The 66362-nt window shown below is 37.1% G+C and overlaps 4 protein-coding genes and 2 long non-coding RNA genes across 6 annotated transcripts; 4 read left to right on the forward strand and 2 right to left on the reverse strand.

Annotated features, from left to right (window-relative positions):
* On the forward strand, positions 2059-2553 carry LOC109850756. The gene is made up of 2 exons (XR_002249534.1): positions 2059-2136; positions 2275-2553. It is a non-coding gene; the product is annotated as an uncharacterized LOC109850756 (long non-coding RNA).
* LOC109848677 (uncharacterized membrane protein At1g06890-like) lies at positions 4819-19640 on the forward strand. The gene is made up of 7 exons (XM_020418303.1): positions 4819-5280; positions 10521-10705; positions 11701-11768; positions 15013-15145; positions 16349-16510; positions 16594-16866; positions 19252-19640. The coding sequence occupies exons 1-7, from the start codon at positions 5160-5162 to the stop codon at positions 19366-19368; spliced, it is 1059 nt and encodes a 352-aa protein (XP_020273892.1). The 5' UTR covers positions 4819-5159; the 3' UTR covers positions 19369-19640.
* LOC109846711 (protein DETOXIFICATION 53-like) lies at positions 19865-23701 on the reverse strand. Its single transcript, XM_020415956.1, has 2 exons — positions 23606-23701; positions 19865-21250 (listed from the first exon to the last, which is right to left on the reverse strand). Exons 1-2 carry the CDS (start codon positions 23699-23701, stop codon positions 19865-19867), a joined length of 1482 nt encoding a protein of 493 aa, XP_020271545.1.
* LOC109850831 lies at positions 33401-35692 on the forward strand. Its single transcript, XR_002249562.1, has 2 exons — positions 33401-33659; positions 35204-35692. It is a non-coding gene; the product is annotated as an uncharacterized LOC109850831 (long non-coding RNA).
* On the reverse strand, positions 45270-46695 carry LOC109846712. Its single transcript, XM_020415957.1, has 3 exons — positions 46627-46695; positions 45942-46086; positions 45270-45772 (listed from the first exon to the last, which is right to left on the reverse strand). The coding sequence occupies exons 1-3, from the start codon at positions 46693-46695 to the stop codon at positions 45270-45272; spliced, it is 717 nt and encodes a 238-aa protein (XP_020271546.1).
* Positions 51812-57241, forward strand: LOC109847193 (superoxide dismutase [Mn], mitochondrial-like). The gene is made up of 6 exons (XM_020416437.1): positions 51812-52160; positions 54006-54052; positions 54148-54273; positions 55002-55058; positions 55376-55453; positions 56946-57241. Exons 1-6 carry the CDS (start codon positions 51878-51880, stop codon positions 57036-57038), a joined length of 684 nt encoding a protein of 227 aa, XP_020272026.1. The 5' UTR covers positions 51812-51877; the 3' UTR covers positions 57039-57241.

Below are 66362 nucleotides of genomic sequence, written 5' to 3' on the forward strand. Positions count from 1 at the left end.
TTTTTATGAGCTTAGCAAATGCTCCATTTCTAGGTTAAGATACTATTGCATTTGGCTTCATTAAACAAGACAGTATGTGAAACTGAATATATGCATAGTAAACTATTGAGACATGGTGTAATGCAAGAGTCCTTCAATTTCCTGCTTAACCTCATATAATTTGGTTCTACATGTGCTTTACTGATTTTTATTGCCTCAAAATTGGATATAGATCTTTTTCCTTCTTCACACTTGCAGCTTCCTGTCCTCTTTGAGTACAACGGAATGAGGACGCTGAATCTTGTTGCAAGTCTTGCCAAGGTAAAGACTTTAATATCTTTGTTGTCACGTGAACCATATATCAGTTCTATATTCCCTAACATTTGTCTAAGAGATAATTCACATATTTACATTGCTTTTATGTTTAAGCATGCTATATTATGCAATTACTTGTTTGTTCAACTGTGTTATTCATCTAAAGCTAACACTGAGATTCAAAAACTGTTAAGAGCATGGTTCATGGTTGTTGTCAAAGGAATCTGCCATCACAAATTTGATACAATATATATAACACAGTTGAACAAACAAGTAATTGCTGAGAGATTCTGATAGGACTGTAGTTGTATTGGGACGCAGACAGCTCTCTCTCCTTCTCTCTCTCTCTCTCTCTTTACACCATAGACTTACGATGGACTGGCTTTGAGGCTTTGAGGTATTATAGAGCTCATTTTTCATCTGAACGAATTGAAATTGGGTTCAGTAAAAGAGTTCGAAGTGTGTATTAATTTCGCTATGATGTTCCCAAGCTGAGAGCATTATTTGACGTTTCAAATAAATTGGTCAAGATTGCATAAAGAATGAGGTATTACAGAAAGAAAATCATTCTTCAAATTTGAAATAATTTTACTTGTACATTCATGAGTTGATGCAGATATCATTTAGCTACTAACAAGTGTCATAGATGTTGGGGTTGCGGAAACTAGGTGGGTAATTGGTTTTAGTATTGGAGGATTGAGAACGGAGGAAGTAGAACGGGAAATGCTAACTTAATTAGTAAGGAAGAGGCTAGCTTGAAGAGATGCTTTATTTTGAATTAGTTGAGACTTGATTATACAAAGCTCACGCTCATCACCTAGAATATTGATGTTTTCATGACACGTGAAACTTTCTAGAGAAATTCTATACTAAACCTAACTCTAGATACATCCATTTGTTGCCATATATCTAATTCCTATGCTGTTGTTTTCGTCAATTTTTGATTTTTTATGTAAATACCGTATAAATGGATGCTGACTTCCCATGTTTTATTAAGTTACTTTGAGCTATAATGTTCAACCGTGTTCATTTATCTATTAACACTCTTTATTTTTTGAAGTGTTTTTTTTCTTTGAGCTATAATGTTCAACCGTGTTCATTTATCTATTAACACTCTTTATTTTTTGAAGTGTTTTTTTTCGATGTTCCAGTGTACAGAGTTCACAGTTATTGCTGCAACTCCTTTTGCACCATCCTTCAACTTCGAAAGGCAATCTCCTTGATTATGGACCACTGCTCCGAGAATGTGAACATATGCTTTCCTTTCTGCGATGGTTTAGAGTCAATGATTGTGCTGAGTTTGTTGCCAATGATGGGCAAATAGTTGATGTCATGTGAACATTGCATTTACTGTGAACTTCTCCCCCTTTATTAGTTCAAATGGCTAGGAAGGATTTAGCCACGTGCTAAATTAGAATGTAATCCCTTTTACAATGGTGTATAAGCAAAAAAAGATAAATGGTATTGGTATGACATAGATTCCTTAATGGCATCAAATGGAAATTATTTTTATTATTAATTAAAAGTAATAGTTTCTACAAGTTGAGGATCTCTACAGTAGTTCTGGAATTTAACTTCTGCCATCCTATATTTGTCCTCATAAGGTTAAAGGTCTTCTGAAAGAGAAAAAGCTTGAGACTTTGATTGATCCTGAACTACAAAGCAATTATATAGAGGATGAGGTAGAGTCTCTCATTCAGATTGCCCTTCTCATTTGTATTTGTTTGGATATCTACTTGAGTTGTTCCTGTGAAAATATGATTGGTTGCAGAAAACCACCCTTGTAAATCCAGGTAAAGCGAAAAAAGAAGTTTGCAGAGTGCATTGCACAAACTTATTCAGGTAAAGCGAAAAAAATTCAGCAAGATGTGTCCAATAGGTGGAATTCTACATTTCTAATGTTGGAGAGTGTTTTGAACTTTCGTATGTTAGCAAAAGTATTTAACTGTGTAAGTATCTTAACTGTGTTTCTGCATGCAGGATTCACTGGTGGAGACTGCCAAAGAGCAAGCTAGTTCCATAAGCAATATGATTACACAGTCTACCAAGTAGAATTTTGTTCCCATTGTTTTTGCTGATATCATGTGAGAGATGAAAATTCATTGTATATGGTCTTCTGAGCTTTTTCATACACTTTATTTTTCCTTTCTGTAATGTTAGAACAACATGATTGTTCCGAACTTGTTTTTCCTACGTGAAGTAACTGACATTTTTACCCCATCATTATTGAAAATTATCGAATCGAGAATTTAAAACTGATGAGCTCTCCTCAAGTTACATTGATACTCTTTCTCTCTCTGAAGTCCACTCGTGGGGTTATTGTGGTATTTTAAGGCGAGTTGTGATGATTATTCATAGGACAGGTTTGTACGTTCGAAAAAGTTGTGCTCTATTTGAATTTCTTTTTGATGTGGCATAAGTGGCTTCTTGTGACATTGATTATCGCAATAAGCAATGTATATCATTTTGCAAGTGATGTATTCTTTGAGTTCTTTGCGCTTGGTATAGTAAAAAAAAAATACATGATTGGTAATTTTAATGCTATATTGTTCAATATGTTCATGCTATTTTGCAAAAAGCCCCCAATAGTTTAAAAAAACCCCTAAAAGTTTACAAAAATCATCCTAAAAAATTATACATATATAGCTATTATAATTAAATGGGCAAATGGGCGGCCCATTTATTAAATGGGCGGGCAAAAACCCGCCCATTTAGAAAATGTTAAATGGGCCATAAATGGGTAAATGGGCAAAACATGCCCACCCATTTATGGCCCGCCCATTTAACACCCAAACCCACCCATTTAACATCCCTAGTGATCGCTTACCAATTTCTCAATCAGTTTCCACATCAAAATTAAGATTAAACTAATGCTCTCAACATTTTGGCAACAATATAAAATTAGTAAACATACAATCGCTTTATTCTGACTACAAGAATCAGAAACCTACAATATCACCATCGCATTTTTCTAAAAAAAAATTACAAATTGTCCCGTTGCGTTCACCAAAATCCTAAGGCAGTTGAAAGTAAACCCCCAACAAATAACAGATTAATTTAAAAGTAAAATTAAATTTTTTTTTTGCAATTACCAGTTGCAACGGACGTAGTGTACCTTAATAAACCTAAAAAAATTATTCCTTTACCCAATAAGCAAACAAATTCTCGCCAAAGGTTCAAAAACAATAAATACAACCAGAGTGACCCATGTCAAAGTTTCGATTTTGGAGCAAGACTCATCAACAAAATTGAGGGAAAACGGCAAATTTTGAAAAAAGGCACGGAATTAAATGGGAAAAGAAATCAAGATGGTACCTTGTCGGTTTTCTCGGGAAGCAAGATCCCATCTGAGGTCTTTGAAGGGGGCACGATCTTCTCTATCAAAATCATGTTGAGCGCAGGAATCAAATTAGAACAAACGGACCAAAAGGAGAGGAATGAAGAACAAAAAGAGGATAGGATGAATTGAGCAGAACTAACAATTAGAGCTAGGATTTTGTGTAGCGGAGTGAAGAAGACGAAGAAACCTTCGTGATACTAACCGATGCCAAAAATCTGAGAACTAAGGAGATGATGACAGAGGCGGTAAGTTGATGATACAGACAATAATACTCATCTTTGGCATTTGATGACTTAAGATCGTGGGATAACGTTGACTTAACATCGTGGGACAACGTTGGCTGAGGAGAAGTGTAACCGATGAACCGGATGCTGGAGGGAAGGCGTAACCGACAGTAAGTTTAGGGCTTTTGATTTCTGAGGATGATAAATTCTCTGTAACGATTATAAGGGATAACTTTGGTATATTTACATTGGTTGAAGGGTAATTTGGGGTAGGAAAAGTTTTTCATGAACTCCCTCTTTTAAAGGGTAGGTAGATAGATTTCAATCACATAGACCTCACCTTAATCTAATTTATCATTAAATTCAAACTCAATAGAAAATAGCAGAGTCATCACAAAACACCAATAAGTTGCTATAAAATAATATTAATTAAGATATAGTATATCAATATGCCGACACGGCAACAAATTTGCTATATAAGAAAATTGCTTACATTTCCGTGAATCTCATTATTAGTAAACCAAGATTAAATAGTCTGATGATAAATCAAAATTTACCATTTTAATGCTCCCTCGAAATGGAAGAAATGTTACTATCATTGTTTTTAAAAAAATACAAAAAACACTTGCCCCCTTGTTTTTACTAACTTCGAGTAGGATAATCAACCAAATTCCCTTCACAATCCGAAAGCTGCCCCCTTCCTACACATTAAATCACGTGTTTTCTACGTGACATTAAATCCGGTACCTCGCTAGCTTTGCGTCAAACCAACGGCTGACGAACTTCGTTTCAGCTCGAGCGACACCCAAAAACGCACCCCTGTGGTGAACTATCCCATACAATTATGCAGTCAATTTCATGGTCATATTTTCGTGTCCTTATTTCTATCCATCACCTAATTTATTTATTTATTTTCTAATTTTCTCTTATTTGTTAAAAACTCGATCATCATCACTTATTAAAACCCCGTCTTTCGCGCCGAGTGATAAGAGGGAGAGAAAAAGATCGCAGCCTTTCTTTTTTAAAAAGAAAAAAGCTCCAATAAAAAGAGTCTAGAAATCAAGAACCTCACAGATCTCTTTTTACTGTTGCTCTCTGTTTGCCTAGGTTTTCTCAAATTCGAGAAAGATTGAGGTCAAATTCAGATCCCGATCTCAGATCTAGGGTTTCGGTTCCAGTTCAGTCTCTGAGATCTCGATCTCGCTAGGTTTCGGAGAATGAGCTCGATTGGAGCTCTGAGATCTTGCGTTTGGATGTTTTAGTGCTATATTTTGTTTGTAGCGTTGATTTAGCGATCGAGAATGGGCGAAGGCGATAGGTTCCAGCTGGGGACCGTTGGTGCCTTGAGCTTGTCGGTGGTTTCATCGGTCTCGATCGTGATCTGTAATAAGGCACTCATGAGCTCGCTTGGATTCACTTTTGGTGAGAGATCTGTGATTCCTTTTCCGTTTGACTAATTTTAGGAGTAGATTGCATTTTTTTGTTGAAATTTCGAAGTAATTAGATCGAATTAAGAATCTGGAGTCACAAATAATTATGTAATTAAAATGAATTTGTTTGTTGTGTTGCTTTGAGTAGAATGTCTCTTTCTGTATCAAAAGGATCAAAATTTGGAGATTTGTTGCTCTTGTTTTTGTCCAGTAGGATGTAGACAATTCTTGAGTGATTGTAGTGTTAATTTAGACAATTCTTGTTTTTGTCCAGTAGGATGTAGACAATTCTTGAGTGATTGTAGTGTTAATGGTGAATTATGCTTTTAAATGCGTAAAAATTTAAGTTGAAGTTTGTTATGTGAATTTAAGCTTTTTGTTCCTATTGTCTTTTGTCCTGTAGCATCTTTTTTTGGAGAATTGCTTGTAGCCATTTCAAAATACTTCAATTACTGACTTTCCTTCTGTAGAGCTCAAATTATTGTGCACGTCAGTTTTCATTTGGGAGAAAATGAACATGCCAGATGTTAGCATATGTATGTGGGTTTTCACTTTGAAGCTGCAGGGGAATTTGTGAACTTGGATATGACTTTATCATAAGATGGTTGACGAGAAGAATAATTTTGAAACTATAATTATCATTATGAATGTCGAGGATATCTCTTTCTGGAATAAAATTTGCTAGAGATCTTCAAGGGGCTTACTTTGGATTTTTTTACATAATTATTGCGGAAGAAATTTTCTTGTGAATTACACATGCAAGGATAGAATCTGTTGGGTCGATCACTTGGCATAATTGAAAATGGTATGACTTAGTTCTAGACTAGAGATGTCATTCCTGATGCCATATTCTATGAATCTGTTGATTCACGGATCATGTTAGTGGGTTTGTAGAGATTCCTGATGCCATATTCTATGAATCTGTTGATTCACGGATCATGTTAGTGGGTTTGTAGAGATTTAGATGAATTAAAATTTATAAATGTTCTGTTGATTCACGGATCATGTTAGTGGGTTTGTAGAGATTTAGATGAATTAAAATTTATAAATGTTGATGTTGAGACAGTTTGAACATATTACTAACAGAAGTAAAGAAGGAATGATCAGGTTTCAAAAGTTTAGACTGGGAATTTCTATACTTCAACTGATTGTGAAATTTTTCGAACTTTCTTTGAACTGGGTAAATGTTTTATACCTTTTGTGAGGCTGTCAATGTATTATCCTTGGAGGTGCTTTAATTACACAGTCTAAGTGGATAATCCTGTCATCATAAGGATTAGTTTGAGAAGGTCAAGAATTTGGGGAAACTCATTCTAGAGATTTTATGTGGAAAATAGGTGTCATAGCTTTAACGGATATTCCATTTACCTCCAATGATTTCGGCAATTCTGGTATAAACCAGAGTATCTGTGGCAGCTTTACGAGCCTGGGTTAACAATTATAGCTTATGACTTCTCAAAAGTGCAAGGCGTGTGTTTGCATGCTGGTACTTGTGTTGTGGTTATATGTTTTGTATGAGTGTGACTGGATGGTTTTATGTTTTCCCCAAGTTTCTGTATCTAAATGATAGATTTGAAATAGGAAAGAGGATATGTTGGAGGAGAGAATGGATAACCAAGAGACGCAGTTTTTGTATCTTAATTGAAGCAACTTCACTAAATTCGTCTAGATTCATCCAATATTTGTTATCGTATTTCTGATCAATAGCTCAATTAACTAAAAAAGTAAAAAGTTCCATCTTAAAAAGGAAGATGCATCTCATAATAGTTTGCATGTCATATATGTTACGATATGTTTTAACGAATGTATTTCTTACAAGTTCCATTTCATCTTGAATTGGTGCAAAATGATTTCCCATGATCTTCAAGGCAGGCATCAGGGCATCAGTTTCACTAGATGCATCCCTAGACTATTCATTGTCTACTTCATTCTGGTTGGATTCTGTCGTTTATTTCAGTTTTGTAACACAGTATACTACGGAATCAGTTCCATTGATGTTAAATGATCATACAGTCAATTATATCCGTCAATTATATCCGTGGTTGGATAGGGGTGAGATTGATGAGGGGCCGCTTTCTTCCCCGAATATCCAGTTCTGAGTTGAGTTGCTGAAAAGTCTGCACATATAGAAATACGTGAGAGGACGGAGACTAGTTCCCCCGTGGTTCCTCCGACGATCAAGTCAGCTCGTGACCTTGAGTGGGTAAAGTGAAAAACTGTGTGTTCTTTCGTGTGTGCAGTATCATTTGCAGATCTCTCCCAGAAGATCAGATTTGTCAACCTTTTTCATGTTAGAATAGTACATGTATTTATAGTGATACCGAAAGGGTAAAATCGTCATTGTGGCCGAGCACATGATGACGGTGAAGAAGCATGGGCTGACAGCTGCGTCAGTACTTGTTTTACATATGTTGGCTGGCAACTGACGACTGGAGGAGAGATCACCTCAGCATTAAATGGGAAGTAATCGAAGGCATGACGGTGCTGACGTGGTCCGATTAGTCATGAAGACTATCAACGCTAGAGGTATGATGGCGCCTGCCAAGCCTTAAATGCGACGCTGACACGTTGTTAGTAGGAGAGACTCGAAGCTAAAATCGTCCTCTAACTTCGTCAAGAAGTAACGTTGTAGGCTGTCTAAAAATCACAATAGATAGCTGATCCCCATCAAAACACCGATGATGGAAGTTACACTCTGACGACTTCCAGAAGGTTACAATTTGAAGACTTTCACGTAGATCGCTAAAGGTTACAATCTGACGACCTTCACGACAACTGATGGAAGCTCTAATCAAACAGCCTTCATAATCAACATCGGGAGTTACAATCTGACGACTCTCATATATCAAAGAGCTAAAGTAAAGATTACAAAATGATGATATTTGCAAAACTTCGATAGAAAGAGACTACAAATCGACGGTCTCTTCCAATCAAGACGTGGAAGTCCTCCCCGCGTACCAGCATCAAGATGCGCTACGTTCATGGCCACGAACGCAGCTCCAATCGCTGTCCAACGCAGCTCCAATCGCTGCCCAACGCGGCTCCAATCGCTGCCTAACGCGGCTCTATACCGCTGTCAGACGCAGCTCCAATCGCTGCCAGACGCAGCTCCAATCGCTGCCCAACGCGGCTCCAATCGCTGCCCAACGCGGCTCTATACAGCTGCCAGACGCAGCTTTAATCATCGCCAGACGCAGTTCCATAACACTACGAAACGCACCTTCAAACATCAAAGAACGCAGCTCCATATCGCTGCAGAACGCAGCTTTCAAATTGCTGTAAACGCAGCTCAGATCCGCTGCCAAACGCAGCTCTTAAATCGCTGCAAATGAGCTTCCAAACGCCCTGCCCAACGCAGCTCTATACCGCTGCTCAACGCAGCTCCAAGCGCTGCCCAACGCAGCTCTATATCGCTGCCAAACGCAGCTTTCATCCGCTGCAAACGTAGCTTCCAATCACTGCGTTCAAGCTTTCAGACACTGCGTTTGGACACGGAATTCATGCCAGAATGCAGGATCTGCGTTTGACTCGTTCAAACACGAGTTGAACGGTTTCAAAACCGTTTCCCACGATTTGAGGGGATCACAACTCCACTCAGGAGTGATTTAAGGGGCGGTTACATCCCATTAGCCCCACTTAGGAGCGAATTAAGGAGGTGGTTACACCCCTTAATCCCCTATAAATAATTGAAAATCAATTCAGTTGAGGGGGGGGGTCGGTTGGAACTTCTTGGCTCGTCAACAGGATCCTTAGAGCATTTCTGGAGTCTGGGAGATCTGCAACAAGAACTTCTTCATCCTTGGCTTGAGAACCGATTCTCGGTTCAAATCAACTATTTTTCAAGAGTTTCCAACTCATTCAGAGTTATCAACTCGTCCAGAGTTTCAAACTTGCCACGCAAGTTCTCCACAACGTCAAATCGTGAGGAGAAGATCATGTTCCAGTGAAACAAGACGTCGGATCGTCAACGAGAAGCAAACTCGACGCGAGCATTCGAGGGAGGCATCTCATCGCCACCGTGAAGAACCCAGAATTAAACAAAGGGGAGAATCCAGATCATTCTCTTTTCTTTTGTAATCAGGAAATCCAATTGTAACTGAGATTAAAGGAATACAAATCAATTTTCTTTCATTTCTTTTACTACAAATTTTCCACCAAACAAACGTCTTTCGAGTCGTCATCGTGAGACGTATATCTGGTCGAGTGGGCTCGCTGTGAGTCGTCTTCGACAAGAGGGTCAATTAGTACCGCCTTTCGAGTTGACATGAAGGAACGTCGACTCGACGAGTCGACTAAGTTGGAGCCTCAGTTGGTCTCGGGCCGCCAACTTGATTGGGGCATTGCATGCAAAAGCACACTCGTCCGTTGCTAGCAAAGGGTTGCACTTAGGTGATTGAAAACACCATAACAAGTTCTAGTTGACTTTGTCTTAGAAAACCATTTGCAGCCAGTCATTTTTACGTGAATTCAAATGGTTGAGTTATTTTTATTTCTTTATCACATTTGACAACCAAACTCATTTGTCTGCATATGGAGTGTGGTCTGTTTCTAGGTCTGAATAAGCTCCGTTAAATCCTTTAATTAAGTAATTGATGATTCGTTAGATGTATTTAACTTGATAATCTTTTGGATGAAAGTTTGCCTTTTGAATGTTCATTGTTACCAATTTGTCTCTGCTGTTCATATCAGCCTAAAAAGCATTCCTCGCTATTTATCCCTTTCTTGCCAAGACATGTGATTGGCTCATGTTACTTATTCTCGCTGCTATTAACCTAATCCCAATCTTCTATTTTGAATTTTGGACAGTGTCAATGATGTTATTAGAACTACTCAAGGAAAAATATGTAGTCGCAGCTGTAACTCCTCTTTGATATTTGAATCTTCTTGACCATAATCCTATCAGATAATACCTATCAGGCCTTATCTAACTGCTAAATCCAGCCAAAATTTTATGGACTCTCCAACATTTTGCAAGAAATAAACCTAGCTTTCAGATAAGCAGTCTACTAATACTTCTCTCCAGAGAACTTGTGATATCACAGTAAATTTCTGATACACGCTGATAGTCTGCAAAATATCATTAGACATTTTGTTGTTTCTATTGTGATTTATGACTTCACGGAATAGGAATTTTGGATGATATGTGTCAATATGTATACAAAATAGTTTTTTTTCCTTATCTGTTAATTTTGTTTTAAGAGCGCATTCTCACCTTCTATTTGTGTTTTGCAGCTACTACTTTGACAAGCTGGCATCTACTGGTCACATTTTGTTCGCTTCATGTGGCACTATGGATGAAATTGTTTGAGCACAAGCCTTTTGATGCAAGGGCGGTAATGGGCTTTGGCGTACTCAATGGGTGCTCCATTGGATTATTGAACTTAAGCCTGGGTTTCAACTCTGTTGGTTTTTATCAGGTGCTTTTCTTATTGGTTTAGTATCATCTTTCAAATCGTCATCACAAAATATATGGTATATCAAATTATCTTATCTTCAACTGGTAGCTTGAGACAATTATTTTTGAATACGTTGCTACAGATTTCTATCTGTTTGATATGATAAAAATGTCAGCTGCATCCCATATTCATTTGTTTACTTATTTTGAAATATGTTATGCGTGAAAACCTACACCAAATTATTTAAAAGTGTATCAAGCTTGCTGTGGATCGAGCATGGATAATAAGTAGAGATTGAGGATGACCTCAGTCTCAAATCGATATTCTCATCCACTTGACTTAACATCCATAATATGATTCCTTGAAGTTTGAGAATATATTTTGTGATTCAATCATATAGATTAATGCTAAATCCTGATCCAAACATCTTTTGGCTAAATCCTGATCTAAAAAGCTAATTTGTGATAATGAGGACTTCCATTATGCAATGGATTCCAAAGGGTCCGTTTACCGGACACTTTCTAGGACACTCCTATCTAGATAAAGTGGTGATAGTTTATTGCATTGAAACCTAGAGTACCATTTGGCATTTAGACGATACTATTTTTTTATTAGTAGGATACTCGTCTGTTACTTATCACATACACTTGTCCAGCAAGCCTCAGAAAAAGCAGTTTAACTGCACAAGTGTACTGCTTCCATGTCCTTTCCTGGTAACTTGAGGCTCAGACATGCCTCGTAAGCTGCAGTGAATCTAGACCAATAGAGGGTTTTGGGTGATGATATTGGAAGCTGCATAAGCCTCCAATAAATGGATTATATGGCAAAGAGCCAAGGGAGAAAGCACTCCTACATTAACATGCTAAAGTTTCATCTGAATGGATTATGCAAGTAACAATATGACTTAGATTTTTTGGTAGCACAGTGCAAGTATTTGTCAAATATCTATAAATCAAGTAGGGCGGGGTGAAGTATTTTATCTGCTCCTGCTTTCTAACTTTAGTTTTCCATGCTAGATGACAAAACTGGCCATTATTCCTTGCACTGTTTTATTGGAGACTCTCTTCTTCAAGAAGGCATTCAGGTTTGCCTTTTCACATGTTTGTAGATACTAGTTATTTTTTCTTTTCTTCTTTTATTTCCAATTTCATAAAGTTTATTGTGTTGATTAATCTCTAAATGACAATAGAAGCCTACATGTTACACATTTCTTGGTCTCACAGTATTCTTTTCATTTATAATAATGCTTTACTGGAAATACTGAATTGATATCTTTTGCTACCGGACATTGCTAAAACCAACGTCCCTTAGTTTTTAGTGAATCCAATTATATTATATATTATATGTTGAAAGTGAACATGCATCCATAGAGTAATGCACTTCTGATACGTCTTTTCCATGTGGTCAAAATGATTTCGATAATGAATTGAATTTCATTTGAGACCAACTTAAATCTACTTATTGAGCAACCCATGCATATAATCGTTAAAGCTACAATATTGCCTATAAGACATATCAAGCATAATATCTGTATGGGTTTTTACTATTGGGAGCATAGCAATACTATCCTCCTACTACTATTAGCATTACTTCACAAATGTCGTCTTGCAGGGGTCAATTGCTTACAGATTTTTGAATACACCTTCTCATAAAATTCCTAAACAAATAACTGGAATCTTTGAAATAAAACTAGACACCAAAAAGGGAAAAGAAGAATAAGTTTTCATTTCTTTTTAAAAGTTGATGTTTTTAGATAGGCCAACTAATTCAAATTTATATTGCTGTTTGAGGATTACGTCAGATGATAAAGGCTTGGTTTTTTTTTGGGTGGGGGGAGGGGTTGAGGGGAGTCCTAAGTTCAAGTTCATCAGCTTCTGCTTGGTCCTTGACCTTTGGGGATATGACATTGTTTTATACTTGATATCTTGAACTGCAAATACCACTGCACAACCTTCACTGAACTGAGGTATGCATCTCGAAGGCTTCACGTCGATGCCTGTATTGTTTTGTAACTGTGTTTCTGCTTTCTTTTTACTTGGCAACAATTCTACTCAATATATCAAATCAAGTTCGGGTTTTTTTTCCCCTGCATGAGACTCTTGCCTTAACAGTTCTATCACTGGTTTTCCTCCAACATTCAGATGTTTTGCTATGTCAATCTTGTGCATGCCAATGATATAGTATCCAAAGCTGAGTGATAACCCTTGATATGACAGCTAGCACCTTAGTTCTTCTGCACTCCCTTTTTTAAATGTAAACTGAAATCTCAGTAATACATGTCAGTGGTTTGCTCCGCAACAGTATTAAAGATAATGCTTGATAGTACCCCTTGATATACAATAAATCCTCCTTTCCTCTTGGTCTTTTATAGTATGGAGGCTAAAATCTTATTAGCATCATAGAATGGCTGATAAATTATCCAAATGGACAAAGTGTAGGAGTGAATATCTAATCTCATAGGTTTCCACAAATATTTTAGGCCAAAAAGGCTTATATTATGACAAGTAAGACATTTTGCTCAAAAGAAATTGATATCTTCCGAGATACATGCCAGCCTCCCTATTGACAAATACTACTTCAGTTATAAATTATATACTATTTTCTGTTATTGTCTAGGTTCATGACAAACGAATACATATGCGAACGTGACTTAAATACACGTATGTGCAGGGAAGAAAAACGTATATGCACAAGTGTCCTCCTGTCTGGTTTTGAAGAATTGCAATGTCTGACACATTGGATCCGTTTCAGTATATGACATGTGTGTAAGCTACATTCAGGAGATGATATCTCCGATTAGGAGTTGCAGTTAAGCTGATTCGATGGTAACAAGTTAAGTTCACAAATCAATTGTAGGAATGCATGAAAATACACTCTCAAAATAGTGCTATTATCAGAACCAATCTTTCTACTTTAAATCTTCTGATTATTGGTCTACAGGCATCCGTTCCTATTCGTAAAAACACCACCATTTTTAGATTATCATGTGACGCCCTAGCCAACTCCATCTCCGTTGCAGCCATACCAATTGCAGGTTGAATAGTTTTTTTTTGGGGTGTGTAATTACTTCTTTAGAATCTTTCTACAATGGTGATATTTAGCTAGGAAAAAAGATTACTTTAATGAGGTGGCTTTTCTCAAACCTTTACGTAGTAGAACTCAGTAAGCCCTACTTGAAATGGAAAGATGGCATATTGTGGACAGCATCAGTCACCTAGGATGTCCCCTCTAGTGACACGAGGCAGGGAGATGGTTCACATCAAATATAGAGAATGGGGGAATATAGTTACGGTAGTTAGCAAATAGCATCAATTTGAGAACATGATATGGAAAATTGAGTGAGATGGTGAGCATGTTTGTACAGAGATTGGTGGCTGTAATTGTTAGTACGAGCATGAAACTGATATTCAATCTGGGAGTAGGCCAATGTAAAATCTAATTTATTAGCATAATCCCATACTAATTAATGTTGTTTGATATGGTGTTGTTGAAATGGATGTGACATTGAAGATCTGTTTGCCCTATTAGTTAGATCTCAAAACCAGGGAAAATGGATAACATTACACAATCAAGATAACTTCCTAAACAGATCATCTCCTGCAAGTTGCAGAACGTGATAGTATATGTTTTTTTCCATTCCCCATATGCTGTAACCTTGTGGTGTGATTGATAACCTATGTCACTCTAAATTCCCCATTAAATTTCTAGTATGATATCTCATCTTTTGAAAATGTATTGTAGTGATTTATTTGTTTGTGTCACCGCATATGTCAAATACAGAGCACGCAGAAATGAGACTTTTCTTGTTTGTGCCTTTCTACAGCATCATCTTTTTCTGGAATAGTTTTACTGTTCCTTTGGGCTTAACTAGCAGGGTTTCTGCCTTACAGAATGTGACTTATGTGATATTGCATTCCTTATCTAAAGCATCTGTGGAATTGATTTTTTGTTTTTGTTTTTGTTTTGTTTTTTGTTTCAGTTTCTTACAATTCATCATGTGTCTTGTTTGGTTCCATTTATTTGGAGGTTTTTTCCCTTCAAAAATTCATCTGCAGATGAGAAACTTAGAAACTGGTTCCTTTAGACCTGGTGTACAAAGAATCCGTATTAACTAGAGACTGAGTGGATCATTTGTCACCGGGAAATTTTTTGTTGGCTATAAGTGGAGTCAATGAAGTTTTTCACCATCTTAAATTTTAGATCAAATTGTATAATTCATTCTGATCATGCATCTCTACTGCCACAGCCATCATGAGTTTACTGCATACTTCTTGGTTGTTTTAAATGCATAACTTGGCATGATTAACATCAAATTATCTTTATTGCAGTAGGCGAATCCAGCTCTCACTTTCCATCCTTCTTCTGGGTGTTGGCATTGCAACTGTGACAGATCTGCAACTCAATGTTCTTGGATCTGTCTTGTCTCTGCTTGCTGTTCTTACGACTTGCATTGCTCAAATTGTATCCTTCAATGACATATTTTACTGGAGTTCTGCATTCTTCGCAGTTTTTACTTCTAATATGTTTCTTTAACTGAGACTTTTGCACTTCTAATATGTTTCTTTAACTGAGACTTTTGCATGGAATACATTGCACAGTTCCACATTCTTCACATTAGGGCATATTTCAGATTAGTGGAATATATGCTCATCTTTGTTCAAAGTTATGTGTGTTTTCTACTTAAGAAGCATGAATCATATTGACAGGTTTAGATGCACTTCCGACTTTCTAAGAATGAGGTGGTTACCCACTCCTTTTTTTTAACTAACAGAATCCTAAACCTCAATTCATACCTTATAGCTGCCAATGTGGACAGGGTTTAGAGAACTCATTAGTTCCCATACTAATACACATTTATGACCATCGTATCTTGCTCAGAACTGCAGAATATATCCATATCACCTACCTGATTATTGGTCACCTATTTAAATGCAACGAGTGGAAGTCCTCTGAAACCTTGTTTTCAAGAGGAAAAGCAATGCAGTGCATTATCCAGCGACACTCATGGCAGCTGTCTTCTTCCAACTGTTTGGAGAAAAAACCTTTGCTAGTCTGCATCTATATATCATCGCTAACTTCTCTTGCTTTTCCTCTCATAGGAACCTTGTTCCATAGTTCCTCTCCTGGACTTAATATCAGCCATCTCTTGTGAAGCCTCCGAATATATCCATCTTAAATATATGGTCATTGGTTATTTACTTTTGTACTCTTAAAATCTCATAGAATCTTGTTGTAATTGGGCGGATACTGCAGTGGACAATAGTATGTGCACTTCTTGCCAGCTGTTGTTTGTTTAAGCTGTTATAGAAAAACATTTGCTAGTGTTAGATTTCTTCTTAAACTGGCTCTCTATTCCCACAATCAGGCAGAGAAGGGAGCAAGGATGGCCTTGTGCTGTGGTGGACATTTTGAATTGTCTTTATGCCTGGATTTTTCTCATTTTACCCTGTACGTTCTAATTTTTACCACTTTCCAGGAAGCATTCATGAATAAAAAATACTTTTTGTGGAAAGTTGCAATGCTTATTTATAGATATTTTTAGAGTAAGATAAATCTACAATGGAATTAGCACATGCAACTTTTCTATCTCATAGTTATGATTCAGATAGCTAAGATGTCTCCTTTTGTATCTCCATGTTTAAGACCTTAATCAGTATCTCTCAGATGACCAATACCATACAGAAGAAGTTTAAGGTTTCTTCGACTCAACTCCTGTATCAGTCTAGCCCCTATCAGGCATTGACTCTCTTCATTGTTGGTCCGTTTCTTGATGGACTACTTACAAATCAAAATGTTTTTGCTTTCAATTACACCCCTCAAGTTCTGGTAATAAACAAAACCATGGGAAGAATTTACTATTTTATTTTGCGGCTCGATAGTTTCTTATCGTTATTTTCAATTCATTGCAGGTGTTCATTGTGCTATCCTGTCTAATATCAGTCTCTGTCAACTTCAGTACATTTCTTGTAATCGGAAAGACATCACCTGTGACCTACCAAGTCTTAGGTCATTTGAAAACTTGCCTGGTCCTGGCTTTTGGCTATGTTCTACTTCACGATCCATTTAGCTGGAGAAATATATTTGGCATTCTTGTTGCTGTAGTCGGAATGATTTTATATTCATACTTCTGCACAACTGAGAGCCAGCAGAAAGCTAGTGAAGCATCGGCTCAGCTGCCACAGGTACCGCCGACAAATATTTTATGGACTCCGTATCACTTTTCATATTCTAGTACTCTCAAGCTCCCAATTCAAAAAGGATTTGACATTCTTATAACCCTTTTAGTATATTAGAGCTTTTAATTGAAGAAGATTTTGACATTCTTATAGATACCTTCCTGCTACATTTAATTGCTATTGTTAGATTCTCCTTTGGCATAATTTTGAATCTTGCCAATATGCCTGCAGAAGTAGTTAATATCAACCATCGGCATGCATGATATTTAAGCTTTCAAAACTTGTAAAAAAATATGGTGATCATAGTATGGTTACTTAAATATAATTGATTTCTCATTTTAGGACTAAACTATTCTGTTATGGCCTTAGTGATTTAGAGCAATGTGTTTGAATAGTCTTCAGATAGATCAAAGATCCTTCAGGTTGTACATGCATTCTGAGGCCAGAGCCCGAATATGTAGATATGTACGTTATAAGTTGTTTCATTTTCCTATTTTCCTTTGGCATTCTTTATCTCTGATGCGATAGTTAATTATATCGCATCAGATGTAGATGCGTCATTAAAGTGCACGGTAAATGTGATTTTTTAAAGTGAGTTATCAGAGGGTAATATGCATAATGGATGAAATAGCTATGTACAGATTATACATGTCTATTGTTGATGGTCGGGATCAAACAGTAAATCGGATCCGGGATGAGATCGGTTTTGATCCGGAACTGGATCGGTTCCTCCTGGGACCTCGCTAGGACGAGGTAGAGGAGATTGATGAAGGGGCCGCTTTCTTCTCTGACTTTATGTCTGGTTCTTGAATGAGGGGCTGAAAAGTCCACGCTGCACAGACAAAAAGAACCCGTGAGAGAGCGGGGACCGGTTCCCCGTGGTTCCTCCGACAGTCAAGTTAGTGAAACCTTAGTGGGGAAGGGGAAAGTCAGGAACCAATATGGTTCTTGAGGTGGCAATGTGCCGTTACAGAGGATCTGTGTTCCTTTATGTAGATGAAGAACTGTGTGTTCTTTTCCTTTCTTAGAGAGAGAGCGGGGAAGTGAGCCAACCTTAGATCGAGCTTGGCCTTAGAGAGAGACCTCTATTGAGCTGGCCTCTTTTTTGAGGTTAGGAGTCCACCTGTACATATCTTTGTCATAGGAATAAATGGGTCACTTCTAGCTAAGCATAAGGAGGCGGTTGTGAAGTGCGGGCTAAGAGCCGAGTCATCCATCGCTTTACAGGTATCGGCTGACGACCGGAGGGGAAGTCACTTTGGCACGGGAGAGGTCTCCACATTTTTCGAAAAGTGTTGAGAGCGTGGCAGAAGGCACGCTGGCTGGCTGAGTCATCCCTCGCTTTACAGGTGACGGCTGGCGATTGGAGGGGAAGTCACTTTGGCACATGAGAGGGCGTCTCCGTATTTTTCGAAAAGTGATTGAGGGCGTGACAGGAGGCACGTGGGCAGCTGACAAGTCATGAAGATCATCAGATTAGAATCTGGATAAGACTTGTCTGAGGTGGACTGTGATGCTAACATATACTATGGGGGAGAGGCTTGAGGCGGAGGTCGAGTCCTCAACTTAGTCGACAACAGGAAATGTCCATCAAGTCGTCTTCGTGAGTTGCCAAGTGGTCGAGTGTCCTTGGTGGGTGGTCTTCGACAATATGGTCGGCTGACCCCGCCTTTCGTGTCGGGCTGAAGGAATGCTGACTTGATGAGTCGGCGGGGTCAAGACCTCTGTTGGGCTTGGGCCACTAAGTTGATTGAGACCGGTTTGCCAGGGCTATAGTTGTATCATTTTGCTAATACCCGTACATTGGGTGAGTAAACACCATAACATCTATGTCCTGCATTTTCAAGATTGATTTTGCTTTGTTATATCGCCTTTGCATATCTCTCAAGTCTCCTACGTATTAGGTGGGAGCACATTAATGAAACCCAAAGTACACTAAGCAAAGACAAATACCTTGTTACATGGTGATGATTTTACCTCATCTACGCAAGAAGCAACCCGCAGACCCGAGTACAGTCTATAGTCAAGAAATGGATGCAAGTTTTAATTTGGAAGTGGTCCGTGTCTATTCATAAGAGAGGGTGAAGCGAAACTGTTACGTCTAACCAGTGATCTTTTATGTGTTTTTGGAAATCCACTTATACATGCTTGTAGTAATAGCTTTATTTTAGGTATTCTGTCATTTCTATCCCGAGGATGAAGTTATAACATTATGACTGATGCCTTTTCATTCCCTTGCACATAGGCCTGCTCATTTTTAGTTGGATGCTTGAATCATGTCAACCATTTCAATGACGCCTTTTTTCAAAAGATTTTCTAAGTGTATTTTAATAAAGCCATCTGGGAAAGTAATGCTTCTGAATGAGGAACTGATCGTGTTTTCTCTCCCAGGTGAAAGAAACCGAATCTGATCCGCTACTTAATATGGAAAAGGAAACAACTACAGCTGCCAATAGTGTTGCCCCACAGGCCTTGGCTTGGAGCTCCAACAAAGATCTGAGTGTATGAAATCTTACCGTTTCTTCTGAAATCAAATATCAAGTTCTTCAGCAGGTTCACTCTATCAGCTCAAAAGGAACTTTTTGAAGACAGCCCATGCATTCTCTCAACTACCATTCTCTTGCGAACCCCAATTCAAAGTATCAGAAAGTTAAATACGTATTTTTCTTCCCATTTTAAGCTGGTGATTTGATAATGTGATTAGCAACTGTATTCATATAACACTAGAGAATTAGCCCTCAAAATTCTATCAGAAAGCAAAGGTTTTGACCTCTTATTTTGTTTTATTCTTCTAGAATAGTATTATAATCTGCATACTCTATTCTTGATAAGACCTGTATATATACTGTAATTGCATAGTCAGCGTTATTTATTTTGTAGGGACTATGTATCCATTTATACATTATTACACTTCTCACCATTAGGCCCCATAACATTTCTCCCTCCCTCTCGCTCTCATACTCTACTATAAAAAAACTTCCTGCGATTGCAGGACCCTTAAATGTCATCCAAGAAGTCTTTCCTCCAGATCATCACTCTCCTCTACAGCCGTTCCCGTGAGCTCCTCAGCCCTCTCTGCCTGAACCACCCAGTTAGTGTGGCAAACTATACACAACATGAGACCAGCACAAGTGACCTGGGCTGCAACAAGCCCAAGCCAAAGCCCAAAAAAGCCGAACCCCATCTGAAAGCCTGCCAGCACTGCAACCGGTAGCCCAATAATATAAAATGCACCAAAGTTAATATTCGCTCCCACAGTCGGCCTAGCACTCCCTCTCAAAACCCCACAGCCTGCTGTTTGTGTGCAATTTCCAAGCTCGCAAAATCCGATGAGTGGCAAAACTGCGGATGTCAGTGCCAAAGTTTTTGGATCGCTTGTGAACATTTTCCCCCAAATATTTTTAACAGAAAGAGTGAAGGCATAGGCCATGAGCCCACAGGCAATAGCAACTGCAAGGCCGACAATGGTTGCTCTCCGGGCCTGGGCCGGTCGATTGGCTCCAAGCTCATGACCGACACGGGTAGATAAGCCCATACTTAGTGAATATGGAATCACATACAGTAGGCCTGTAGTCTGAATCAAAATGCCTGTAGCCGCAACGGTTGACTCTGGATCTGCTAAAAGCCCACATAAGAGTAAAATTACCTCATACCACCACCATTCGAGACAAACTGAAATAGCACTGGGGACCGCGAAAGCGATGAGTGGGCCCCACCCATATAGACAAGCTAATGAGGCTCCGGCCCATGGCTTTAAAGCTATATTAGAGAAAATAAGATAAACCAACAGGCCCAAATCAATGCTGATGGTGTTCCAAGATGAAGCTAGAGCTACTCCTTTCACCCCAAGGCCCATGTAAGTTACCAGCACGTAGTTAATGGGTATGTGAAGCAAAATTGCAATTGTGGCCGATAGAGTGAGAGGTTTTGTGAGGCCTTGAGTTCTTAAAAATATCCTCACTGGATGTAAGCAGGCTTGGCCCATTAGATCAGGTAAGGAGAAGACTACGTACTCTTGAGCCACTGTTAAGATTTCTGCTTCTTGGCCCAAATGGGTAAGTATGGGCCTCATTTTGATCCACAAAAGCGAAATGGGTATTGTCACTAACAACAGGAGCAAGAGTGTTTTTTGAAAGGTGAGGCTAAGGATGCTCAATTTCTTTGCTCCGAAGGCTTGGCCACAAATGGGCTCCATGCCCATGGATAGGCCTCTAAGCACGGAGTAGCCGGTGATGTTGGCGAAGGCGATGGCGAGGGACCCACCGGCCAGTTGGACGTGGCCCAAATGGCCCAAGAAGAACATGGAGATCAAGGACCGGGAGTATAGCAGGAAGCTTGAGATTATTATGGGCCAAACAATGCGGCCCAGAAGTAGTAGCTCCATGCCAATCTGCAATGAAAGAATAACACGTGATGTTAAGGTACATGAACTTTTAACGTTTAGTCGCACTTACGGGTGATATGTACTCTTCTATACTTAAAAAAGTATGATTCAAATATTACTGTTTATACTATAGTAAATTACTATACTACGAATGGTAAAATTTTGGGTCCTCCTTTAAGTATAGTGGAGTAAATTTACTGTTTATGCTACAGTACTTTATGTTATTATGAATGATATCCTTCTAAGTATAGAGCAGTGTATATGTTTTCTAATTTTAAACATATAATAATCAAATCAAATGTGTTAAGCCTTAGAGGGAGGGGGTCTAAAACGCAATGCTTAAAAAAAACAGAGGGTCATGCTTTGCACGGGACGCACACTACTACGTTTCTAAGAAGCAATAACAAAGGTAAAGGAAACACATAGGAAACAAACCATGTTCGAAAGCTTCCCTCGTTATTTCCTCTTCCAATGCTGCGCTGTTGAGCAGAAAGTATCTCAAAAAAAAACAATGTGGGCTTAGCAGATGGGCCAGTATAATCCCCTTTCTAACAACCTCTTTGAAAGCATTTGGTGAAGTGCTAACTTATAATGAGTTTTGAAGTTTCTCGTCATCAAAGAACACGCAGTATGAGGGAATTAGCGGCCAATGTTCCACCTTGGGCTTCCAACTTTCAAATCTTAAATCCGCATTGAGGTTTTACCTTTTTCAATTACAAATATCTGTCATTTGAGAAGGCATATCTTATCCTGTACTCATCCATACAAAAACATTGAAATTCCCAAGGTACTCCTTTATTTTTCCTTGTATATATATATGGATAGAAAACATATCGTCCATGCATGTGGATTATTCTTATAGAATTCGTATTTGCCATATGCATGACAAATGAGCATAAATTAGAAAGGATTCAAACTTCTCTATGCTATTGAGAACTCACCCCTTTCGATTACGGACAACTGTAACCTAAGAACGCAAATTATATTAGAAATCCCGCATGCAAGCAAGTTGTTCTGCTCCGTACAAATACATGAAAATTTCTAAATTGCGCCTCTATTTAATTTGCTTTGTGTGGATAGAAACATCACGCGTGCGTGTAGAACGTTCTTGTCAATTCATATTGATATAAATGAGTATAATTTATCTTGATTAAAAATATGTGACAAATGTGTTTTTCGAAAAAAAAATATGATAGTTATATGAGAATGATCTGTAATCATCCAAAATATTAAAGAACTATTATGATTAAAAATGATATTTCAAAAATTATGACCACTTATATTAGTGACATTGCGGCCGGTTAGCGCTTGACCTATTAAATTAATCCACCAAGCCATCGTTTTCTAGTCTACCTTTTTTTTAAAAATCAACTAATGAATGATGCGATTGTTAAAGCAAATGAGACAGGCTAAGGCGTTGTTTAATCTTGGCCAACATTTGTGTGTAGATCTTGGCCTTTTGGCGGCCAATTCAAATGTTTATCATAAGCTACCTATAAAGCAGACTTAGGTCTAGATTGTTGCATGCATGAAAAGCACTTAAAACTCTCTTTATCTTGATTCAAATCGAATAGTGGAGAGCAACCGAATCCAATCCCTCTCTCTTCTTTGGTGGCTTCTCTATCTTGATTGCGTCTAACTCACCATCAAACTTATCTTAGAAACTTTTCTTTCTTTCTAATTATATAATAATAATAATAATAATTATTATTATTATTATTATTATTAAGCTTTCTTATACAAATTAGAACCGTATACGGTTTCACTACAAACAAAACTGTTCCCAATACTACAAAATTGAGGAAAATGTTGTCGTTGGAACTAAATCCTAAACGAGGAGGATGAAAACAAGAACATTAAATTTTAGAAAAAGTCTACATATTCATTTATGAGAATGGCCATTTGAGATCAGTGTATGTGTAGGATTTTTGTACTAATGCTATGTATGTAGGTTTAAGTATTATTAGTGTAAAGGTTAGAGACCAAAATTACAGCAAGCCCACCAAAATTTGGCTCCTACTGTCAAAATCTTGACCCTTATTTGGACTCCTGTCACTCAATCGTATTTGTCACCCATTTTTAAACTTTCCTTCTAACTATTTACCACCTTTGTTTTCTTTTATAAGTAAACTTCATTAATATTACCATCTTTAATCACAAGGATCACATATATAATATCCCAGATCAACACAAACTTAGAAACAAAGAAAGGAGAAAAGATTACAATCTCAATTTCCTTTTTTTTTCTTTCCCCATTCTCTAGGGAAATAGATTATATATCTTTCTTTTTTCCTCAATGCATGAACAAAAAACGAAGAGAAACAAATAAAAAGTGGGTAAAAGCCATTAAATCATTATTACCTCATTAATCACGCAACCATTACCCTTAACAGTCTCCTCTCCTTCATTATTCCCCTCAGAGAGAGCTGGTTGGTTAGAGATCTTGGTAGTGCACATGGTGAGAGCTTAGCTAGCATAAGATTGGATTAAAAAAATAATAAGCGAATGAGAGCAAATAACAAATAGTACTCTTAAACAAATGACATTGATAGTTAAAAATTATTAAAAAATAAATTGAAATTAAGTGAGAGTTTGGAGAACAAACCTTGGTGCTCTTGAAGCAGTCCTTTCTCTTGCTACCTCTGAGGTATTAGGGGGGACGAGAGCTTTGGAAACGAGAGAGAGAGAGAGAGAGAGAGAGAGAGAGAGAGAGAGAGAAGGGAACAAAAAACTACAAAGAGATGCCACCCGGCCAAAAGTGTTTTTTCGGTAATTAATAGAATAATAGGTTATTAGTCTCCAAAAGAAGACAAATGTGTTATTATATATAAAACGAGGGGCCAATACATTCTAGTATTGGCTATCACACTTTCTTTTTATATTATTATTATTATTACTACTACTACTATTTGATAAGAGATGGTAGTACTATGAGGGTAAATACTATACTCAGAATTCGACTCCGAGTTTTGCATCACTGGTCTATCTCTTAGTAGCTTCTAATGCTAAAGTTGATTAAAACAGATGTTATCATCTCTTTTTCCTTCCTTCTAATTCTGTGAGATGCAACATATTAAGGAATGAGTTTGCCAAAGGAAAAAAGGTTGGTCTTGTTTAATTTGGTTTAAAACATCTAAAGATGTGATTAACTAATCTTCCAAGCATGAAGTATACTTGTATTTTAGTTCGTTTTGGCTAGTAAGCGACCACTTAGGACTTATTCACAAATTGTATAAGAGATATGTAAGTAGGTAATATGTAGCATCCTAGTTGCCTTTATCAAAGTTCTAGAAAAAAAAACACTTTTCTTTTTGTTTTGTACTTATCTAATAAATTTATTAATTAAGCGGTCAAGAAGTTTCTCAAAACAGTGTGTATGAGCTTTTGGTATTATCTTTTTATGAATTCGGGTGTATAATAGAAACGTGTGATGGCGTAGGCTTTTCTCTTTTGGGGAAATAAATATTTCAGAAAGTGAGCAAATTGATATGATGATTAATTTTCATGACATTTCTCCTCCTAATTAGTTGGTCTTAAATTAATCATCATATCAATTTGCTCACTTTCTGAAATATTTATTGGAAAAGTAAAACTCTATCTTTGGGTGGTAGATTGACCCTCCTTAACTCTGTTCTTTCTACCATTCCTCTTTACTACTCTTCTTTCTTCAAGTTACCAAGGTGGCTCATCAAAGCAGTAGACAAGATAAGGAGAAACTTCTTATGGAATGGCAGTCACCAATCTTCGTCTGTTAGGAATTTGGTCTCATGGGGTTCAGTTTGCAGACAGAAAAAGGAGGGTGGATTGGGCGTTATCCACCTTGAATCCTTCAACATTGCTCTCCTATCTAAATGGATCTGGAAAATCTTCGACAGAGAGACTCTAGTAAGCAAGGTGGTCTTCTCCCTCTATTCCAAGAATGGTGCTAACCCTGTTACCCTCTCTCCTTCCCCTCAAGCTTCCAAATTCATCAAAAACCTGCATTCCATCCATCAAGCTTTCTTTAGTTTTGTAAGATGGAACATTGGTGATGGTCGAGCATGCAGATTTTGGACTGATAAGTGGACCGGAGCAAATTCTCTTATTAGCTTATTTCCTCAAGCATTTTATCGTGCTTTTTCCCCTGACTGTGTCATCCGCTCTCAAGGCTTTATGCTCAATAACGAGTGGAAATGGCATGCTACCCTCAGGAGAGGCATCACGATAGAAGAAAGACAGAGAACTTTTTATCTTCATTCTCTCTTGGATAACTTTTCTGTCTTTGATAGCCTGGCTCCTGATAGATTGTGGTGGCCTCTACATTCTTCTGGGATATTCACTGTAAAATCTTTTTACACGGATCTGACCTCTGGGGGTATCAAATCTGCTTTATACAACTTCATCTGGAAATCCCCCACCCCTCTTAAAACTAAGGTCTTCTTTTGGATTGCTAGTAAACAGAGGCTTAACACCAGGGCAAACTTGGTTTCTAAAGGATGGATTGGTGATCCCCGATGTCCTTTCTGTTCTTCTTGTCTGGAGGATATGGACCATCTCTTCATTAAATGCCCTTTTGCGTCATCAATTTGGGCTGCCCTGCTTCCTAGCAGTAACCCAGTCCCTCGGTTCCATCACTTTGATGAGCTGATCCTCCTTAATGATTATCAAGGAATCTCAACTGATGTTAGGAAAGTGTGGAAAGTGCTTCTTCCTTGCTGCTGCTGGTGGATATGGATCTGTCGTAATCAACTTGTTTTTAGGGATATTATGCCTAACCCTGATAAGACTGCAGCTAATATAGCAAGATATACCCTTCTTTGGACAGGTGCGGAGGAATATCGGATGGCCAAAAGAATCCACAAAGCAGCCATCAAACTCAAGCTAGATGAAATTGCTAAAAAGAGAGGTGAAGATGATGTTGGAGACAACTTCCAGTAAGTGAAGGAAGTAGCTGGATTGATACCACCTCTGGATCTCAAGATCAATGTTGTTGTTAAGACTCTTATCTAAGTTTTTTTCTAGCCTCTGTTTTTTTGATGTTCTGATAACTATGTTTTTGTCGGGTAGTTAGAATAGTTGGTTTTGATGTTCTGGTAAAACTCTGGTAGGCTTTCGGATGGTGAAGCCTATCTTTTGGTCTTTTGTTTTTTTTGGATGGGTATACTCTCGTATATCCACTTTTTTTTTCCTTTTGTAAACTTTGTTCAGTGCTTTTATAATATATGAGCAGGGCTTAGCCCCTGTTTTTCAGCTCAAAAAAAAAAAAACAACCGATTGGTTAAAAAAGTAACGCTTTTCCAATGAAATTCACTTTCATTGCGATTATATATCAATAATCATTACAAAAATTAATTCTCAAAAGTCTATGAAGCTCATCACTACGTATGAATTTCTGAGTCCATTTTTTATTTTACACAATGAGATGAATGATGTATAGTATAATGTATTTAATATATGTAATGCTTTCTTTTTCTAGAATTAGATGATAGATGCATATTTCAGTTTAAATTAATACAAATTGGATTAGTGGTCAAGGAATTTATAAATATTATCATAATTGAGTTCCATGAAGTTAGATGCATGATTTAGATGTCTAGCTAGTTTTGGTTCGGAACAAGGACTAGCGCAAAGGAGACTAGCATTAAATGCATCAGCTATGTGACCTCCCGACATTCTTTTATTGAAAAAAAAAACAACATTTGTTGTGAATGAGTTTTAAATCTAAATTATTTATATTTCATAAACATGATATAAAGTCATTGAATAACTTCACACAGAGTGTACGTTAATTAATTGGCTAAGTGCATGGTCACTGAATCTTCAAATTAATCAATGTATTGAGCATATAAATGTTTAATGAAATTAGATGTGTTAAATAATAGATATTATTTATTTATTTTTGCTTTTGAGAAAATACACACTTAGAAAAGGTGATTTAATTGCGATGTTCTTTGTATTAATTTCATGAGAATCTATTACTATGTTGGTTCGTATACTTTGTCATTTTGATCTAAGATAAATTGTACAACTCGACAAACTTGTTTTTCACTAAACTCATTGGCGAAGAGGATTTATTAATTTCGTGAAAAATCTATTTTTATGTTGTTTTGTGTATATTGTCGTTTCGATCGATCCTAGATACCACATACAACTTGACAACCTGTTTTCCAATAAACACATTGACAAAAAGGATGAATTACTTTCCTGAAAATCTACTTTTATGTTGGTTTATGTATTTTGTCCTCCTATCTAAGATAAAGTATACACTGCGACAACTTGTTTTCCAATAAGCACATTAATGAGGAGGCAAACGGACTTTAAAAGTGATATTTTGTCGATATAAAAACACACACATATATATAGTAATTTGAAAACACGAGGTAATAGTTTTTTTTTACATTTAACAATTAAACACTAGAAAAGAAACCAATCAATATCTATATATATGTCTTATGGTAATATTTTGATTTATATTGGCTTTTTACAGTCTTATCTATTTAGGATTTGATCCTGTCCATCACCAAAAAGTAATACAATTTATGTTGAAGTGTGCATCACCAAAAATCTCCTTTCTAATTACATTGCTACTAAAAAGTAACGCATATGAGTTTTTCTTATTTAACTTTAATAAAATTTGATGCATCACTTAGATGTTTTTTTTAATGTTTTTCCCTTTTCTTGTTGTTTTGACTAGACTTACTCATCCAGGAATGAAATTATTATACACTTTTGAGAGAGCGAGGATTTTTATTTTATTTATTTATTTATTTATTACTTATTTTGTGTGCGTGTGGCACCGGGGGGAAAAAGGAGTCCTACGAATGAAGAAGATATTCCGATTATATTCTGCTCACTTCTCCGTACAATTGATTCTTGTGTCCTCATATTAAATAATCTTATCACTTCCTAAATTCCTGTTGTCGGGGGCTACCAATAGATAACTTGGAATTTTACCGTTGTTTTTGATTAATTAAGTGGCTATAAGATCACTTTAATTATATTTAAAAAAAACTATGAATCTATAGATTGGCTCTTTCTCAGTTTTGGGATTTTCCTACACTTGGAACTTCACGGACAACATAGATCCAGCTCTTGATCATGTGATTAATCTAGTGCGTATTTATATTCATATTCCACCTCAAGTGGAGTCAGCTTTGATTATGTCTTTATGAGCTTCCGATTTTTTTTTTTTTTTTTTTTTTTTTTTTTTTTTTTTTTTTTTTTTGCTATTGGGTCTTATATTGACAATATTTGAAACGACCCGAAAAATTATAAGGCCCACTGAATAATTGACACTGGCACTGGGCCTTCTCGATTTTTGTTTGTGGCAATGCACAAAAAGTTTCTAAATTGGCAGTAAGCACTAAATACTAAATAATATTACCGGAATTCACGGCAGTTTTCTTTTAGGGCATGTTCGGTTGTTTTCCGGAAAAAAAAAAAAAAAGAAATCAGAATTGTACCACGAAAACAAATTCAAGGCATTTCATAGTGTTTTCTTAGATTCAAAAAAAAAAGAAATCAGAATTGTACCACGAAAACAAATTCAAGGCATTTCATAGTGTTTTCTTAGATTTGAAGTATTCTGTTCGTTTCAACATGGAAATCAAGGGATTGAAATCAAAAGTCACATTTACTGTGTTCGTTTCAACTCTTTGCAATAAAGAAATGAATTGTCCTTTATCACATTTCTTGGTTTTCCCTGCTCGTTTCAACCCTAACATTTCCCAGTTTTCTCTCCCCCCGCCTTGAAAAACACTCAGCGATTTTTTTAATGGCTGTTTAACACATTTCCGAGTTGTTTTCAGGCCAAATGTAGCTGAAAACACAAATTCCCAAAGTCCTACGTGGCACACGTTTTCAAGGCCCCATTTCTCTAAATCAGATTGTGAAACGAACAGGTGAAATGGAAATCACTCGAAACCTTGTTCCTATGTGGCAGCAATATTTGTTTTCATTTCCCAGTTTTCCACGTTTTTTTGGGGCAAACGAACAGGCCCTTAATAGAGTAATCCATGATAGTTGGGTGAATTCATCTAAAAAATTATGCTAATTTTATTAAAAAAATATAGAAGGTCATGATATTTAATTCATGAACAATTTTCTGAAAGTTCTAGGTGTCTTATGTAGGTTTGAAAATTTATGATTTTATAAAATATTTAATTCGAAAGAAAACGGTCTTTCAGGTGACTTTCTTCTTAGGGGCTGTTTGGTTTGTTTCCTAGATATATGAAAATGTAATTCTATGTAAAGAAACACAAGTTTTGAGTTTTCCAAACTTTTCTAAGAAATAGATTGTTTTGGTTTGGTTCACACATAAAAAAAGGTGGGAAACCAATGTATTTACTTTTCTTGTGTTTGGTTTGCATGAAAAAAAGGAAAACCTTTTATTGATTTGACATTTTCCACTTTTCTTGTGTTTGGTTAATTTGGAAAAGTGTTTATGATCACCATGGTAAGATTACCCCCCACTATAGACAAAATTATTTGTGCTCGTTATTGGACGTAATCTTAATCATATAAAAGCCTGTTTGGTTTGTTTCCTTCATTTTCCAAAACCCATTTTCCTTCACTTTTTTTGTGTTTCCTTTACTCTCATGAAAAGCGTTTCTTATGTTTGTTTCGCCAAAAAATATGGGTTGAAAGTACTTTCCACCACTTGTCTTAGTTTGGTTCAACTTAAAAAAAGAAGAAAACAAATGATGTGTGAATAGATTCCCTCACTTTCTAGTGTTTGGTTCAAATAAAAAAAGAAAGAAAGAATGACTATGGTCATCATAGTGTGCTTACCACCCTTATAGCATAAATTTATTTCCAACATAAATTGAGAGGTGAACATATATCAACCGTTACATAAAAATATTTAAAATTTTGAGGGACTAATTTACAAAATTTAAAAAAGTTTTGAGGTAGTGATTTGTAACATATTCAAAGATTTGAGGGGCTAATTCCAAAATCATATAATCATCTCATATAACGAAGAACCAAAATGGTCAATGAACAAGACATAATTGAATGTCATAACAACCAAATGATTACAGGTACATCGATCACCAGCATGTAATATCCAACATAAATTAAAACTAACATGGTACAAATTAGAACTAACGAGGCATAAATTAGAACTAACATGGTCCAAATTAGAACTAACGAGGCATAAATTAGAACTAACATGGTACAAATTAGAACTAACGAGACATAAATTAGAACTAACGAGACATAAATTAGAACTAACATGGTACAAATTAGAACTATCAATGCATAAATTAGAACTAACATGGTACAAATTGTTAGTTACAAATTAAAACTAACGAGACATAAATTAGAACTAACATGATAGTAATTAGAACTAACGAGGCATAAATTAGAACTAACATGGTACAAATTAGAACTAACACGTTATAAATTAGAACTAACAAGGCACAAATTAACGAGACATAAATTAGAACTAATGAGGCATCAAACCTGATAATTTATGCATGTTGATGAACTTTATGTGCAAAAATCAATTGAAAATATGTCTTGACATCATGTTAAATAAATCAGCCACATGTATATGCAAATTATGGTTGTGGACTCAGAACTTGTTCAATATCATTATTGTTGCCATCCAGTGTAATATCAACAGATATTGTAGATTGCTAATCTCAGAAAAATTGATAATCATCATAGCCTCAATTGAACACCCACAAACAATATCAAAATCAACAAATCCACCCGAACACCCACAAACAGTATCAAAATCAACAAACATACCTAGCTGAGCACAAAAACTAGTCATATGTGTTTCCGTCGAAAATTGCTGTTTTCATTGCTATCGAATCTATTACAACTTTAGTCATTACAATAAACTCGAATAAAATAAAAAGTTGATCTTTTTATTAGATCTCCTTGCACAATGAAAATAAAACAAGTTTACAACTTTATCAAAACAAACGCAGGGAGATCATTTATCGATCTTCTGCTTGCGTGGGATCTTTGCCTGTGCCGGGGTTTATCCATGGACCGCCTTTGATCTGGATCCGGTTGATAAAAAATTTGGTAGAGCTTCTTCTTCACCGAGGAAGTATTTGATTTGAAGCGCTGAGATCGACCAAGCGAAATCAGGGCTCTTCTCGAGATTAAGACCAAGCCTAATCTCAAGGGACGGACAGGAACGGGCGTCGGATCTCTCGAACTCTTCTTCTTTATGCCGAAGAACTTGCCAAGATCTGTCAACCCTCGCTGAAATTCGTGCTCCTTTGACTCCACAATCCGGCAGCACCTCCTCGTCTTGATAATCAATCGTCCCCGTTAAAAGGAGGCACTATGCTTGTATTTATAGGGCTTCGGAAGCGGTTATTTGGATGAGAACAAGTGATTTGGCTCTATCTTCAGTTAACAATAGCCTAACCACGTTTGGGGATGATATCAAGTCAGTTAGAAACCCCTGGAACAGATAAATCCTGCAAAAACAGCATCAAAACCGTCAAAACACGTTTCGGGTTCCGTACTGCGCTTGCGCGGATCGGATCAGTCCGACCTGCGCTTGCGCGGGTCGGATTGATCCGTCCCGCGCTTGCGCGGGTCGGTTTATTCCGTCCTGCGCTCGTGCAGTTTTGTCGACTCATTCTTTTATGTTCCCTTTCTTCCGAGATTTTCTCTTTTCGCGTGTTTGGCCGATTTGTTGATTTGTATGCTTTGCCGCAAGACCGATCGTCGAACGCACTTTAGTTAATATACGCGTGTTGATCGATGCGTGCGGACTAATTGGCGTGCGCGCGTTGACCGACGCGCACGAGCTGGTTGACGTGTACGAGATGATTTGAAGTACGCGCGTTGACCGACACGCACGAGCTGATTTGACGTGTACGAGATGATTTGAAGTACGCGCGTTGACCGGCACGCACGAGCTGATTTGACGTACGCGCGTTGACCAGCGCGCACGAGCTGCTTAGGTGAGTCTTCTTGTCTTGCCAATTCATTGCTTCGAGTTTCGTGCGGGCTCTTATAGGCAATTTTAGATGCCTACAGATACCCCCTCCAAAGTGTTTCAGCCTCATTCTTTTATAGAGGAGTCTGAAACGCTTCGGATATGATGGATCCCCACTTTCAGTCAGTGTTAAGGGACCTACAGATGATTTCGATTCTTGACTTCTCCATATTTTAGCATATTCTGTATTTTATCGAATAGCTAAAATTTTTCCCGATGCTGCGTTTATCGTCTGACAGTTATTGAAGCCTTGAACTGGAACTTGTGAGTAGATTTTTGTTGATGTGTCATTGAGTTGACTTTTGGATCAATCGCAACGCGTTGACCGGCGTTGACCTAGGGCTACGCGTCGATCCGTGTTGACCTTAGGGTTTCGTGTCGATCGGTGTTGACTCTCATCGCAACGCGTTGATCGGCGCTGACCTAGGGCTACGCATTGACCGGCGTTGACCTTACGGTTTCCCATTAACCTGAGGAGAACCAGTTTATACTCGTGTACTTCTGGGAGTTTCAGAAATCAGTTTATCCTCGTGTACCCGTCGGAGGTTGCCAGGTTATCCTTAAGAATTATTATATGTAATGCTCTCCAGGAACTTCCTGTCATGATGGGAAACAATTTAGACTCATGGTCGCCAATTGGAGTTTTGCGGAACGCTTCAAAGTTATCTGGAAATATAAGATTGGCTCTCGAATATTCCGATAATAGGCGAAAACACCGTAAAACGATCGGAAATATGAAATTGGACTCCGAATATTCCAAAAGCAGGCTAAAATGTCGCGAATTCACCCAAAAATATGAAATTGGGTCCCGAATAGTCTGAAAATAGGCGAAATACCGCGAAATCACCCAAAATATAAAATTGGGTCTTGAATAGTCTGAAAATAGGCGAAAATATCACGAAATTCTCCGGAAGATGGAATTGAACTCCGAACATTCCAAATATGAGTGAAAATGCCGCAAAATTATCCGGGAGATGAAATTGGACCGAAAACTCCGAAAATGGACGAAATCAGGCGAGAAAACAACGAAATCGGCCAAAATGGGTCTGACCCACGTTCACGCGGGTCAGATGGATCCGACCCGCGTGAGCGCGGGTCAGATTATTCCGACCCGCGCTCACGCGGGTCGGACACGAATCCGACGCGCAGAACGCGGGTCGGAAGGGGGTTTAAAGGGGAATAAAAATGCCCAACTCCTTCTTCTTCCTCTAACTTCGGTCCCTGCTCCTCTTCCTCAAAGAAAAAAAAATTCGGCTTCTTCTTTCTCCTTGAGTTCTAAACCTCCAAGAACTTCTCCACACCAAGAACTCCAGCTCAATCAAAATTCCCCTCTTTAAGTTCCCTATTTCCTCTTTCTTCTTTGAACTCTCCACAACCAACCGAGCTTGTGAGGGTTTCGGCGATTTTTTGATTTGGACCTGAGCATCAACAGGCTTCTTCTCCTCTTCAAGCTTCAGAACTTGGGTAAGTCTTTTTTTTTTATGGCTTCAATTCCCTTGCTTTGATTTTAGTTAGTTCCTCATGCTTTGGTTCAATGATTGAAAACCCTAGTTCTTTAAATTTGGGAGAAATCCGAAATTTGCATTGGGTTTGAGTGTTGGCCGAATTTTTTTGATTGATTGTGTTCATGGCTTGATAATTTCAACCCTAGCTCTTTAATCTTGGAAGAAAACCGAAATTTTGGGTATGGAGTTTGAGGGGTTGGCCGAAATTTTACTGTTGTTGAACCTGTTCATGGCCGAATCCTGTTGAACTTGGTTGAGTTCGTGGTTTGATCACTGCAGTCCCCAACTCTTTAATCTTTGGATTTGGGGTTTGAGAAGTTGGCTGAATTCTCCAGGTTGACACTTGCAGGAATCTATGCATAGCCGAATTCTTCTCTTTCCCCCGGTCCATAACGTCTCTGCTGATAGTGAAGACATCACAACCACATGAAAACCCATAACAACCCTTAAGCTTTTGCAGATATCTCTCCAGCTTAGTGTCAATGTAATCTTTAACCACATTGTTTTCTGGAGAAAATGGTTGCTCTTCACCTCTCTCCAGCTTAGTGTCAATGTAATCTTTAACCACATTGTTTTCTGGAGAAAATGGTTGCTCTTCACCCGCGCCTTCACCAACCAAAGCTTGTAGTAATAAGCCTCTTGTGTTGTTTCCTTTGATGAAGAATACCAAGTCCATCTAGCACTGACTCGTTCAATTCTTTGGTCTGCAGCAACGTCGAACATAAGGGCAAAGAACCCCACACATGACTCCCATCCCCATTTATGATAAATGAAAGCAATATTTCCCTCAATGTAATATTTGAACCATAACCATTGCGCTATGGACTTGGACAATGCCCTAAACTCAGATTAGCTCCTGAACTTTCAGAATCTTCTTCCTCAACAACAGAATCCGGATTTGTACATAAGTATTGGTTTGTGTTGATGACTTGCACCTGAACTTTAGTATTGGTTGAGATTTTTTTTGTATGCTTTGAATTCAAGCTTGTATATAGCTGAATCTTTGTACGATTGAACTCTTGCATGGTTCAAACTTGTACATGATTGAACTCGATGTGACTGAATCCAAACTTGTATGTGGTCGAAATAACTTGAATCCCAACTTGTATATGGCTCGAGAACTTCATATGCCTTGAATTTGTACATGTGGTTGAACTCTTGCATATGGTTGAACTCTTGTATATAATTCAAATCCGAATTTGTATATAACTGAGCTCTTGTATTATCGAATTCATATGTAACTGAACTCGTGCATGCCTTGAGCTCGAGCTGTTCTTGTATATGATTGAGCTTGTGAATCCACATGTTGACACGATCGAGGCTTTATATTTGACTCTGTGACACTTAACTTGAACCGAGAATGTCGTATAGGTTTAATTGGACCCTTAATTGGAAAATTCTATTTTGTAGAATTTCAATTAAAGATTCGCAATTTCCCTTTTTTAGGCTCTGATTCATGTATTTTGATTCTTGATCTAACTGAGCTGTTGGTCTTTGTTGCAGATTAGCCATGTCGACGATTTGGACCGGCTGGAGCGCGAATTCTGACGGTTACAAGAGTTGAAGACTGCCGGTACTTCAACGTACATAGCCATCCGGATGGAATCTCGTCTACAAGCATGGCGCGACACTCGGGCTTCTACTGGACTTGAGATTCAAACACAACAAAGTTGGGTGGATCAAATGGAGGCGTTGGTTATCTTGGGGATGGCGAAGGATGACTTGGAGCGTTCACAAGTTGTGATATACGGAAAATTGGAGCTCTCGAAACAGAAGTTAGCCAAGATCAAACAAGAGGCTGCGAAAACATTATCCCTCACCGAGGAATCCTTCAAGGTTGTATTGCAGTGTGAGCTTGAGCGAACTTATACAGAGGAATTGACTAAACTTGAACAACAAGCCTGTAGTCACAAACTTCATGTAGATTGATTGTAACTCTTGTACCTGCAAACTCAATTTTATTAATAGAAAATATGTCTTTTTCATTCATTATGTTGAATACGTAGACTTCGTCTTTCTCACGGGAATAGACTACCCGGCGACGCGTGTTAGGCGTTGACTTTAGGATTTTTGGCTAATCCCCAGCCTTCAACGGATTTGATGAGCCTTTACCGACTACCGTTTGAGTCGGGCTAGTGTGCGGATTATTTTGGATCCGTTCCGCACATAACGTTGCGCTAAGAGAATTAATTCACTTAGACTTGGTGCTATGACTTTGAATACATAGGCTTCGTTTTTCTCGTGTGAGTAGACTAAACGGCAACGCGTATTAGGCGTTGACTTACCCTTTCTTAGGCTTCGGGGTAAATTCCCTAGATTTAGACTCTGGTGTCTTTTTCAGTCGGCGAAAGACTAAACCGGCGATGTGTGTTAGACATAGACTTTAGGATTTTTGGCAAACCCCCAGCCTTCAACGGGTTTGATGTGCCTTTACCGATTACCGTTTGAATCGGGCTAGCATGTGAATTATTAAAACCCGTTTCACATGTAACGTTGCGCTAAGAGAGTTAATTCTCCTAGACTTGGCGCTATAATTTTGAATACATAGACTTCGCCATTCTTACGGGAATATAGCACCCGACAACGCGTGTTAGGCGTTGACTCATCCCTACTTAGGATTCGAGATAAACGTCCCCAGACTCGTATTCTGGTGTCTTTTTCACTCGGTGAAAGACTAAACCGGCAACGCGTATTAGGCGTAGACTTATCTCTATTAAGGAGTCGAGATAAAATTCTCCGCGCGTGTGAGGCACGGATTTTGGTGTTATTAATAACAACCTGCCACAATATTGAATATGTGGGCTTTTGTTCTTTTTTTTTACGGTTAAGAACTAACCAGCAACGCATGTTAGGTGTTGACTTATCCCTACTTAGGCTTCGAGATAAAATTCCCCATGCATAAAAGGCATGGATTTTTGTTGCTACGATGCTGAATACGTAGACTCGATCGTTTTTACGGGAACGAACCACCCAGTAACACGTGTTAAGCGCTGACTTATCCCTACTTAGGCTTCGGGATAAAATGCCCCAGACTAGATTCTGGTGTCTTTTTCAATCGGTGAAAGACTAAACCGGCAACGCGTGTTAGACGTGACTTATCCCTACTCAGGATTCGGGATAAAATTCCCCATACATGTGAGGCACGGATTTTGGGAGTTGAAAAAGTGTTGTCTTCTCTTGGGGCAAAGACGAACCCGAAGTGGGAGAGGAAGAATTTTATATTCTATCTCTCAACACTGAAGAGGAAGAATTTTATATTCTATCTCCAGTTGGAAAGGAGACTCGAGGTGGGATCTCCACCCCCAGAATCTGAAAAGATGAAACTAGGAGTGGGATCTCCACTCCGAGAATCGGAAAGATTTAAGTAACCCTAACTTTTATAGGATTGGTTGCTTGATCCAAGAAAAGAGTTCCTCATTTATTGAGGGAAAATTCCGATTTCGACCCTAACTTTTATAGGTTTGGCTGAAAAAAGGAAAAGATGAAAATCTTTCGTTTATCAAAAGAGATGATTCGATCTTAGTCCTAACTATCTGCAGGTTTGACTAAGTGAAGTTGGAGACAATCCTAACTTTTATAAGTTTGATTGCTCAATTTGAAAGTGGATCTCTCGTTCATAGAAGGAATCGAGAGGGGAATCTGGCTTTAGCCCTAACTTTTATAGGTTTGACCTGAAAGCAAAGGGAGTGGAATACAAGTAGGAGTAGAAATACTGGTTTGTATTAGCCACTCGATGGAGGATTTTGATGTTAAGTGATCAGGACTTAACACGTCAAGCTTTGAAAATTACCATGAACTGGCGGATAGAAATCTTAGTGGACCCACCGTCAATTGATTTGACCAGTGAGGGATTTTGTGAGGAAATGTTGATCTGTCGTCAAACACCAATAGGAGTTTTGTGAGGGAAGATTGATCCACCGAAGCAATCGAATCTCGTCTCAACAAAAGAGTGTTCGGAAATCACAATGGGGGTTTAGTGTTTATCACTTTGTTTGTAATGATCGGGTTATCCCTAAGAAAATTACATATAGTATTCTTCCGGGAACTCCCCGTTACATGAATCATCCACCCCCAGCTTCTTCGTGAAACTGTGTTTATCATTGCATTCGGTTACATGATCGGGTTATCCTTAAGAATATTACATATAAAAATTCTCCTGGAACTTCCCGTCAAGAGTGGGAAACAATTTAGACTCATATACCTATTGGAGTAATTGAGAAGCAGTTTATACTCGTATACTCTTTTGAGTTTCATAAGGAGCAGTTTATACTCTTATATTTGTCGGAGTATTCATTCGTCTCAATTGAGCGATATAACGCCGGCTTCAACCAATGTTTGGATGCTATTTTTGAGCGCAAAGCAATCCTTGGTAGGATGAAAGATCCTCCTGTGGTACGCACAGTATTTCGGATCTGCAGTGTTGTCAGATTCCTCCTGATTTACGACAGGTGGCAGCTTGATCTTGTTGTTTTCAAGGAGGGACTCGAAAATGGCTGGAACATCTTCATCCTTGAAGGAGTACTCTTTTTGGGGTCTTGAACCCGAAGTCTTCTGCTGTCTTCAGGGTTGCTGTTGCGACGTCTGATTGGCGTCAACAGTTGCTGCAGGTGTTTTTCCTTTATTACGGGAGGCGAAGTTTGAGTTCGGAAGATTCGCCGTTGGTTGGCTCCTCTCGGCTTTCTTCCTTCGGAGGAAGCGTTCGGCCCGCTCTCCGCGCGTCTTCAACTCTTTCCAAGTGTTGGACGGTGCGACTCCCATAACTTCTAATATCTCAATAGATAGGTTGTTATGACATGTCTGGAGGATGAAGTCCTCCGTGATCGGATCTCGGCAGTTCATTGCCTTATTCCGAAAGCGTTTGACGAAGTCGTCGACTGTCTCGTCATCTTCTTGTTTCTCATCAAAAAGTGTCCTGATGGATACCTCATCGTCGTCATCAAAGAAACTGCCAAGGAATAGACGACGGTACCAATCGAAGGCCGGCCCGCGAAGGGTGCCAACGAATGACCGAACCATCAAGGCTTCATTGTCAGAGATCATACCCAAGTGGGACTTGAAGTAGATCAGATATTGAGTGGGTGAACCCTTCCCGTCAAACGGCGTGAAGTTAATCAGGTTGAACTTCGCCGGATACGGGATCGAATCTCATTCTCTTGGATAGGGACATGGAATGCCGGTCCTTTTCACCTCTCGAGTAGACATTAGAGCGTTGATTTTGCTCTCGAGATCTTTCATTTTCTCATCCTCACTCGTGTCGGGCCTCGGACGATTTGAAAGAGGAATAACACGGCCACCCCCGGCATTGTCATCTTCGGTGGAACCACCCCCAGCGTTGTTATCTTTAGTAGAGTCACCCCCAGTGTTTTGGCCAACGGGAGGGTTATCAGGATTGAGACGTTCATCTACATCTGAATCGCTATTTACTCGGTTAGCAGCGTTGCGACGGCTGGATTCACCAATTTGATTTGACAAAGCTCGGATTTGTTGGTCATGTTCTTCCCTCATCCGCCGCATAGCCGTTTCCATTTCGAACTTGAATGCCTCTTTCTGCTTGGTTAGAGCATCATCGAGAATTTTGGCGATCTGCTCGGTGTTGATCATGAACACTTCGCGAGATTGTCCCGGACTGGATACCGTATTATCAGAAGCGATTGCCGAGTTAGCATCTGATGCTTCATCATCCGATGATAACCCTCTCTACATTCTCTGGTAGTCCCTACGTCTGGTGGTCCCTACGCGTAGCTGAGTCAGACGATGCGATACGAGAGGGTCAGAACTAGAAGGTCGAATCGACTTTCCCTTATCAGCCATGTTAATTGTGACTTTTGGAAGTTCGTTATCATGAACAGCCGATCGCTTCTTACGAAGACGCTTTGGTTTGGACTTAGCTATTCTGTTGGAGATCCTCTCAAATACCGAGACCCTCTGCGGAGCGGTCTTGGGGCAACTACATGCTGATAATACTGTCCTGATTATCTTAGCGCATGGGTAGTGAGACTCCAATTCCCGGGTACTTCTCTTCCGAGACTTGTTCATACCCACAGCCCGATAGTACAACTCATCGACGTTGCCGTCGGAGTAACCTATCGACTGTTTACATGAATCCTCAGGTATAATGCGTTCGTTTATCTTACGCGTTTTCTTCTGAGTATGCAACTCCTTGTTGGCGTTCTCAAGAGTCACGCGTTTAGAGTCACGCATTTGTAAGCGTGAACTTTTGACGGGCTCTTGGATTTTAATACACACCCCCAGGTGGGTAAAAACTAGAGTTTTCCCTTTATACGAAGGCTTGAAATTGTTGTGAGGGCATGTACGACCCCCAGCTCGACGAGTCGTTCGGGGTTCAATCATCGGACCCAAGTGTCCTTCGATCAAAACTTTGCCTCGATCCTCGTGCAAAGGACCCAGGCGATCAACTATCCTCACCTTGAATCGGGACAAATCCATGTTGTCGTGGGGCTCCACCAGAGGTACGGAACTCGAAGGGATCGACGTAATCGGTGCAGAACGTCTTCTGTCTCGACCCTGGCACGGGTCAGATTTAAGTGACCGACGGGTTGGAGGGTCGGATTCAAGTGACCCGCGATTTGGAAGGTCGGATCCAAGTGACCCACGGTCGGATCCAAGTGACCTGCGAAGTGGAGGGTCGGATCCAAGTGACCTGCGATTTGGAAGGTCGGATCCAAGTGACCTGCAAAGTGGAGGGTTGAATCCAAGTGACCTGCGATTTGGAAGGTCGGATCCAAGTGACCTGCGATTTGGAAGGTCGAATCCAAGTGACCTGCAAATTGGCGGGTCGGATTGGAGTGACCTGCGTTTTGGCGGGTCGGATTGAAGTGACCTGCAAATTGGCAGGTCGGATTGGAGTGACTTGCGTTTTATTGAAGTGACCCGCGATTCTCGATCTTTTCGGCTGCCGTTTTAGATTTTGGTCTCCAAGTTTGATGCAGTCTTGGTTGTTTCTTAGCTATGTCCTTCTTCTGCATCTTTTGTGCTTTTTGCACAAGAATTCGCGTGCGCGCAAGCGCGCGACGCTTTTGAATTCGCTCCTCCAGAGTTGAACGGATTCTTTTGATTTGGATCCATTCATTTGCTATTGGTTTGGAGGGGAGGACATCTGTCTGCTGTTGGGGTGCTTGGCGTTGCCTAATTTTCATATCCGCCTCGTAACGAATCCCGTCAATTGACTCTAAGGCTCTAGCGAGTTGGCGCGCACAGCGTTGGCGCTGTCTTTGACGAGTTCTCTTTGATAAAATAGGCGCGCCTTCTGTACTCAACTCCTTGATTGAGGAGGAGTTCAGATCTGCAGATCCGGACTCATTGGAGGCCGGAAGGGCGTTGTAAGGTTCAGCTACCGCAACAACGGGGGCGTTGATCTTCCTTCGCTTACGAGAGGCGGAAGATCTGGAGGAGGAGGACGACAGATATTCCTCGAACTTCAGTTGGTCGAACTCGTACTCGACCACTTCTTCAATCGGGATGCAGATCCGAGGTTGCGACACGACAACTCCGGCAGTGAAGCTGTTGGCTCCCACTGTGGTCGCCAGTTTGTTTCCGTCGAAAATTGCTGTTTTCATTGCTATCGAATCTATTACAACTTTAGTCATTACAATAAACTCGAATAAAATAAAAAGTTGATCTTTTTATTAGATCTCCTTGCACAATAAAAATAAAACAAGTTTACAACTTTATCAAAACAAACGCAGGGAGATCATTTATCGATCTTCCTTTGCGTGTGATCTTTGCCTGTGCCGGGGTTTATCCGTGGACCGCCTTAGATCTGGATCCGGTTGATGGAAAATTCGGAGAAAGTATTTGATTTGAAGCGCTGAGATCGACCAAGCGAAATCAGGGCTCTTCTCGAGATTAAGACCAAGCCTAATCTCAAGGGACGGACGGGAACGGGCGTTGGATCTCTCGAACTCTCCTTCGTTATGCCGAAGAACTCGCCAAGATCTGTTAACCCTCGCTGAAATTCGTGCTCATTTGACTCCACAATCCGGCAGCACCTCCTCGTCTTGATAATCAATCGTCCCCGTTAAAAGGAGGCCCTAGGCTTGTATTTATAGGGCTTCGGAAGCGGTTATTTGGATAAGAACAAGTGATTTGGCTCTATCTTCAGTTAACAACAGCCTAACCACGTTTGGGGATGATATCAAGTCAGTTAGAAATCATTGGAACAGATAAATCCTGCAAAAACAGCATCAAAACCATCAAAACGTGTTTCGGGTTCCGTACTACGCTTGCGCGGGTCGGATCAGTCCGACCTGCGCTTGCGCGGGTCGGATCAGATCCGACCTGCACTTGTGCGGGTCGGTTTATTCCGTCCTGCGCTCGCGCAGTTTTGCCGACTCATTCTTTTATGTTCCCTTTCTTCCGAGATTTTCTCTTTTTGCGTGTTTGGCCGATTTGTTGATTTGTATGCTTTGCCGCAAGACCGATCGTCGAACGCGCTTTAGTTAATATACGCGTGTTAATCGATGCGTGCGGACTAATTGGCGTGCGCGCGTTGACCGACGCGCACGAGCTGGTTGACGTGTATAAGATGATTTGAAGTACGCGCGTTGACCGACACGCACGAGCTGATTTGACGTGTACGAGATGATTTGAAGTACGCGCGTTGACGGGCACGCACGAGCTGATTTGACGTACGCGCGTTGACCAGCGCACACGAGCTGCTTAGGTGAGTCTTCTTGTCTTGCCAATTCATTGCTTCGAGTTTCGTGCGGGCTCTTATAGGCAATTTTAGACGCCTACAATATGTGCACAAAATAAGGTCACATGTGCACAAAACAATCCACAAATAGTAAGGACAAAACAGAACAAACCTGAAAACAAATAGAACAACCAAGTGCCTGAACACAAACAACCCAGAAAAACATTGCATGAACACAAATCCACAAACACAAAACTAAGCACAAACAGTGCGAAAAACCTAAACACAAATAGAACTCCAAGTGATTGAATACAAACATAATACAAACCCAAGCATCAGGAAATCTGGTGTGCACAAACATGAACACAAAACATCCTCATGTGGACTGTTTTGCACAAACATGAATAGAACCTGATGATAAGGAGGCTGCTATGCACAAACCTGACTGAGAACAAACCTGAACAAAACAACATCCACAAAACATAGCACAAATAGAACTTGAACAAAAGAGCATCCACAAACAGCCAGGCTCACAAGCCCGGAAACAACCAGGCTCACAAATAGACATCCAACAACACCAAGTGACTTAACATCCAACAACACCAACCAAATAGCCAGGCTCACAATCCTAAAAACAACCAGGCTCACAAACAGCCATCCAACAACAACAAGTGACTGGACATCCAACAACACAAACCAACCAACCAACCAACAACACCAACTAACAACATCAAGTAATCAACTGCTGGCTACTGATTACTTCTTAGAGCTTAGAATTTGGTCAATATCATCATTGTTATCCATCCAGTACAATATCAATAGATATTGCACGTTGCTAATCTTAGAAATTAACAATCATCATAGCCTAAAAGTAAAAAAGACACCAAATTAAACTCGGAGCATGACAACCGAATACCTTAATAACCCACAATAATAGCCATCCAAATCAATGCGTGTACATTGTAGGTTGCTTGCCGCTCAGATAATTTTATCAGTTATCATGTTCGTATGGTGACTTATAAAGTTCCTGCAGTCACAATTTCAATGTAAAAGTTAGTATTCTATAGCATTCACATCATGAAAGGTAAATATTATAATATGGAGGCATATAAATACTTACTACATATGAAAATAATATGTTCCATCATTGTATTGTTCCACAAACACAAAAATAACATTCCTACGAGTAGTTGCCTGAATTAAACAATAATAGTCTTTTACCAAAAGTGGATTTCACAAGTATGTTAGAAGTGAGAATCACAAAATACCACGTACACACATTCTATCGGACTTCAACCCTCTTTGTTAAGAAAGGCATCAATCATCTCTTTTTAACCAACTGGAGATATACCCATAAATAGTCTTGCTTCATGCTCATTCAAAAAGAGGTGACAATAGTATGTATATAGCTTAGCATTACTAAAGTCTTGAAAATGAGCATATAGAACCGTGGATAACTTCTCGGTCCAATGCATATTTACATATTTCATGCTAGCGCTAAATACATCTATCTTATCCATCATTTTTAGCATGAGCTCATTATCTAGGTTGGTCCTACGAGCCTTACCCTTACCAACACATGCATTTTCCCTAGAACTTGATGTGACAGGTGCTTCCTGAGGAGTATCCTCATCATCTAAAATGTGTACTTGAGGGGATTGCGAGGCAGGCAAAGGAGAGTCAGCATCGTCTCCAAGATTTATGGACTCGCTACAACTGAATTTTTTCCAAGCATCACTAGCAAAATCCCCTCTAGCTTGATCATCCCCGATGATAAGGGCAAGATCATCATAATGCCTTAAGGGTTTGTTGACGTATTGTCTAAGCTTAACATTCTTAAAGCTCTCGTCCTGGAAAGTACAATTGAATTAATTCAATGAAAACAAGAAAATAAGATAATTAGTCAATAAAAGTGCAAAAATATTTTATTTACCTCAATCCACCTATCCAAACATTCAGGCTCCATGATGACGGTCTTGGTGCTATCATCCCAACCGACACCACTCAGATTACGACAAGTTTACATATCACGGAATCTTGTACGTAAAGTTTTGATGTGGTTCATGATGTTTTCCCACTTAAATATTGTGTTTAACTTCTCGTTAATATATTGGGAAGCCATATGAAAAGCGGTTCTCTTAAAGCTCTTGTCGGGTTTGTAACTCTTTCTTACCAAGTCGGCAAGAAATGGAATGAGCTCATCATCGTAATGGGAATCTCAAAACATATATTTGTTACGTTGAGAACCATCAGTCTCACTATTTTTTTTCTTTGTTGAGCACATGTTTTTCCTCTTCTTCTTTGGATTTGGTGATATTTCTTCCCTCTCCTCTATGGGCACCCATTTAGATCCTGATTTGAGAGTTGATCCATACCCGATCGTGGGTGAAATTTGCAACCCACTAATATGAAGACTATGGAATTGTGGAGGCAAAGTAGGAGAACTTAGCATGTTCGTATATGACCCCAAATGTGGGTGCATCGGGAAGTAACTGCCGTCTTGGAACATGTTGGACATTGCATGAGGTGGTTGTCCAAAGTAGGGCTGCTGAAATGGAAAATACCCACTCTCGGCTTGATGCATGGACTGAGGGGGTTGAGGTGGTGGAGGTTGAGATTGCGCTATACCCTTACCTTTATGATTATCTCTCCCACTTAATGATGTATTATCAGCCATTACTAATTAAATAGTAAGAATTAGATATTATAAAATTTATAGAATAAGCAAAACTTGAATACATAAAAATTTGTAGATAAAGCACAACAAACTAACTAAATGAAAAGCAAAATATAATAACTGATTAAGTGCCATATTAATACATGAATGAAAAGCAAACCCTAATAAGTGGACAAAGCAAAACATAGAGTTAAAGAGTTCATACGTGAGCATAAATATTACAACGAATATGTGAATTAAGTCTCAGTGGTTACACCATGATTATACTTATCACAGTAGTCCACCCACATCGCCCAGGCAATGTCATCCCTAAGAGTCTTCCACTCATTTCTTAATTCAGTTTGCTCTCTTTGTGTTTGAGTCTGAGTAAAATCAACTAAATTATTGTCATTCTCATAAATTACCTCACCATCAATATCTTTATTAATTTCGGACTCGTTGAGTAGTTTATCACTTGGATCAATAGTTGTAATAAAATTATGAAGTATCATGCATGCCAATACAATATCTACTTGTGTAGGAAATGAGTAATACGGTTTAGTACACAAAATCTTGAAACGATTCTTCAATGTGCCAAATACAGATTCAATCTTAGACCTCAAAGAAGAATATCTTAGATTGAATAATTCCCTTCTATTCTTAGGTGTTTTACCTGAATGTTCTTTCAAATAATATCGAACACCACGATATGTGAAATCTGGCATGGTGGGGTACCCAGCATCACACATATAGTATTTGCCTACAAATTTATTAAGAAAATTGTTAAGGAAGTCATGTTTGCATATTAAATTTAAAATGTTTAAGTTAAAGTTTTATATAATTTCCATCATAGGTTTTCAATCCATGTGGTTGTGGTCTAGATAATGCATTTTGGAGAATCGTATAATCATTTGCAGATCTCTCCCAACTTGCTAAAACATATGTGAACGATTTGTTTGGGGTGCAAGCTGCAAGTACGTTCTGTGTAACACCTTTGCGGCCTCGAAATTGTGCAACAAGATTAATCAGAAGCATTGCATCAACATGAGTCCCATCTATCATACCAATGCAATCCTATAATACGTGAATCAAATTACTAAGTTATCATTTACTTTCATTGATTATACATGTAAATTGCTTAAAGTGTAGATATACCTTGAAATAAGGTTAGTATAGCGGGTTGTTAACAATCTCTTGGGGAATGCCATTGGGGGCTTGTTTTAGGTAGCATCCACGTAGGCAAATAATTACTTGTAATACCTTGTTGAAATATCTACTGACCGTCTCCCCTGATCTTATAAAATGAGATCTGACAATACGATTTTTAGATTTATAACCCAAAATGTTTAGTGTCAATATAAGTTATTCTTCCACTGTTACATTCCTCGAGTCTTTTAGCAGTCTATTGTTCCTTATTATATTCGCTAGTTTAACAAAAGCACAACTTCGCATTCTAATATAATTTATGCAACTATCACTAAAACCATTATAAATACGCTCTATGTGTTCAATTCTAGCCCTCTCTTGTCTTTTCTTTTCCTCACTTGGACCACTACGAATTGATTTACGTCTAAATTGTATTCTCCTTATGACCGTAATTATTATAATAAAAACAGATAGTGCAATACTTTGAACCATATTAACAATACTTTGTTCATCGGTATAATCTCCATCACCATCCATCTATGTTGCAAAAATCATTATCCAGTTAGAAACTAAGTAGAATTCTAACAAAACCTGAATGAATTATAATTTACAAAAATTAATGACAAACTAAGTAGAATTCTAAACAAGCTATCGAGACCCAAAAATATTGCAAATCCAAATCCTTTATGAATTCAACATACTCCTTTCTTTCTAAGAATTCAATCACTATCTACCAATATTTTATCTTTGATAGCAAAACTAATAATGAAACAATCACTAATATGGCTATCAAAATTCTAGATCCATCACACAAGATCCCAAAAAAGTTAAACCTAGGAAGATTAAAGTACTCAGAATCTAACACTTACACATCAAAATAAAATTAAATACTAGCTTAAAGAATTAAAAGTTAAATGAATGATTGTACCACCTAAAGCAACCCAATTGCATAATAATACTAGCTTAAAGAATTAAAAGTTAAATGAATGATTGTACCACCTAAAGCAACCCAATTGCATAATTACCCATTAATTTAAGAAATTAAAAGTTAAATGAATGATTGTACCACCTAAAGCAACCCAATTGCATAATTACCCATTAATTTAAGAAATTTCTCAAAAAAAGAAACTGAGAACGTGAGACTCAATTCTCAGATTTCTTTAACAGTGAGTCAATAAGTATAAGAGCTACAAACAGTTTGCACAAAATTGGCAATTAGCAAAAACTATTTTTTCTCAAAAACTGCTAAATATACTTCTTTATTGTAATAATAAATTCACAAAAATCAGGCAATTAATTGCATGAAAAATACTTCACGAATTCATATAGGAACAATCTCTATTGCACAGAACATAATGAAACTTAATTTGATGAGCTAGAAACGTTATCCACTACATACATAAATCAGTAGTATCCTGCAAAAAGCTAGAAAAAATCTTAATTATTCCAACAATATATGTTTCTATATCCTACTAGATATAGATATTTAATATTCATATCATCTCATATTTGGATAAACCATACATCTAGTGATACCATATAGTTTTTATTTACTATTTGTTTACCCCCATAAATTTCCTTAATTTTTAGGGTTAACAAATTGATAAAGTTACATATATAGTTTAATTCAGTCAAAAAGGATGTGTCATAAATTTTAAGCAGGTATAAAAACATAGGCAGAGATTATATATACATTATAAAACTACAAAATATCTTCATACTATTAAACAACACAAAAGTTCAGACCTGCTAAAAAAATTTTGTTACTCTAAAATCTCAAAAAATTAACCAAATACAAAGCTTAGATCTGAATAGCGTCGGCAAAGATCAGATACACCTCCCCCAATTTCTCAGAAAATTGATCTAAATTAAACTAATAATCTAAAAATTTTAAAAAAAGCAATTTTTACCTTGATTTATGAAGCAACAACGTAGGCAAAGATCAGATCTGAATAGCGTCAGCACAAGATCAGACGCCGCTCCCCTAATTTCTTCGAATACAACCACAAAGAAGGTCGCAGGAGTTTATGGCGGGAGGAGAGCAAGGAGGTAACAATAGCTCACAGAAGAAAACAACGAGGAAGACCAAAATCCGACGTGACCAGGGTTTCCGCCGATTTCACTTAATTGGGGAAGGAATTGGGGGAGAGAAAAAAAACCTAGGTGGCGGCGATTTCCTCTTTTGTTTCTCTCTTCAGCCCTAGCGAAACAAAACTGGGAAAGAAAAACAGCGGAAATGAAATTGTAGGATCTGATCCAATCACACTAAAACACTGACCAATTTGCAAGTCCTTGTAAATTGCACCTAATCTCTTTACCAAGAGATTACATCTCTCACATCCGAGAGAACACTTGTCTTGATACAACTTGATTCCTATAAGCCTTGATAGTATTATGATGTGTAGCAGTGGCTAGGAATAGTTTGAATCTCTGAAAATTACCTATTTTGATTGTATATTGAATGAGGATCAAAGGCAAAATCAGAAAATGATTTTTCTCAACACTTAGTAAAAATCTGGAAAATTTTCTTTTGAAAGATGCACAAAACTTGAATCTTATGTATAGGAATTTGTGACCCAAAATTCTGAACATATAACATATTTATAGCCTTGAAAAGACATGTTTTCAAACCCTCAAAACGTACACAAAATGACTATAAACTGTTATTAATTTGAATTCTAATATGTCAGAAAACTGTCTTAGTAGTCGACTATAATGATCATTAGTCGACTACTCTGTAAAACAAAAAATCTGAAATTCAAAAATCGAAGTTGAGTAGTCGACTATAATCAGTTGTAGTTGACTACTCTGTAACACAGAAGTTCTGGAATACAAAATTTAAAGTTTAGTAGTCGACTATAATCAGTTGTAGTTGACTATACTGTAACAGGGCCGGCTGAAGGCATAGGCCACTAAGGCATATGCCTAGGGCCCCCATTTTATTGGGCCCCAAAAAATATATTCTCTCTCTCTCTCTCTCTCTATATATATATATATATATATAATATAATTATTAATTTATTTTGGAAATATAAGAAGTTGACTATTGTAAGGATTCTAAATTATCAATTATCTTTAATTGATCATTTATTGCTATAATTATATATAATTATCTTTATCTTTGGAAAAGAACACTAATAAAGTTTAATTGTAACTTTTTATATTTTATTTCTATAATTAATTAGATTGTAACAGTTAAAAAAGAGAAAAGCACATATTAAATACTCATTCTTATTTATGCATAGTTTATGCGTTTTTTCTCTTGCTAACTTCCTTTATTTTCTTCTCATTCACTCATCTTTCATATTTGTTTAATCTTTGATACTCAACATACATAATTGCAATTCTAATCTAGAAGGCCCCAAAATAAAACGTAAGCTTGTTGGTTTTTATTTATTTTAATTAATTTACATTCATTCTCCTCACACACACACACACATATAGCTCACGGATATGTTCTGTATTTTGTTTTTTATTTTTTTCTTTTATATCTTTTTATTAATAAAATCTTATTTACGTTCAACAATGTCTCAAGAGATTAAATAATTTGACAATTTTATCAATTGAATATTAAAGCTTGAATATAAAATTTAATTAGTAACTTTGCATCTCAAAAATCTAGAAAATTAAATTTTGTATAAAATTTATTTTTTAAAAACTAATATTTAAATTTTTTTAATGTAAGGCCCTAAATATTTTTCTCTGCCTAGAGCCTAAAAAATGCTTGAGACGACCCTGTATTGTAAACACCAGAAAGTGAGATTTTGCCTAAGTTCTTTGTAGTCGACTATAAAAAGTCATTAGTCGACTAGACTATAATTTGACAGAAACTTATATTTTTGATCTAAACTTCAGTAGTCGACTATAAATAGTCATTGGTCGACTACTAAGAGTCCAAAATGTTATGTATGAAATATTTTGAGACTCATTAAATGACTAAATACTCTAATGGTTAACATAGGAGGTTTCTATTATTAACCAACACATTAAGCCTATGTTAATGTGTTTTAATTTTTATGTGTGTGTATGTGTGAGTGATCAAGGCTTGTACAATTTTTCTAAGTAAAGAAAATGTAAAAATTACATTGATGTATAAACTCTTCATCTTCTTTACTTCATGATGCATTGAACTCATCTTGCACTTGTTCATGTTGATAGCTGTTTTGAAATGTTAGTGCATAATAATACACATAATTATTCATATTATGAATACATTGTTATCATTAAAATTATATCACGGGAACATGATATCCAACAGAAATAACCAACGTGGAAGGGGAAAAACCAACGTGGAGGGGTTAAAAAAGTTTTTCACGGGGAATAAAAACGAACCAAACAACCCCTTATAGTTTTCCAGCTCTCCGGTAAGCTTGTTCGTGAATAAGGGATCGACGAAAAGGAACTAATATGCTTTTGCCGAAGGCTTCACGTTATCAAGTGCATAATGGATTTTAGCCACCAGGACAATTCACATTAGAAAAATCTATATCTATGTGACCATGAGGGTGTTTAGAGAGGCTTATTTTTTGGTCAAACTAGCTTTTAAGCTAGCTTTTTTATTACTATCTATTTTAAAAAATGCCAAATAAATTAGCTTATAAGTCCCATTTTAAAAAGCTGGTATAGCCAAGCATTCGAAAACCTAGCTCATAAGCTCACTTAAAAAGGATAGGTTTGACCAAGCAAATTACTATTCTACTCAAGCAATTTTATAGTGTTTTTATCAAAAAAATCCAAAGTCATTAAAAGACAATATAACTAATAAGCTTAAAAAAATAAGTCTTCCCAAACACATTTTATGTCTATTCTATGCCGGAAGCTCCATCCGCTTTCTTGATTGCTTGTCTGTCTTGTTTAAATGCTTTCGACAAGGCTAGTTGATAGCCTTATAATTAGCTACTAATTCGATTATATTTTGGAATAGATCTTTTTTATCTCGCTTTGGCGCGGTCGCTTTGCACACTATAGATTAGATGAAATATGCCATTTTTAATTATATTTTCATATATTTAACAATTTTGTTTAATATAAGGGGAAGCTTTGGTCTGAAGAGCTCATAACAGGAGAGGACAACCAAGTTCGAGCACACAGAAAACTTCAACCTGATTGAGAACACTTCTCTTGGGGAGAAGGGTCCCCATCTAACTAAGGAAAAAAGTTCGGATTTCTCAACTATCTCCCAAATAATTTAATTTTTTAAATACTTGAAGAGATTAGCACGGTGTTTGGCGGAGCTTATTCTGAGTGAGGGTTTATTTTTTGGTCAAACTAATTTCTAAGCTAGCTTTTTTACATCTATATGTTTGGTAAAATACTAAATAAGTTAGCTTATAAGTCCCATTTTAAAAAACTGGTAAGACCCTAGCTTTCGAAAAACTAGCTTATATGTTCACCTAAAAATTGAACAAGTTACTATTCTACCTAAAACAATTTTTATAGAATTTTTATCATAAAAAACAAAAGCAAACAAAAACTAATATAGCTTAAAAGCTTCTGAAAATAAGCCCCTTCAAACACCTTGAGCTAACTGTTTTGCTGAAAGCCCAGCCACTTCAAAACCCAGCCCAGAATTCTCTATGGCATTTCCGCAATAATACGTCACATTCGAGGGCAGACAATCTACCGCCTCGGCGCATCTATAAACCACCCTCACTCACCTCAGCGAAGCTCACATTCTAACACCTATCAAAAACAATCATCATCGTCGTCGTCATCACCAATGGCTCTCAGAACCCTGATCTCCAATAAAACCCTAGGGTTAGGGTTAGGGTTTCGCCATGCTCGAAGCCTCCAGACCTTCTCGCTTCCCGATCTCCCCTACGATTATGGCGCCCTGGAGCCGGCGATCAGCGGCGAGATCATGAAGATCCATCACCAAAAGCATCATCAGACCTACATCACCAACTATAACAAGGCTCTGGAGCAGCTCGATGAGGCCATGGCGAAGGGGGACTCGCCAAAGGTTGTTCATCTCCAGAGCGCCATCAAGTTCAACGGCGGAGGTTTGTTTTCTTTTTCTTCCTAATTTTGTTTATTTCTGTTATAATTAAGACAATTTATAACGGTATTTATTTGATTGCAGCGATTAGAATTGTTAAATCATGAAATTTGAGGGATGCACGTGCTGCGTTCATTTCCCCTAATTTCATGATTTTAGGGGGTCTTACAATGTCTTGTGCTCCCGCAGTTTACCTCTAAAAAAATGTCGAATAGTTTGGAAATCAAGAAAAAACAAACTACTTTATATTTAAATAAAGCCACTTTATGTTTTCTTTAATTGTACTCGGAATTATTGCTTCTTTTATATTGTAAAAGACTGAAATATCTTTGATGGTATAAGAATAAAGATATGGATTTGCTCATCATTGGAGCACTTAATATCTCGAGGATGAGTTTGCTCTGCTTTGTTTGTTTTTTTATCATATGATGAGACTCATATAGCCTTGAAAATTAGCGTACACTGTTGTAGCCCTGTCATGCCCAATTGAATTAATGGAGAACTTGATTGGGGACAGGCAGATGGCTAGTTGTTTTCTATCCATGAAGCTGAATACATGAATTTATTTTGGTTAGTGAGAATAGATGGCCTAACATCTACTTCAAATTAGGGATTGAGGATTGTTAGCATATGATTAGTAGTTTGTGTTATCTTCAGCTGTATCGGCGACGGCAATTAGCTCCCAATAACTTCTTTGAAACTGTCATCCAATTATCCATTACATTAACCGGCACCTCAGAAAATGTTATTAACACCATGCAAAAAAATTAATTAACTTTCCCCCATTTGTAAACCAAAGTTGTATTGGTGGTGCATTTTGGATTTATAGGATGCTCCTAGCAATACATTCATTTTACTTCTGGAATATGTACCTTTGGCGTCACTGTGTGCAAAAGTTAATTGCAATCAAGAACATTCGGACCTTGGAAGCTGTTTATCCTATGTTGGTGGAATTGAAAAATATTTGAAGCTGTGTCTTCTAAGAAAATTTTCTGCTAGATGTAGCCCAATTCTCTTGCTAGGTTGTTAGCTTATTCCTGCTCTTATAGCCACTGATAAAGACTCTTCCTCTCTCTTACTAATTACTGTATCTCCTAGCTCAGTTTTGCCTACCTCTAGCTTATCTTCTTTTATACCTTGGTCATTGCTTATGATCCTGTGTCTTGTCTAATCTCTTCACATTCTAAGTCTGGTCTGGAGAGAGTCCATTATGGTTGCTCGATTTATCTTTTACCTTTGTTTGACGGACCATAGATGTATATGTTATTATAAACTTAATGGTTACGTGAACATGTATTTTTTCCTTTCGATCGGACAAGGTCTAGTATTTAAAATACTTTTAAACAACCATTTTCATCATTTCATTAATCCATATCAATTCGACAAAGCACCTGTGTTCCACTTCTGTGCGCTTTTCTGGACCCTGACAAGTCACAACATGGATATTTTCTGCCGTTACATATTTCATCGTCTTAGGCTTGGAGGTTCGTATGTAGATGAGTGGAATTCAAGACATCTTAAAGCACATCACAATGAACTCATGTTGTCATGTCTGCAGCTTAATACAACAATTTTGATATGTCGATAAGTTACATTTTTATGTCAGTTGAATTTTAAAAATACGAACTTTGTAATAAATATCAGTTATGCTGTACACAATAACTTCCAGATACTTTAAAAATACGAACTTTGTAATAAATATCAGTTATGCTGTACACAATAACTTCCAGATACTTCTTGTATGAGGCTGAATTCATTTTCATCCTTTACTTGGTGTCAAAATTTTGAGCTTTAGGGATTTTGCATTATCGCACTTCTGTATATAGCGTACTGTGATACCTTCTTGCAGGTCATATCAATCACTCTGTATTCTGGAAGAATCTCAAGCCTGTCAATGTAAGTTGGTTCTCTTTTATTCATTTCGGCTGACCCTTTGAATTCTGTAGCCTTTTACATAGCCCAACAAAGAATGCTGCTTTTATGATTGACAGGAGGGAGGTGGTGAACCCCCACATGGTGCACTTGGTTGGGCTATTGACACAGATTTTGGTTCAATGGAAACTCTAGTGCAAAAAATGAACTCTGAAGGAGCTGCTTTGCAAGGTTCTGGTTGGGTGGTGAGTTATTCTTTTAGTGATTATTTCATCTGTTTAGGATTGGAAACGAACCAAATAGTTAACAGATAGTTCGTTAATTGCTCGACTAACTATTTAGTCATATTCGATTCGGTAGTTCATTTAAAACTAAACAAATAATATTTAGAATTTGAGTTCATTAACGAATAGAATTTAACCAGGTATATATTCGATTCGTTTGCTTATCAAATATTCGTTTAAAATTTGATCGTTTATAATTTGTATTATTATGCATCTTCAACCCACTTATATTTTCTACTTAAGTTCTATATACTAATTCCGAGAGCCTTAAAGAATCTTAAATCAGTTTTCCAATGAAATAATCTTAAATCAGTTTTCTAATGAAAATTTTGAATTAAATATATATACATCATAACTATAAAGAAATAATTTTAATGAATTCAAATACTATTTAAAAATTAAATTCTTTAGCGGATGAATATACTTTGACATTCGATAAATATTCATGGATGTTCATGAAAATTTATCAAATATCAAGTATTCGAGTCCAAATTCGAAAAACACCAGCCATGCATATTCGTGTTCGAGTTCAAATTCGATAATATTAAACAAATACAAATACGAACATCGTAGTATTCGATTCGATTCGTTCGTTTACCACCCCTATGTCTGTTTGAGCTCTCAAGGGTTATGCTAATGGATGTTACTGCCAGACTTATCTTTCTATTCTTTTATGATGTTATTTACAGTGGCTGGCTCTGGATAAGGAGGTGAAGAAAGTTAAGGTTGAAACCACTGCAAATCAGGTACATCATATCCTGTTTTCTTTTTTCCTTTCGATTCTCGTGATAGATATCAACTTATTGCCAGTTCAATTTTGTGATCTACGTGTTTCAATATTTCCTTTATGAGCTTCTAAATTGCTTTTTAGTTGAGATTCTTGAGAATTGTTGTCAAAAAACTAGTCAATCATCTCTTGATTGCTGATATGCTCTCAAGTCTGTGTTCTATAGACAACCTTTATGCTGAATTGTCACGTTCTATTTGGTGAATTCCTGATTTGCAGTTAGTTTTAGCCATGCATGTCTGTCGAATTTGCTAATGTGAATGATCTCTTTTGCAGGATCCACTGGTGACTAAAGGTGCAAATTTAGTTCCTTTGCTCGGGATTGATGTGTGGGAACATGCATACTATTTGCAGGTCAGATGTTGTGGCTTTGTGTTGAAATTTTCTCACCTGATAGCTAAATTGTCTCAAAATTTGTACGCTTTATACCTCGTTCCTACTTCAAATTTTTTAATATAAAATATGAACTTCAAAGAAACCCATGCATTATACTTGTCTCTAGACGTAAAGGAAGCTATCATTGTAAATGTAATATTGGAGTGGGACCCACATGTTACAATAGTTTGAAATATGAATTGAAACCCTTGCTTAACAAGAAAGAAGTACATGAAAGGAATTTGTGTCACCAATGCCTTCTATTTTGCAAACATCATTCGAATAAGAACTTTATTGTTCGGGCTTTTAAGATTAAAAGTAAATGTGCAGACACAATAGTCGTTAGCGATAACCATTTTCACAGTGCATATAATGTTGTTCAAAATTTGGCAAAAATCAAGGTACAGAATGGGAAAATGTTGATTATTTCAGTATGAGTATATTTTTGAGATGTCACTAAGTTGAGATGATTATATGGATGACCAAATGTAGATGGTAAGTATGTTAGAAGTTTACTGTATGTTATTTAAAGATTCTAAAACCTTTTCTGTCCAACTTTTTCTTCTTACCTCCAGATTCATCATTATGATCTGTATTTTTGTATGACCATCACCCAAAATAAAAAACAGATACGTTTTCCAATTTAAAGGCCAGCCTGGCTTTATGTTTTTATGATAGTGCTGTCTGTGCTATATTGATATGTTGACGCTCTTATATTTATAGTCATCTGTTAACATTTTCATTTACGTTTTTACAAGTATCTGGATATAGAAATTGATTTCAAGATGCTATTACTTCAGTGTTTATCACGCACACACGATACTGTATGGACATTGTTGATACTTTCTTTTGGATCAAAGTTCTGAGGGCAAATGCTGCAAAACTGATGGCATGATTAGAAGTGTTCTCTTTTGTTGCAATTGATGGTGAGGAAGAGGAAGGGGAGTGCTTTTTCTTTTCTTTTTTTCCCTTTCTTTTTGAGGTATGGGGTGGGGTGGGGTGGGGTGGGGTATTTTGTTTGTGCTTGAAATCTTGAAGATCTCTTAAGCTGCACTAAGAAAATGTGAAACACAGGAGGTACAAAATAGAGAATGCGGAAGTATAATACAGAGAACGTGAGGAAGTAAGAACTAAAGGACATAATTAGAGAATGTGAGGAACTCAGAATTAACTACATGGGAAGTGCAAACTTGCCTCCTTGGGAAGACAAGGCGTGTACATTGCTAAGGTATAGTTATTAATTAGCCCATGAAAAACGGACACTTGGGGAGGATTTGGAGTTGTTTGTGTACTTATAACTTACCTGTGAGATACATTGGATTAAGTTGTGTGCGAAGTTTTCGGGTTTAGTTGTCACAAGCAAGTTGTTTGTTTGAATTTGTTATAATTTTGTTTGGCATGTTATAATCTCAAGATACGGAACTATTCCAACACGCTGTAAATTAATTTTATTGCCTTTGAATGGATGCAGTACAAAAATGTTCGGCCAGATTATCTGAAGAACATATGGAAGGTCATGAACTGGAAATATGCCAGCGAAGTCTACGAAAAGGAGATCGCATGAAGCTAGTTTATTGTTCTTGTTTTCATCTGCTTCATATGTTTTACTGTGAAAGCTTCTTTTTGCATCGAATAAGGTCGCCTCGGCTCCAGCCGAGGCTTGTTTTGTGTTTATGGTGCACAGTTTTAAACCTAGTTTCTTGGAGCTAAGTCCTGTATCAGTTTTAACGTTTCCTATAAATGGAGTATTTATCTTGTTGTGTGGACTGGTGAAAAGCTGAAGTAGGCAAATGTGAGGGGTCAGGCATTAGCCGTGAACTTCGTTGAGGCTCTAGAATTGATTCCCGTGTTAAATTAATCGAACGAGAAGATACAGGTTTTGGGCCTTAAACAGGCCTAATTGGCCCGGCGTAAAAGGTAGAGGCTTCTAGAAAAAGAGTGGCTACTAAAAGCAGCGGGTCTCGATCATCATCGTCTTATCTGTTCTAATATTCTATTCTTGCCAGGGATTCATCGCCATTAAAAAATTACAAAGCTCCACTTAATGACCCTCCTTTCTAAAAAGAAGGTGATGGACCAATCGAGCAAACGGGTAGAATTTCAAATCTCGATCCAATTTTCTGATTTTTTTTTTAATTAAAGTTTGCTCAGTCTTCTGAATCAGTACTGATATGTTTTGTTTCCTTGTGTAGCTGCAATTGGATCCGCACTGTCAGGAGAAAATCGCGGCTTCAAACTACATAATCCACGAATATCAGTTTTCTCTTCGCATCTTGATTTTACTATTAACTTAGGTTTCACTCGACAAACTTTTTCTAATGCTTTCTTTTCCCTTTCAATTTCTACAAAAATCTCAGCTCTATTGTAGTTCAGCAAATAGGAATTTTAAATCAATTGTGCTTTTAGCAATAGAACTTTCTTTTTATGTTAATCCTATTTTCGTACGGAATTTGTTATGCCCATTTTAAAGATTTGTGCATGAATAATTTTTCAAAACAGACTCATTCGGATTTTTATTTTTCAAAATCGACCGTTTTTTCTTTTATTTATCAAAACCGACCGGATTTTGTGATTAGCAGGTTAATCACTATCCTAAATAGTCGGGGTTGCCAACCCCGACTATTTAGGAGGGTGTTAAACCCTAATTAAAGGCCTTAATTAGGGTTTAACACCCTCCTAAATAGTCGGGGTTGGCAACCCCGACTATTTAGGATAGTGATTAATCTGCTAATCACAAAATCCGGTCGGTTTTGATAAATAAAAGAAAAAACGGTCGATTTTGAAAAATAAAAAACTAAATGGGTCGATTTTGAAAAATTGTTCATTTGTGCATTTAATGATTGATCCCATTTTTTAAATTTGTGCATCTAATGATTGATCCCAGCTGAGGTTGTTTTTTCCCCCATGATTTTGCTTTTGTCGCTTTTGTAAGGCAGAACATTCATTGTGTTATTTGTATTGGCAATGGGTGTGTTGTCAAAAGCGTAAACCTACAACTTTGGCACAATGCAACGATGATCTTGCCTCTTGAATCAGATCGTGAAGGCATAGATTTTCTGCTTGTGTACATTTATTCCATTTTACATACTTCCAGATTGATTTTTTGCGGTTTTTTCCTTTTTAATCTTGCCTGGATCAAAAGCATCTGCTTTATGTCATTTCCAGTCTTGAATTGCTAAGGAGAGTCAATCCATTCTCAAACCTCAATACTTTTTGTTTTTTTTTGGAAAAAAGCTCCCCGTATATATAGAGTTCATTCGTCTTAATTTGTCAAACACAAAAAGAACAGAAGAATATTAAATATAACACTTCTATTTTTTTAAACCAAGTTGTTGTTTATCCATTTTTTCAAGGTTTTATATTCTTTAAATTTATTTTTCCCATCAATTTCGGATCAGATGGATATACAAGCGAAATAATATATTTTTTTTATTCTTTCGCTTTTGTAAGGCAGAACATTCATTGTGTTTTTTGTATCAACATTGGGTGTGTTGTCAAAAGCGTACATCTACATGCACATTGCAGGGATCTTCTTCCCTGGCTGTTTAGCTTATATGGGCAACAGACTCTGCTTGTGTACATTCCTTTCTTTTTCTAGTTTTTTTTCCCTTCAATTTGTTGTTTTTCTAACGGCTGCCAAAATATCATTAGCTCCAAGTTGATACTATGAGATTTCAGTTAATACTATGAGATTTTGGTATCGTTATGATAACACCTTTATCGATATCAGAATCTAAGGTCAACATAGTTTCTAAAATTGATTTAGTTTTCTCGCTTTTGTAAGCAGAAGCATCCATTGAATTTTCTTTACTGCCAATGGGTGTGATAGAAAGAAGCGTATGGCAAACTTCTTTAGCACGATGGAGGGAAAACTTGCTCGGCTGCTCATCTTCTGGAGTGACTCATGAACCTTCTGCTTGTGCACATTTGTACATTTTCAATGTCCGTGTTTTCTCAAATTTGGTTTATTTCTGTTCTTTGTTTCTCAAAAAGTACTAGTGTTTACCTGCTTGTTGTCTTGGGTGAATCTTATTTCCTTTTCGGTTAAGGGGATGGAATTTGTTTCCACGTTTGCCACTTTAGCTTCGAAAATCTCAAGCCGAAAAAAGTTCACATTTCTTATGTTAGATTGGTTTGATAATTTATGTAAAAGATGTCTTAAAAAGCATCGCCATGTCAGTTTTCGCATGCAACCAATTTCGGTCCGAAACCTCTAAAATGGATTTCGGGTCATGAATTAGGTTTCATGCTTTTTTGGTTAACCAACCAAACAGTCCCTAAGTTATTACGTTGGAGGCATGAAATAGACTTTAGATGACTATTGATGTAGTGATGGAATGTGAATAGAGAAATTTTTGTGCTTGGTTTGGTGTAGTTGGAATTACATGTTATTCCAACTACGTTGACTGTTGTCATATAGCAAAATAAATCAAAAATAGGAGTGTGAGTTGGAATAACATGATGTTGGAAAAGCACTCGTCATTTATTTTCTTGGTAATGTTGAAAGTTCTGATAGTACGATTATAACTGATTTACCTTTCTTTCTTGGCCACTGAAGTAGCATACATCAGCCTTTTATGTTAACAAACGCTGCGAAGCTGGTTCTAGTTGCTAGGGTAGTGTTATATGTCCTTAAAATATCCAATACATTTTTATTGAATATTAATTAAGTTTTATTGTTGCACATATTGTTTGGGTATCTTTTATATAATTGTTATATTAATTTAGAAATTATTTTGTTAGATCATGCACTGTGATGGTCACTTGTTTGGAGATTTTCTTAAATTTGTGCTTAACTTATAACTAGTAAATGATAGTTTTGTTGTAACATGTTATTATGCATGATAACGACATGTGAGATGTGATGGTTGATCTCAGCTACCGGGAATGAAGATTCCTCGGGTGTATGTGATAAGCGCATATTTGATGTGTAGCACAATATCTTATTTGGATTCTCTAGGACTAGACACCTAAGAGATGGAGAATTCTATTTGTTGCGTGGGCCCTTAGACTTGATGATACTATCATTTTTTATTTGATAATTTAGTATAATTTGATATGATGGTTAAGCTTGTTTGACAAGTGCTATATAACATGAAATGTTGGATTATTAGGTTTCGTTTAGGGAAATGATGGATATCTAGATAGGATCCAGTATACTTATTTTTATGAATTAAATTTATTATGCATATCTTATGAAGATATTAAATTCCCGTCGGCGGGTGGTTTTTAAAATTATTTTTTAAAATTTATTTTTTTATAAAATAAAATATTTTAAGTTTCAAAATGATTTTTTACTTATGCTCATGGGATTGTAATTTTAGGAATGAGTAAATATGTGATTTGTCTTGCTCAATAAAGTTACCTAAAATAAATTGATACCGGAGGACACTGAATGTAAAATAATATTATTCATAAATATTTAATCCCATATTATGAAAGAGCTTTTATAAACAGTTGATCGGATAGGGATTTGATTGTTAAATTAAAATTATTAATTTGATTAATAATTGGTTCTCGATATAGGACCTAATTGGTCTCACTAATGTCATTAGAAGATGTTTACTTGCAATACAATTATATTTCTATCCTAATTGTTATGGTAATAATATTTTATCTTTAAATGTTATGGATAGAGTTTTAAACAATTAAGAATTGTTTCGAAATTGAAATCTATAAGGCATCTCCAATCCTATATATAGGATTCATATGTAGCTTTATAAAAAAAAGATATAAATAAATTGATTTTGAGAACCTATATCTCAGTATTGTTCCTTTTCGGTGACGAGTGGAGTTTAATTGGAGGGTTTTTTTTGAGAAAGCTATTTTGTATTGATCTTGGGACAGATTATCGAATGTATTCGGAAAGCGTTTTAAGTATTTTTCTAGATTTTAATTAATCTACATAATATGAAATTTTCACCGCGTTGTATGTTATGTTTCCTACGCTACCAACTATGAAGGTCCTACATTCATTGTAAAACCAAGATCAAAACCTTAGACATAACTTTGAATAGGAAGCTAAGGTTGATCCTCTCTATCTACATAAAATAACATTGACATAAGCAAAAACCGAAAAAAACCGGTTCAACTGAAAAAATTCGGTTAACCGAACCGAATTAAATGGATGGGAAGAAGTCTCTAAACTGCCCGAACCAAATTAAATCGGTTTGGATCCGGTTTGAACCCCTGAACCGCCTAAAAAAAACCGACCCGGATTTTGTTGGGCGGTTTAGTGACTGAACTTATACCTCAAAACTTTTCCTGTTATCATCCAATAGATTCAAACGGCGCAAGGAGCAGTTTCAAGCAATGAGTACAGCAATATCACAGAAAAATATCCTTGAGAACTAAGTAAAGATTCAAATCAATCCAGAAAATTTGTTATGCACATGATGCACTTACAAAAGATGCATATGCTACATTATATGAACAATATCATACAAAACATCACTCCCCCGTGTAATTAAATAAACTTAAACTTTAGTTAAAAAATTTCGCAGAAAAGATCTTGAGAATTACATAATATTCAAATCAATCACAAAATGTGTTAAGTACATGATACTTATAAGAGATAAGCATGCTGTATTATATGAACAACATCTTTAAAACATCAGTTCTCTGCGTAATTATATCAACTCAAAACTTTATTCTAAAGATGATAACTAGTCTAATAAAGCTTTGTATCAACTCAAAACTTTATTCTAAAGATGATAACTAGTCTAATAAAGCTTTGTTGGCGAGCTCAGGAACCTTATCATGAGGACAATGCCCAGCTTGCAAATTCACAACAAAAGTCTTTGGATAGAACTCTTTGTAAATTCAAAACCGAAACCGAACCGAACCGAACCGAATTTCGGTTCGGCCGAATATTCGGATGAAGGGGAAAAATTTTGGATCTGGATGAGAGTTTTGAGCATCCGAAAAATTCGGATTGGATGCGGATTGGGCATAAAACCGAACCGAACCGAATATGCCCAGCCCTAACCTTAGAAAAACTTCAATAGGTAGAAATTGGGCAGTTGTAGCTGATAACATCGTGCAAAAACATTCTCGACTGAAATCATCGAAGTTTTAGACATGTAAGCGGGAGATGTGGAAACTAAATTTGAGTTGCAATGGATGATGTAGAAGATTGAAATTTTGACGGACAAAAGATGAAGTAGAGGATTGATTGAAGGGAGGCGTCGAGAATTCTCTTCACGGCCGAGTGCGGACCCGGGTTATGAAGTCGTGCATTGTAGAAACCCAGGGTTTTAGCAAGGCCCAGTCCAAGAACCTTATGGGCTCTAATAGGGATGGTAAAATGAACCCAAAACCAATTGCCCACCCATACCCACCCGCCAAATGAACCATCCAAACCCACCCATTTAGTTAAATGACCCATAAATGGGTGGGTATAGTTTCTATTAAAGATAAATGGGTCATTAATGGGTGGGTTATTACCCACCCATTTACCCGTTTAGATGGATATTGTTTTAAAAACACCCTCAACGCTTAAACAATTACAAAACTTATTTTCAAAAGTTAAAAATTATAGAAAACACTTAAAATGACTAACAACCCCTTAAAATTTTAAGATTTGCAAAAAACATCCTCAAAGTTTAAAATATTATAAAATTTTTATCACCCAAAAATAAAAATAAAAGTTGGTGATGTTTGGTGATAAATTATTATGTTTAGAATATGAACTAAAAACAAAAAATATCCTGCACATCGTAGCACTATTTCGTAAAATGAATTCAATAACCATGTAACTGAGACAAGCTTAGGAAATGAGAAAAAAACCAATTATCAGCATGAAGAAAATGGATCAAAATAAGCACACTTAAAAGGTGGTGGTAAGGTGTATCCACACTAGGGATGGCAAAATGAACCCAAAACCAATTGCCCACCCATACCCACCCGCCAAATGAACCATCCAAACCCACCCATTTAGTTAAATGGGTCATAAATGGGTGGGTATAGTTTCTATTAAAGATAAATGGGTCATTAATGGGTGGGTTATTACCCACCCATTTACCCGTTTAGATGGATATTGTTTTAAAAACACCCTCAACGCTTCAACAATTACAAAACTTATTTTTAAAAGTTAAACATTATAGAAAACACTTAAAATGACTAACAACCCCTTAAAATTTTAAGATTTGCAAAAAACACCCTCAAAGTTTAAAATATTATAAAAACGCCCTCAAGAGTTAAAAATTATAAAAAAACTATCAAAATTTTCTAACCTCACAGATGACACATAAAATTCAAAAATTACCAACAGCCCCCCTGAAATTTTATAATTTGCAAAAAATACCCTTAAAAGTTATAGAAAATGAGAAAACCACCCTCAAGACTTTAAAATTACCAAACAATTTTAGAGTTTAATAAACTTGCAAATGACATATGAAATCTAAAAAATTTCAATAGTCCCCTATAAATTTAAAATTTATAATTAACACCCTCAAAGTTTTAAATTTTTAGAAAAACACCCTGCATAGTTTAGAATTACAAAACCATCCTGAAATTTCAAAACCTACAAATGACACATGAAATCCAAAAATTACTAGCAACCCCCTGTAAATTTATAATTTATAAAAAGCACCCTCAAAGTTTAAAAATTGCAAAAAACACCCTCAAGAATTCAAAACTACAAAACAATCTTAGAATTTTCTAAACTTGCAAATGACACATGAAATCTAAAAAAATTCGGTAGTCCCCTATAAATATCAAATTTGCAAGTAACACCCTCAAACTTTTAAAAATTACAAAAAACACCCTTAATGATATATAAATATAAAAAGTAGGCGCTCATAATTCTTCGTCGGCAGGAGATATATGCGTTTGCGGCCAAGTGTAATTTGTCACATGACCAAAGTAAGGGCTTTTTTTAAATAACCGAGCAGGTAGTAAACTAGACTTGTTACGAGTCCATCTCTTCTTTTGCTCAGCCCCGTCATCATTTGCTTCTTTTCCTCACAATTCTGTCCTAATTTTCTGAAGTAGTCGATTCAATTGAGAAAGAAATATTTATAGAAAACCCCCTGAAAGTTTGTAGAAAATCTCCTAAAAGTTTGCAGAAAACCTCCTAAAAATTTACAGAAAATACCCTGAAAGTTTACAAAACACCCTCTGAAAGTTTACATAAAACCCCTAAAAGTTTGTAGAAACCCCCCTAAAAGTTTACAAAAAACCCCTGAAAGTTTACTAAAACCCCCTAAAAGTTTACAAAAAACCCCCTGAAAGTTTGCAGAAAACCCCCTAAAAGTTTGCAGAAAACCCCTAAAAATTTGCAAAAAAACCCCTGAAAGTTTGCAAAAAACCCTCTGAAAGTTTACAGAAAACCCCCTGAAAGTTTACAGAAAACCCCCTGAAAGTTTATAGAAAACCCCCTGGAAGTTTGCAAAACCCCCCTGAAAGTTTGTAGAAAACCCCCTAAAAGTTTGCGGAAAACCCTCTGAAAGTTTACATAAAACCCTAAAAGTTTACAGAAAACCCCCTAAAAGTTTGCAGAAAACCCCCCTGAAAGTTTGCCAAAACCCCCTGAAAGTTTACAAGTAGATCCCTGAAACTTACATATATATAGAAGCATCATAATCATAACTAAATGGGTTATTGGGTTATCCATGAACCACTCATTTAGTAAATGGGTGGATGAGAACCAACACATTTAGCAAGTGCTAAATGGGTCATAAATGGTTAGGTGGTCATAAATGTGCCCACTCATTTATGACCCAACCAAAACCCAAACAAAACCATCCATTTGCCATCCCTAGGCTCTAACAAGTGAAGCACGCTACGCCTGGTAATCAGATAATTTGTGCAGGCTCGTTTTAGTGCTCCACAAGTGATAAAAATTCATGGTAGTTGATAAATACAAATCTTACTAGCAACACTCTGTTAATAGGGTTACTTGAATATATACCCCTTAAATCATGAGTATTTGCGAAAAATATCTAAATCTTAGTGTTTGCAAAATTACCCCTCAAAGCAGCACTTTTAGAAAAAAATACCCTCAAAGCAACTAATCATAAACTTTGATAAGCTAAGTTGTAATTGCAATGTAAAAATTTTAAACAAAATAGTCAAACTTTTGCACCCGTTGATGAATTTTTTATTTTAAGGGTATATTTTTCACAAAGTTGATGATTTGAGGGTTACTCTTGCAAATATTAAGATGTGAGGTGCATTTTTACAAAAACCCAAGATTTAAGGGGTATATGAAAATAACCCTTTGTAATAAGGTGGTTTAAACCTTAAGAAGAATGATTAAAAATTTCTGATTTGATATTTTTTTTGGGTTACTTGTAGGGATGCTAAACTGTATCCGTATCCAAAGAAATATCCGTAACCGTATCCGTTAGGATAGAGATATGGTTTCTCAAATCTATAACCGATACAATATAGTTACGGATATTGTTTTGTAGTGAAATATCTGTATTCATATCTAAAATATCCAAATACATGTTAGTCATACTATTACGATAGTCTCAATTCTTAGATTATAGATTTGTAGTTAATTTTGATGATCAAGATGTCTAATCTTAGCTTTTCAGTTATAATGAATATATTAACGAGCCCTTTTGTACCACATGAACTATATTTTTCTCAATACCGTATAGTTTTCTCATCTGTTTGGCATTAGCATGCATATCCACTTTATATCTGCAAGTATATCCGTAACCGTATCCGATTTTAACAGATATGATATGAATTTTTCTTACCGAGATATATCCGTATCTATATCGGAGATGAGTATATATATATATATATATATATGAGAAATATGGGTATGCTTGGTACCAAGCACAAAAAGTTGTGCTTGGTAGTGAGGTGTCACATCCTCCTCCACTCATTTAAATATGGGACCACATTCACATGGATAATGAGTGGATGAGAA

The sequence above is a fragment of the Asparagus officinalis genome, chromosome 7, assembly GCF_001876935.1.
Source record: "Asparagus officinalis chromosome 7, Aspof.V1, whole genome shotgun sequence".
Taxonomy (NCBI): domain Eukaryota; kingdom Viridiplantae; phylum Streptophyta; class Magnoliopsida; order Asparagales; family Asparagaceae; genus Asparagus; species Asparagus officinalis.

Coding starts and splice junctions, on each gene's coding strand:
- LOC109848677 (XM_020418303.1), top strand. CDS start 5,160: ATGGGCGAAGGCGATAGGTTCCAGCTGGGGACCGTTGGTGCCTTGAGC. Junction 11,769..15,012: donor TTCTTCAAGAAGGCATTCAG/GTTTGCCTTTTC, acceptor TCTTTATTGCAG/TAGGCGAATCCAGCTCTCAC. Junction 15,146..16,348: donor CGACTTGCATTGCTCAAATT/GTATCCTTCAAT, acceptor AGTATCTCTCAG/ATGACCAATACCATACAGAA.
- LOC109846711 (XM_020415956.1), bottom strand. CDS start 23,701: ATGTGCACTACCAAGATCTCTAACCAACCAGCTCTCTCTGAGGGGAAT. Junction 21,251..23,605: donor ATGGTTGCGTGATTAATGAG/GTAATAATGATT, acceptor CTTTCATTGCAG/ATTGGCATGGAGCTACTACT.
- LOC109846712 (XM_020415957.1), bottom strand. CDS start 46,695: ATGGATGGTGATGGAGATTATACCGATGAACAAAGTATTGTTAATATG. Junction 46,087..46,626: donor TTCAAAGTATTGCACTATCT/GTTTTTATTATA, acceptor CACGTATTATAG/GATTGCATTGGTATGATAGA. Junction 45,773..45,941: donor GTTCACATATGTTTTAGCAA/GTTGGGAGAGAT, acceptor ATAAATTTGTAG/GCAAATACTATATGTGTGAT.
- LOC109847193 (XM_020416437.1), top strand. CDS start 51,878: ATGGCTCTCAGAACCCTGATCTCCAATAAAACCCTAGGGTTAGGGTTA. Junction 52,161..54,005: donor CATCAAGTTCAACGGCGGAG/GTTTGTTTTCTT, acceptor ACCTTCTTGCAG/GTCATATCAATCACTCTGTA. Junction 55,454..56,945: donor AACATGCATACTATTTGCAG/GTCAGATGTTGT, acceptor GAATGGATGCAG/TACAAAAATGTTCGGCCAGA.